Source organism: Pteropus medius, unplaced genomic scaffold (assembly GCF_902729225.1).
Source record: "Pteropus medius unplaced genomic scaffold, Ma_sr-lr_union100, whole genome shotgun sequence".
NCBI lineage: Eukaryota > Metazoa > Chordata > Mammalia > Chiroptera > Pteropodidae > Pteropus > Pteropus medius.
In genome coordinates, this window is record NW_024350924.1 from 6,647,084 (window position 1) to 6,718,872 (window position 71,789).

The 71,789-nt window shown below is 47.3% G+C and overlaps 1 protein-coding gene, 1 long non-coding RNA gene and 1 pseudogene across 3 annotated transcripts in view; all 3 read left to right on the top strand.

Moving 5' to 3' along the window:
- Positions 1 to 6,188: 6,188 nt before the first annotated feature.
- LOC120585076 (uncharacterized) lies at positions 6,189 to 7,082 on the top strand. The gene is made up of 2 exons (XR_005648213.1): positions 6,189 to 6,328; positions 6,693 to 7,082. It is a non-coding gene; the product is annotated as an uncharacterized LOC120585076 (long non-coding RNA).
- Positions 7,083 to 21,195: 14,113 nt separating this feature from the next.
- LOC120585304 (uncharacterized) lies at positions 21,196 to 21,314 on the top strand (annotated as a pseudogene).
- A 35,959-nt stretch (positions 21,315 to 57,273) lies between these two features.
- Positions 57,274 to 71,789, top strand: part of VANGL1 (VANGL planar cell polarity protein 1) — a 48,901-nt gene continuing 34,385 nt past the window's right edge. Inside the window, exons 1-2 of one of the 2 annotated variants that reach the window (XM_039841290.1) lie at positions 57,274 to 57,414; positions 66,691 to 66,894. In XM_039841290.1, the coding sequence (XP_039697224.1) occupies positions 66,824 to 66,894 (71 nt within the window). In that variant the 5' untranslated portion in view covers positions 57,274 to 57,414; positions 66,691 to 66,823. Of the gene's footprint in view, positions 57,415 to 58,257; positions 58,282 to 66,690; positions 66,895 to 71,789 lie in introns of those variants that run through there. The other variant, XM_039841291.1, reaches the window with a different exon arrangement.

The window sequence follows — 71,789 nt, forward strand, 5'->3', positions numbered from 1 at the left end:
GGAGTGGCTCATCAGGATATGGCTTTACCCATTCAGCGTACGGTATAACTGAGTTTAGAGGCTACCATTTCTTGTTCTGAGTCTCTTTTGAAGCATTAATGGAATATTGGACCTGCCTCATTGCACACCCATTTACTCGTTTTTTTTTTTGTTTGTTTGTTTGTTTGTTTGTTTTACCCTTAGCTGCTATTCCTCTCTCTCCATTTATACCCAAACTTTCTCAGCTTCTTAAGGGACATTAGGTTTGGCCACTGGTCTAGATGGCTGGCAGCGATACCGGTCTAGCAAATGCCTCCTCCCCAGTCCACCAGCCACAAGCTCAAGGTTACCCAAGATGACCCTCGCTCCCGACCGGCCAGTCCACCCCTTCTCCTCCCCGACTCCTGTCTGGGCAGGCCTGGATGGTCTGAACTCCAAGGTGTACAGTGGGGTCCTTCCTTCTTGTGGGATCATCATCCAGGACGGTGGACTGGGGGCTTCGCCTTATACAAGCAGCTTTCTTTTAGGAATTTGCTGAGATGCCTGATAAATGCTCCCTTAACCCTTGAGGTTATATTTTCCATAAGATGCCCCAAAATATCCTTGCTCCGTACAAATGGAAAAATGTGAAGCCAACATCTTATTATTCTTGGTTATTTTCAGTTGTACTTTGATGGAAAAATAAGTTATTCCTTACATTAGGCTTTAACCTACATCCATTCTGATTACATTTCTGAGAAATATAGATTTGGGTTTTTTTTTATGGGCTCGTCTCATGTTTCCTTTTCTTGATCCCTAGATTAATATGATTACCATATGCATTTTATGTCTCCACGTCGCTTATAAGAACGGAAACATTTTCCAGGAAACAACACAGAGGCCTTTATGATCCGGCCCCTGCATACTTGTACACGCAGCCTCATCTCCATTCATGTTGCCCCCCCCACTCTGTGGACAACCCCCGAGCTCCTGGGGTCTCTCCCACTCCCCACCAAATGATCGGGCACGGTGCTGAAGAACTCGGAGCCAGAGTCGAATGGACTCCGGTTTAAATTACGGTTCTGCCATGCATTTATTGACAGACAGGAACGCTTACCATCTGCATTTTTTTCAGGTGAGGAAGTGAAAGTTTGGAAACTTTCACTTCCTCACCTGAAAAAAATGCAGATGGTAAGCGTTCCTGTCTGTCACCACAGTGCGATAACTGGTCACAGCCATTAGGATGGTCATTACCAAAAAGAAAAGAAAATCTCAAGTGTTTGCAAGGTCGTAGAGACATTGGAACTGGATATGCTGCTGGTGGGAATGCTGAATGGTGGAGCCTCTGTGAAAAACATGATGGCAGTTCTTCAAAAAAATTAAAAATCGGTGTTTAGGTTTTCCAAGGGAACCCCAGGATTGTCACGTGATCCGGCAAAGATACTTGCACACCCACGTTCACTGAAGCATTATTCACAGTAACCAAAAGATGGAAACATCGCAAGCGATTGTCGCCGGATCAACAGATAAACAAAATGGGGACGCGTCAAATGGAATGTTATTCGCCTTAAAAAGGAATGAGATTCATCCATGCTGTGACATGGATGCACGTGGAAAGCATTTTGCAAAGCGAAATAAGCCAGTTACAAAGGGACAAATATTGAATGGTTACACTTAGAGGAGGTACCTGGAGTCTCCAAATTGATCGAGACAAAAAAGTAGAGTGGTGGGTGCCAGGGGCGTGAAGGGGGAGACGGCAGAAATTATGGTTTTGCGGGTTCAGAGTTTCAGTCTGGGAAGATGAAGAAGCTCTGGAGATGAATGGTGGGGACAGTCACACAACTACGTGAGTGGACTTAATGCCACTGAACCGTACATGTGAAATGCTTACAATTGTAAATTTCACGTTATATATACATTTTACTATAATACACTTTTTAAAAACATTATGGCACCTTCTCAGGAGGCCACGGCGAGGACGTAAATGCACAGGACAGAGCTGGCACGATGCTGGCATAGAGCAGCTGCTCAGACGATGTGGACGCTTCCTTCTTCCTGGAAAGACCAGGCCCTGCTATCAGAATAACCCCACGCACCACTCAGACACCCACGACCCTTGGAGCCTGTTCCGACTCCTCGTGTGGACTTCGCCATTTCGTGCTGAGTCGGGGGTCCATTCTCTCACGCACGTGCCTGTCACACGTGCTGGTTTCTCTCTGGTTCCTCCTCGATTCCCTCAATTGCTTTCCCCACTAGACTCGGGCCCTCGAGGACTGGGTGTCCCCTTCCTTTGTCATCCTAGTGCCTAGCAGGGCACCTGCTACGTGTGTTTAGAATGTCGATCGCACATATAAATAAAGAGATGATGGGAGAATCGTCATTTTGCGATCAAGGCGTTGCTTAAGTAGGAGGAGTTCCTTTCTGGAGCCGAACAATTTCGTAGACCCGCATACGAACTACTAGTTAAATTTTAAATATTTGAGGATAAAAATTTTGTCATGACCTGATGGTCCTATAAAAACAGCGCTTTTAAAACTGAACTGAGGCAAGACACCAGTTTCAATACACGTACAGATTTGTAGGTCAGGGCTCTAACTCCTAGCCTCCTGGGGGCGTGGGTCACTCCTGTTGGCGACCGCGATGCTAAAAGACATGGCGTTTTTAAAGCACGGTTTTTACTGCTTATGCGTAAATCCTGAAGATGAGTTTGAATTGGAAAGATGATAAAGCATCTCTGCTTTGTCCTAAGTGCGGGCATAGAAAAAGGTGCTCGTGGTTATCCCGGAGCCTTTGGAGAAGGAAGAACTGTGGGTAATAGGCAATCCCAGAGCTGAAGGTCAGATTCTGGAAGGTTTGCCTGTCAATTTGGGATTTTCGGACAGAAAGAAAACAGAGACCCTTAGACTCCTGCAAGTTCTGGACTAAAGTAGGTGTCCCCTTGAAACGAAGGTGACCCCACGGGAGATAGTTATAATCAGTAAGGAACGTTTACTTGGGACACTTTGCACGAGTGTGTATACATTTGCCGGAACTGCCGGAACAAAGGACCACCGACTAAACGGCTCAAACGACAGAAACGTATCGGGCCACAGTTCCGGGGGCTGGAAGTACCAGATCGGGTGTGGGCAAGGTCGGCTCCTTCTGAGGGCCGCGAGGGAGAATCTGTTCCATGCCTGTCCCCAGCTTCTGGTGGTTTGATGGCCATCTCTGGTGTTCCTTTGCTTCTGCTGAATCATCCCCATCTCTGCCTTCATCTTCACAGGGTGCATGTCTTTGTCCAATTTCTCCTCTTCTAAAGGACGCCAGTCATTGGATGAGGGGTCCACCCTAATAACGTTGCCTTAACTGATTGCATCTGCAAAGACTTTATTTTTCAATTAAGGTCACATTCTGAGGTAGTGGGGGTTAGGACTTCAACATATGAATTTGGAGGAGACACATTTCAACCCACGGGAATGTGCCACTGCTTTAAGGAAAGAAAATGCTCAGGGGACAGTGTATTAGAGGCCTCTTGGACATGCATTCCTGTCTCTTAGCAGCTCTTGCTATTTATTTATTTATTTTATGAGACATCACATACCTTTACTTTCCCAAGACTAATCTGGCAAAGCTTTAAGCATATAAACAAAATAGTAATAATAAATGGATGCCACGTGGAAGGGAATCAATCTTTGCCATTGACACGAACAGACCCTGGCGGAGGTCAGCGGCTTCTGAGTGGCAGAGAAGGTTGCAGAGATCATAGCCAAGGCTGGTGCTTGGTAAACATTTTCTGAAAAGGGCAGTAAATATATTAGGCTTTGCGGGTTATATGGTCTCTGTTACAAGTGTTCGACTCTCCTGTTCAAGCATGAGAACCGCCGTAAACTACTCGTAAACAAAGGAGCCTATTTGTTCCAATAAAACTTTATTCGCAAAATCAGGCCTCAGAGCCAGATTTGGCCTCTGTGCCTTATTGGATGAGACCATGGCTTCCCCTGCTGAATCCTTTCCCTTTATGGGGTCATTCTCTTCTGGTGTGTCATTCCCCACCTGATATCCGTCCTCTCTCACACGTCCTCCCCCAGCCGAGCCCTCCAGCTTTCACTTCTCCTCCATGCAACTCATCGTAACAGGTCTCTGCCCTTACAGTCACCTCCCTTTCATTGCCAGCTTGGGCTCCCTCTCACCCCTCCCCAGCACACGGCCTCATCCTCAGAACATTCTTTCTTTCCCATCCCAATACTGACTCTGACACTGATTCAAGCTCCCCACCCCGCCCCATGCCCACAGAGGAGACGGAATCAGCCTTCGTGCAGGGCATTGCTGTACTGAGCCCGAGCCAGGCAGTGTACGTATAACCATATGTATGCAATATATGTGGAAAATACTTTCAGATCATCCATCTCAATTTATGAACCTCCCTGGCAGCCTCTGTTCTGCTCTCACATGAGGCTCTGCCAAGTTTATAAATACTTCCTCCGAATGACAATAAATTTAGTTTTCCCTAATCTTTCACTCTATAGATAAAATCTCATTGAGGTTGCAATAGCACTAACACTTCGAGTTAACTGTTCGCTTGATTGATCTCAGCACTCTGGCCAAAGGTATTCTGAGGGCCTTCTATTCATGGTTCACAGCTGTCCGATTCCAAGATGTTTGCCTACTCTGTCCTGAAAGCTGAAGCTCACTCACTTGGATGCTTGCCTCTCAGGCTGCTCCATTCTATGAAGTCAAGACCATTGATAAAAGCCAGACGGGTTACAGAGGGGCCTAGAGGAGATCGTTTCTCTGAACACTTGGCTGTACCTTCTCCAACAACAGATGAATTTACCAGATGCAACGGAAGCAGGCCTTCTCCTTCTCGTGGAAGACAAGATCGCCCTTTGTTCTGATGTGCCCTGAAGAAGTTTTAGACAAGGAAACCAATATATCATCTCATCTTCGCTTTCTCTCTCGATTCTTTTCTCTTATTCTCTTCCGTAACTGGCCAGTTGCCGAGTAGAGCACCAGGCACATAAGAGACATTTGTCAAAGTATCTTCTTATCATATCATTGCCAAGATGGCAACACTCTTTCCTTTCTTCTGTACCAACTCAGCTACACAGAAAGTGCCCGACGGCTTTGTAAATTTTTAAAAAGTGGCTATTCCAGGCTACGATGATCTTAGTCTGTTGCTTGAATTGGCGATTGGCGGACCGATCATTTTTTTAATGCAGTGAAAACGATCATGTAGCTAATATGTGGACAGTAAGATGTGGGGAGGAAATGACCTTGGAATTCTGTTTTCTTTCCCTGCTCATTTTCAGATGTGTGTAGGGAGGAGAGACGTGAAGATGGGGAGGAGAGTGAGGCAAGAACAGAGGCCGACACGTCCCCAGGAAGGATGGTGCAGGCTGCCATCTCTTTCATTCCTTCCTCTTCCTCTTCCTCTTCCTCTTCCTCTTCCTCTTCCTCTTTCTCTTCCTCTTTCTCTTTCTCTTTCTCTTTCTCTTCCTCTTTCTCTTTCATCGTTCCTCTGCGTCTGTTTTCTCTTTACCTCTCCCTCTTTCTTTTCTTCTCACTCTCTCCCAATTTAAAATAAACGACAATGGAATCAGTGGTTACACGTTCTTTTTCAAAAAATCATCGTGACCGCCTGAATTACATCGACTGAGATTTTTGCCTTGCGTCTTGTACGATTCGATTTACTAGTTATTTCATTAATAGGATCTATTTCTTGGACCCGTAGCCTGTTGCTTCCATGGACCTTAAGGGTACAACTCTAAATGGAAAATAAAATGTTGTTATTGTCAGAACAGAGGAAAGCGGTGATGATCCAGATTATTTTGTTTCTTTACTTTTTACCTCCCTCCCTCTCTTTTTTTCTGGTTACTCACACTCAGCTGTGTCAGTCTGATGACCAATGAGCCAGGCATTCACCTTGGGTTCCTCCTGGGGGGAGTAATGAGTCAGGGCACCCACCTCTCTCCGGTGGATGCCACCTGTGCCCGTTCACTGCCTCCGGCCTCAGGGCGGGGCTCTGTACACAGCATGGCGTTTTCACCCAGTGAGGGTGTTGATTGACTGAGGGGCAGGTGGCCGACAGGCTGGCCCCCAGCTAATGCGCAGTGAAGACGCCGACAGCCACACTGAGTCAGAGCCGGCCTGGGAAGTCATGCACGAGATCGCCCACTGTCTGCAGCATGGGCTTTGTGGTGCCGCAGACCTGAACTTGAACCCTGCCTCTAGCTGTTGAAACTACTGACTGAGAGTCCTGGGGGTTCTCACCTCAAACACCCGAGTCTCAGAGTTTTCTTCTATAAAACAGATAACGCTGCCCCTTCTCACAGGCTTCTGGTGAGCATCGGTGAGATCATATCCAGAAAGCACCTTGCGCAGCACATAGCAGGTGAGAAAGAACATAAAGGATGGAGGGAGGGGCGCAGGGGACAAAGGGCAGCTTCCGGGGGCTACTTTGGGGGCTTTGTGGGGGAACCGATCTAAACGAGGCCCCCATAGACAAAGGCCCCAGTGGGAGAGCTGGATCGCGGGCTTGGAGGGTTGGGTGCTCCCTCCGCTTGCTGGCCCCACAGCGCCATCTAGGGGCAGAGCACGCTCCGAGCAAATGGTGGCCTCGGCGAGGTCCTCTGACACAATCCCTCTGTCCCTTTTTGCTCTTTCCCCCACCCCCGCCCGCCTCTCCCCTCTCTCTCACCCCACGTCCTTTCCACCCCACCTATTCCTTCTTCCTCTGTCTCCTCTTCCCGGTGCAGCGTTTTTCACAGCGGGGCCCTCGGGGCTCTGGACAAAATGATTTGATTGGAGGGGAGTCGGGTACTGATCATTCCCCAACATCGCTTGCCCCTCCTCCACCGCTGACTCCTCTGGATGGCACCGAAGGCTCCTGGATTGTCACAGGCATGCTGACCCCACGCTCTGAAGAGAGCCCGTGGTGCTGCGGGGCTCTGGGTCCTGGGTCCCACCTTTGCAGGCCTAAGGCTCATGAAGAGAGGGACAGTCACACTTCATGTCCACCCGGCTTGGGCCTGCTTTCTCCAGGGTGAATTCCACTGTGACTCTTGTTCTCTAAACACAGCAATAACTCTAGGCCAGGAGCTCACAAGCTCACGGCAGCTACAGAGTTTTCACTTTAGATAAAACAAAAAAAAAATAATAATAAAAAAAATAAAAAATAAATAAACCAAAAAAACTTTCAAACAGCGAAAGATCATTTTGGCCAAGTCTGCATTTTATAAGCCTTGCCAATGTCTACTCCTCATTCCAGGAATCATGATTTAAAAACAATGCCGAATTATTTCTTTCAAAATCCATTTATAAAGAGATTTTGGATTTAGTTCAGCATTCTCTCCACACCTCCTTAAATCTCCTTCTTCTCGAGAGCTAAGATTCGCTTTCAAATCTCAGCAAGTTGCGCTCGAAACAGCATCTAGTTTGTTCGGTGTCAAGTGTGTTTGGAAGCTCGATAGAAACGTGGTTATGTGATAATGAATTCCGTGAAGCATCCTCGGAGGGCATCACTTCCAAACCACTTCCTGCGTTTTCTGGCAAATTATCGGATGCCAATTTGTCTGGAGCGGGGAAGAACAATAAGCATAAACTAATTGCATTCCTGTTTATTTGTCTTTTCCCAAAACCAAATGTCATGAAGCACATACTTCTGCTCTGATAGTAGTTATTAGTAAACGGAAACCTATTTGGGTTTTGCAAATTGTCTAGTTCAATTAGGGAGTTAAGCTTAGCAAATATTTTTAAATTGCGGCAGTTCTGATCGAGGCGGAAGCGTGTGTGGAAATGATCGCCCGTGTCGATTGAAGACTACATGGAGACACGAGACATACGTTTCCTTCTCATTTTCCCCTTGCTGGTGGTCACCTGTTACACGTGCAATGACATTACTCACCCACGTGATTTCTCTGTTTCGAGCACCCGCACCCTCTAATGCCCGACGAAAACACACCTCGCCATTCTTCGAATTCTAGTCAAACTCCATCTACTAGGTAAAACCACCTCTTCGCTCTCTGGAGCAACTTAGGCGCTGTGTTCAGTGTGCCCAGGGGACTTCACATGTGCCTTCATGAAGCCCTTATTATACTATAATTTTTGGTGTTAACGCCAATCTTCATATATATGAATCTCAGTGTTTCCGAGTTCCTTTGTTCCCTGCACAGTAATCGCTACCGCTCAGCAGCAGACAGTCTTCTGAGAACTTTGCGTTAATTAACTCATTTAACCCTCGTAGTAACCCTCGGAGCAGGGGTTCTCAGACGGGGTTTCGCGGAACCCCAGCACTGTTACTACAGGTTGAGTAACACGGTTGACCCTTGAGCAACACGGGGGCAGCAACTGTGCAGAGGGAAGGATGGCAGGCTCTTGATCTCGGCCGCTCCCTCCCGAATTATTTGCTACTCTCACCCTGCAAGTAGGCCCCCAGGGTGTGAAAGCAAACCAGGGGGGAAGGAATTTTGAGAAGGAATCTTTATGTGCTCAGTTACCTCCCCGCTTTACTATTGCTGGAAACATCGAAAGCCTTGGAGAGTATCGGGGTATAAGTGAACTGCATTGCGAAGTGTTAGTACTTTTTCCTAATGAGTCTTTGAGAGATGGCAAAATGATGAGAGCCCCCACGTGCTCTGCCTTAGACCTGGCTTTTTGTCCCAGGGAACTGAGAAATTGCAAATGGTTAAATGTGAACTTGCGGGTATTCTTGAGGGTGATTTCTGTATTCTGGAAAGACTACGCAGAGGTTTATCTACGGGAGGGGAGGAACATTTTCCCTCTACTTATCTTAAGTTCTTGGCTGGGGCTCTGTATAAAAGACAGATGAACAAGCGAAAAACAAACTCATTTATTAACACGCATGTAACAAATGAGAGTATTCAGAGATGAGTAACTCAAAGATGTGGCTGAGAATTCTAGCTTATCTAGAGCATCCTCAAAAAAAGAACATAAGAAATGTTCTTTTGTAGAGAAATTACAAGACAAAAGAAATTCCAGGACAAATTAAAAGCTTCCAAGGGTAGCAAACCTGGGAAGGTTCAGTATATGGAAACTAATGGTAAATAAAGGCTATTTAGTAAAGTTTGTTACGGAGATTCCTTTGGGGCCTCCTCCAGGCTGATGAATTGTCCTAGTGATTCATTTTTGTCCTTCCCAGTACACAGGGGAAGATGGACGCCTTTGAAAATTTATGTCCTGCTTTTAGGCACATGGGGGAGGGGAGGGGACTTTTCTTCTATCTGCTTCTTCTCAATTACTCTTCGACTCAAAAGATTTCTTATGCCAAAGTAGCATATTTCAGGGGAACATATTCTGGTTTCTTTCACCGCCAATAGCATAATCACTAATCTTTGGGTACTGACAGCCAGAGAAGACACCGTCACAGTCACTCAGAGAAGCTGAAGAGACTCTAAGATTCCACATATGCGGGCAAGAGAATTAATCTGAGCACGCGTGGACAATGCCTGAGGAAGTCAGAACTCCTTGAAAGGGTTATGAGGAAAGTTAGTCGTCCTGAAATGCAAGAAGCAGTGAAACGGGAGATACACTGATCGTCGATGTTGAATTCACACCGTTTTGTTGTGTTCATATTGCGGAATACTGGGTCGTGGCCTGGGACATAACATAGAAGTGTAGACGGCTTTCATGTAGCTTCTATGTCATATACATTGAGATATTTTACCTAAGTAAGTCTGTCGAGTCTGTAGCCACCCCTGCAGGCTGCCCCCACATTTGAGGGACCCGTTTCCTGGTCTCCGTGTTGCCCACACAGCTTTCTGGCCTGACCGAGCCTTGCGTCTCAGGCTGTACTTGCCCGAGTCCGTGGGTCTGAGCTGGTCTGTCTCCCTGCTTCTTTTCTGCCTCATCTTCATGTCCTTGCCTCGGCTCTTTTGTTTGAGTAAGCAAATAAATCCAGAAAGCAATGTTTAAGAGGCAAAACTCTAAAAACAACCAAACAAACAGAAATCCAGCTGCTACAATTTAAAGCTCATTAATGCTTGCGGGGAAAACTGCTGAGTGTAGAATATATTCCAGTAACATTTTTGGAAGAGAATTTGGCAAGATCTATCATTTAAAATTTGTACCTTTTGATGTAGCAATTCCCCTTCAGAAATTTTTTTTTTTTACAGATAAACTTGCATAAATATACAAATATGCAAATGTGTGTTTAGATACATCATTTGTATCGATTTACATAAGATGTTGATAGCAGCATCGGAAGAGCAGGAAATTTAGTAACAACATAAACACCTATCAATGGGGCCTGTTTAAATAAATGAAGAAACATTCCTGTAATTAATTACCACATAACCATTAAAAGTAGCAAGGTAGCTCTATATGTGCTGACGTAGAAAGATGTCTAAGATACACAATCGAGCAAAAAAATCAAGTTACAGAAGAGTATAGTACGTTTCTTTGGAGCCTCAACAAAATTTCAGGGGTGTGTGTGTGTGCGTGTGTCTGTGTGTGCGTGTGTACATATACCGACATTTTCTGAATGAACCCAAGAAGAACTGTCAATTGTTGTAGCCTCCAGGAGTGAGTCAGACTAGAGGGTTGGGGGGTGAAGGGGATATGTTTTTTTCCGCTTTATACTCACCTGTACTCTTAGAAAATTTTTCAGTCATGGAAATGACTTACGTTCATAACTAAACAATAAATTTAAGTGTAAAATATATAATTAATTCAGCAAAGTTATATAAAACACCTTCCATGTCCCAAGTCATTTGTGTCAGAATGTTGTTAGTCACAGTTAATCCAATCTCATCAATTTGAACAGCAAGGGCTTCATTACGGGGTACTGGATGACCTGCAGAATCGGGAGGGCTGGAGCACTGGGTTCTGGACCACCCTTCTAGGAATGACTCCTAAGCCACCGAATTGGGACCAAGAAGCCACTCCCACCGCTGTCCCAGGCCCAGCCTGGCCTCATGGGACTCATTCCAAATCGAGTCTTGCTCAGGTAACCCTGACCTATGACCTAAGTCATAAGTCTGCCTTCTAACAGCAAGGAGGCTAGAAAATATAAAGATTTTTTTAAAAGAATTTGGGAAGGCAGAATTCACACTGTGGGAAACACCAAAATGGGAAGAGGTGCAGTTTGAAAGATGGAGGCAGATGTAGATGACAGATGTTTATTTCATAGTTCTAGAAGTTATCTCCCCTGGGACCCTATTCCATGAAACATGTTATCAGAGAAGAAAACTCTTTCCAAAATGGTGCTCATGTCAGGATAGAGATGAGTGATAGCAGTGATCTGGACTACCCTTAGTCAACCATGTACCACTTAAGTGTGGGAAGTTTTGCTGGCAGAAATAACTAGAATTTCAAAAGCTGGTGAAATCCAAGTATATCTTGGATTTAGATGGTTTTCTCTGAGTTCTACCATTTAATCCATGTGCATTATATGTTAGGCACCATGCCAGGGTCTTTATACATGAAAAGGGAAAGAAAAATTGTTTTTAAAATTATTGCTGTGGACACCAACCCTACACCCCACTGTGTCGTTCTGGGTTCAGCCGGAGGAACAGAGCCAGCCGGAGATATATATTAAGAGATTTATTACAAGGAATGGGCTTAGGCAGTTGAGGGGGCTGGCAAGGCAGATCTGAGATCCAGATGGCAGGCCTTCCGGAAGGACAGGCTAGAAATATGGAAGCGGCCGTGTACAGGTGCAATTCCTTCTTCTCCAGAGAAGTCTCAGTTCTGCTCTGAAACTTTTCAAATAATTGAGTCAAGCCCGCCCCGATAAGCTGTAGGGCAATCTCCCTTACAAAGTCAATTGGATATGTACTTTAATCACATCTATAAAATACCTTCACAGCAACACTATATTAGTGTTTGAATAACTAGTTATTATTGCCAAGATAAACATACATAAAAGGGACTATCACATCTACTTACTGCCCACCTGTCAAGGACACCATAGGGAACATTTTATTTTGCAAAGATTGTTAATGAACTTCTTTGATGATGCAAAGTAGACCATTTGGGGCTAGAGTAAGAGCTCTTCAGAGAAGAAAACTTTGCACTAATTTAATGTAGTCAGTTCATTCATTCATCCAGCAAGTGGTTAGTGAGTGCCTCACTGCATGTGATTGCTCTTGGTGCTTGAAATATACAGGGATAGAAAACAGACCAAAATTCCTGCCTCCATGGAATTAATATTCTTTGTATAGTAGAGTGGTGGCAATTTTGAATTTTCTTTTGGCAGCTGGAAGAAATTGAAGGTTAGAGGCCCCGCATCCAAGAAAAATGCTAAGGAAGACAGATTTGAGGATGGGTTCCAACCTAGTAGCAGCTCTGGATCAAGGAAACGCTGACTAGTGCAAAATCCCTTTGTGCTCCTCACGGAGGCTGTGAAGGACGAGACGTCCAGGGCCCAGTTTTACTGCTCTCTTGTATTATCCTCAGTTAGCGGGGAAGCTTCTGTTAAAAGTGGTGACACACCTTGCCTTGGATTAGTGACGTCTGGCAGTGCTCCTGCTTGGAACAAACTGGTGTAGAGTGAGGACGGCAGCCACAGGAAGCAGAGGGGCTGACGAGAGAAACGGGACCAGTAGGATACAGATGTTCAGCTGTTGTCGACGTAAGAACGTCCAAACCTGTAAAGAATTTTTATAAGATTTTATTCGCGCCTAACTGACAACAACTGAGGGGAAGCAAGATCTCAAATGCTCCAGGGAATGGAGTTTTTCTGTTTCTTTTATGCATTTGAGATCAAGGAGGGAAGATGACATGGAGGGGGGAGGAAACTGGGCAGGACTTGGATTACAGGAGAGTTAACAAGATTATGTGCCCCCTTGAGGGTGGTTTCCCTTCTGAGGGGTCTGGAAAGAGGCATCAAAGGGGTTTTAACCTGAATGTACAGAAACAATGGGCAGGATCTGCTTAAAGCAAAGGTAAACCTTTTATGAAAGGAGTTGTATGCCTGGCGCGTGACTACCCACCATGACCTTAACTACCCACCATGACCTTAACTACCCACCATGACCTTAACTACTCACCATGACCTTAATTACTCACCATGACCTGTCCAGGTAGGCGTTTACACCAGATTGCCCCGTGAGGTTACTTTCTATAGAACCCCTTTTTTTGTCCACAATATATAGAAATAGATAGAGATGAAAGAAATAGATAGAGAGAGGGAGGGAGGGAGAGAGAGAGGGAGAGAAAGAGAGAGAGTTTAGATTTATTTCAAGGAATTGGCCGGCATGATTGTGGGGGTTGGCAAGTCCAACATCTATAGGCAGACCAGCAGACTGGAAAGCACTGGACAGGGGCTGAGGCCACATAAGGCAGAATTTCTTCTCCCTCAGCAAAACCTCGGATTTGCATCTAAGGTCTTTCGACTGCCTGGATCAGGCCCAGTCACATTCTTGAGGTAATTTCCTTTACGTGGAGTCAACTGATTGTAGATGTCAACCACATGTACAAAACACCTTCACCACAACACCTAGATTCCTGTTTGATTGAATAACAGTACGATCATCCGGCCAGATTCACATATAAAACTGGCTGTCATAAGCAGGAAATCGAAGTGACCAGAAGACTCTAAGACCCCAGGGATCCTTTAAAAATTGAGAATGGAACTGGACTTTTGTGGGATGAAGCTTGAGATAGTTTGTTTATCTATTAAAGTACTAAAGAAAAAAAAAATCAACAAGTTGGAAATAAGCAACGAGATGACCACATGTCCCATGAGCGTTAACGGGGCAGGCCTGCCCAAGAGTTACCTCGTTCTCTGTAGTGTTTGACTCACAATTTACTATTGATTAGGATATTTTATAACACCATAAGGGCAGACCTTAGCTTGCTGAAAATGATTCTTATCTGACTGAAGTGCAATTATCTTTTTTCTCCAGTTTTATTGAGAAATAATTGACATATAGCCCCGTACAAGTTTACATTGTACAAGATAATGATTTGACTTACATATATCATAAAATGATAACCACATTACGTTGAGTTAACATCCATCACCTCAAATAGATATATATATATATATATATGTATTTTTTTTCCTTGCGATGAGAACTCTTAGGATTTACTCTCTTAACAACTTTCCCGTGTAGCCTACAGCAGTGTTCGCTGTTCTCATCATGTCGTATGTGACATCCCCAGCACTTAGCTTTCTTCTAACTGGAAATTTGTACCTTATGACGACCTTCATCCAGTTCCCTCTCCCCCACCCCATAACCACAAAACTTATCTCTTTCTCTATGATTGTTTTATTTTTAGATTCCATATATAAATGAGATTATATAGTATTTGTCTTTCTCTGTCTGACTTATTTCACTTATCATAATGCCCTCAAGGTCCATCCATGTTGTCATGAATGGCATATTTCCTCATTTTTTATAGCTAAATAATATTCTATTATATATACATATATATGTCACCTTTTTTATCTATCCATCTGTTGATGGACACTTAGGTTGTTTCCATGTCTTGGCTGTTGTAAATAATGCTGCAATGAACATAGGGAACAGATCTCTTTTCAACACTGTGTTTTCATTTCCTTTGGATATATTCTCAGAAGCGGGATTGCTGCATCGTATGGCAGCTCTATTTTTATTCGTTAAAGAAATCTCCATACTGTTTTCCATAAGGACTGCACCAATTTAAATTCCCACCTACAGTGCACAAGGGTTCTCCTTTCTCCACATCCTCGCCAGCATTTGTTAACTCTTATCTTTTTGATGCCAGCCATTCTAACAGTTGTGACGTGATATCTCATTGCAGTTTTTATTAATGAACTATCTTTTGTCTCAGATAAGGGATGCCAGAAGATGCCACCTCAAAATATGCCTCTTTGACATAGGGATTATTTCGAGTTAAAGGCCATTGAAAACCATTGATGCAGGAAAAACTCTAAAAACGGCATAATATTTTCTCTTAGTAAAGGAAATTCACATTCATAAAGAAAACTTCAATTTGGAAAAGGTGTCTCCCTATGTGACCAGGTACTACAGAACCTCACTAAGTGACCTCGTTTACCATACTTTTCCTCATCACCCTCCATTAACTTGCCTCCTCCCATCAGCCCCCTCACCATAAACTATCCAGGAGCCCCAAGCCCCTTTTCCTTTGTTTTACCCTAAGACAGTACGTAAACCCAAGTTCTAACCACCCCACTCCCATGCGTAAGCACTATGCACATTCTAGTAAACTTGTGTTTTTTTCTTGCTAATCCATCTTTGACCAGTCTAATTCACAGGGCCTCAGCTGGTTGACCTAAGATGGAATATCCACAGAGGAAAGGATTTTATCCTCCTCTACACATAGAAACGAAAAATATTTACACCCACGGAAAAGATAATCCTCAAAGGTTACAGTTTTCTTGCCCTGTAGATCATTAAACAGTTCATCACCAATTTAGCAAAATCTTACTCGAGCAGCCTCTCTTTCTGTGACTTTAAATATTTCTGTCTCGCTAAACTCTTTAAACCAGCTTTACCATTCTGGGACTTCCCTCATCAAGGAGTTATTAGTCTTTGATGTGTATATGTCTGTATCTGTCTGAACGACCTGTTTTTAACTTTTGAAAAGGAAAGGGTGAAGGACCCAGACGGCTGTGTAACTTGGGGGTTTTGGGGTGATATTTACCTTATCCTATTTAATTTACACAAAAACACAGCTGTTCATTATTATTATTGCTTTTTTTAATAGAAGAGGAAATAGAGACTCTCCAAGGTTGAAAACTTGCCCAGAACTACATAAATAACACATGGCAGAGCTAGGATCCAAACCCCGCTCTGTACCTGCTCTTTCCTATGCTGTGTTTGTCACAGCTAAAGAGTGCATAGAGAGGATTCTAGAAGTCGAAGTCTTTACACTCTGCCCGAATCTCCCGAAGGTCCTTAACAGTATTTACTCTCTTCCACCTGACAGGGTCAAAATATTCACTTTTCTATCGTTTATTTTCTTATCTGACTCATCTTCAAGATTCCCACCCATTCCTCAAAATGTCGCAGACTTCAGATCTTCGGCTCCCGAGTCACTGGCCCTTCATCCGTTAGTGAATATCACTCTTCAGGTGTGGCTTCCTGAATTACTCATCATAATACTCGACATTGGGCCGATAAATGAGACGTAGAGAACCATCAATCATCTTTCTTGTTACAGAAAAAATTCTTTCATCGTTCAGCCCAAGATCGAGTTCACCTTCTTGGTGGTCTCAATAATTGATAGTGTACATTCATCTTGCATGGGTATTATTTATTTCATTACTTGTTTTCTCCTGTCTTTTTAGCTGAAATGAAACAAAAACGTGTGGCCAGGTTTAAGGCTGAAAGCAGTTTCCACGTTTCTTTTAACTTAAAGGAGAAAGAATATCTTCCTCCTACTTCACAAAGCCGAGGCAGCCAGCTGCAGAAGCTCCAAGAAGACAAAAGATATGTAAAAAACAGAGATCCAGTTCTGACTGACATTGTCTAGGAAATATATTAATGCAGACAAGGGACATTTGAAAGATTTAAAGTGAATTTCTGAAACATCAACATTAAATATTGCAATGACACAAGACATAGAGCTGCGTTTTTCAAAACAAACAAAATTGAATTGTGAAAATAAGCCATTTGTGTTTGGTTTCGCGAGGAGTTGAATTACATGGAGGGCTCCGAGTTTTAGCAGCTGGATGCTAATGATTGCATGAGGACAATGATAACACATGGAAATGCAACAAAATCATCTTTTTATACCAAGAATAGCACTCCTCACCTGAAACTGCTGAGTCTGGAGCATCAGGCTGAGTGAATTAGGCCTCTTCTAGTTGCAGATGACAGAAACTTTCTGGTAGACAGAGGTTTCACACACTGCACGAAGGGCCCAGAGACGCCCATCAAACTGTGTCTGACTCTGCTTCTCCTCAAGCTGGGCGGCCACCCCTCCTGCTGAGGGCAGCTTCTTCTTCACTGTGGGCAGTGTGGTCAGTCCACAGGCCATCTCTCTACCCCCCAGAGAGCTGAGACTCTCAAAGCAACCCCAGGGACGGCTCTCGTTGGCCTGTCTTCGGCTTGGTTCACGTCCAGCTCTGAAAAATCAGTTGTGGCCCCGGAAAGAGGTGAGATGATTGGCCTAGCTCCGCTTCGGGAGCAATCACTGCGGCCGGTGGGGAGGGGCCTAAGAGAAAATGGCAAATCTTATTCGAACCTCGGGGTTGTTCTGGGGAGACGGAACACACCCAGGAGAAAGTAGGAAGGTACTCTGTGGGGCATTCTGAGCAGATTTTCACTAGGCAGGGATAGTTAATAGTTTGGGATTCCATGTTTTACTTATAAGAAAACACCCAATTATTCTTTTTTTTATATTTATTTTTTAAATAACTTTTTATTTTTCAACTATAGTTGACATACAATATTATATTAATTTCAGGTGTACAACATGGTGATTAGGCATTTATATAATTTACAAAGCGATTACCTGATAAATCTACTACCCTTCTGACACCATATGTAGTTACTACAACATTATCGACTATGTTCCCAGTGCTGTATCTATAGCCCGTGACTATTTTGTAACTACCAATTTGTACTTCTTAATCCTTTCACCTTTTTCTACCCCATCCCTCCCCACATCTGACAAGGATAAGTTTGTTCTCTGTATTTATCAGTTCGTTTCTGTTTTGTTTGTTTATTTTGTTTTTTAGGTTCTACATATAAGTGAAATCATATGGTACTTGTCTTTCTCTCTCTGACTTATTTCACTTAGCATAATACCCTCTAGGTCTATCCATGTTGCTGCAGATGGCAAGATTTCATTCTTTTTTATGGCCGAGTAACGTTTCATTGTATACATGTACCACATCTTCTTTATCCAGTCATCTATTGATGGACAGTTAGGTGGCCTCCATATCTTGGCTATTGTAAATAATGCTGCAATGAACATATGGATGTGTATGTCTTTTCGAATGAGTGTTTTAGGTTTCTTAGGATAAAAACGCAGAAGTGGAATTATGGGGTCTTTCTTTGTCTTTTGTTATAGCTTTTGAGAAAACACCAAATTATTCTTGCATTAGAGTTAAAACACTATCTGTTTCAAATGATCATTTCATGTATTCTCTATGCAAAGTGAAGATGTGGTATCACCTTGTCATTAAGGACCTGCAGGAATAGAAAGGACTCATTTCGTTTATGAACACACCTTCCCTTTCATACTTCCAAGAGCTCTTGCTTCTTGGCAACACTCCTTTAAGCCTTTGATTAAGTTCAAGGTGACCGGACTGTTATATACATTAGTCAAACTCTGATAGACTCATTCCCTCCCCACCCCCCACTCCCTTCCTTTGATTACTGCTTTAGTCATTCGCGCGACAAATATTCAATGACTGCCTATTAGTGCCCATTGTTTAGATACAGAAAGATATAGAGAGAGAAATAAAGCGTGGTCCCTGCCTTCAACGGCTACATCAAAGAGGGGACATCAGACAAGTAAACAGATTATTGTAATAGAGTATGATAAGTGCTGTGATGAGCTTATTCTTTTTATCGCTTGCTTCTAGGTCACTATTTCTTTGCACCTCAAAATACTTATTCATCCTACTTACTGATGTCTACATTTTTAAAGCTGGGACTGACTTCCATGTATAAATATTAAAGAAAGATTAAAGTGCAAATGCTCACGAGTACTCTTTCAAATTCACAGCAAAGTAAAATGAGAATCTTTATATCCTTTCTTGTAAGTAGGGTAACCATACAATGAATCATTTACACTGGGTCATTTTTAAGGGTGAAAGGGGGTGCTACCCAAATGAGAGACCAGGATACCAGGCATAAGCTGGGACTATTCTGGGAAAAGTGGAACAAATGCTCAACATAAATTTCATAGGAGGCAGTACAAAAGAGACTTCATAAGAGCTGGGAGGAGGGGACGATGGAGAGAAGAATGTGGAAAAGAGGGTCCAAAGATCAAATACCCCGTCCCGCACTGTCACCAATGACCAACAGTGGAATTAAAAGGAATTTGGGATGGGACAGCCTGGTTTAACTTGGACCCATTTTGAAGCTCACCTCTTTGCCATAGTTCAGTAGCTGGGGTGCAGATAAATGGCCAAGACTGGGATGACTCTTAAAGAGGGTAGTCTTAAGCCATCCTCGGTCCCTGCCTTTCAGCCCCTTGTCCTCATAGGATCTGATGGAGAGCAGTAGGTAACAGCTGTGAGCCACTCAGGACAGGCTCAGGCCTCAGGCTCCAGCAAGCCCCATGCCCAGAACTGGCCCAAGTTTGGGGAAGGGAGAAGATGAAGCGAGACCACGAGGGCTTTGGGCTCTGGGGAGAGGCCGGGAAGCGAGACCTCAAGGCGAGGTGAGGAGCTCCGCAGGCGAACTTGACATGTTTCCCAACTTTGTCTAACGTGAGAAATGCACGGAAGAAAGAGGTGTGAGGGGTGGGGGCGGGAGGCGTGACAGAGAATTAACTGACAGTGAAAAGACCAGGCAAGAGAGGCTTAAGTAGAAGCTTAACGCCTTTATGAAACACCGCAGTATTCCGCTCCCCAGAAGTTAAGAAACTGGCACTCTCGTCCATCCGGCAAGTAAGAACCTGTGATTTGTCCCCACAACTTCTGAAAAAGGCAGGGATACTCCTTAGAAGCCACAATTCTGCCAACTCCTTACAGATGGGCCCTTTGTGGAGCAGATAAGTTATCGGAAGCAAGCTCTATTCACTGCAGTTTAGCCGTATAACATTACAGGCTTTATCAGCAAACACGAACCACTCCTTACAAACCTTCCAACTGGTACACTATTCTGTCGAGTCTAGACGTGAGCTCTGCAGTTGGCACTTGGTATTTTCAAGAGAATAATTGTTCAGAAAAATCTGTCTTTTTCTGAAATCAGTGCTCCGGAGCCACCTGCACTTGCCCTTGGTTTTCACGCTGCTTGCTGTCTGCCGGAAGCGGAACTTGGGGTCCCTGTGAAATGACCAGTAACCAGCTCCATGTTAATGCGTGTTCACCCTCGTCTGTTTTGCTCTGGGTAATAGTGGTCACTGAGCGCCCTTCCACTGTGGAGATGCGAAGTAGCACGTCTCGTGAACTTGCTTTTATGAGTCCTTTGGCTGTTCTCGGCTTTTCCTTGCTTTAGCTCACCCCACAAACCAAAGTGAGCATTTGTTAGTGTTTCCCCAGACCGCAATTCAAGAAAAGGAACCGCTCGCCGTTAATCATGATGGCAGAACTCCTTGACGAATGGTCTCTGGTTCAGAATCCTCGAGGCTACAGAGCCTGTGGCACACTGCGATACAAATTTCATTAACCCGAGAAGCTCCATGAGGAGTTTGCTAGCAATGCCAAGTCCGAGTCAAATTCCTCCGAAGATTCTGATTGAGTGGGTCTGGGGTAGGACCCAGAAATTTGCAGTGTTAGCAAACCCATTAGCTCATTCTGGAGCAGGTGTGCTGAGAAACAAACTTCAAAAAACCCTGCGATATCGTTTTCTTTTCTTTCCCTATTAGTAAAGTGGTTGGCTTGTGGGGTAAATCCATTCATTCATTCATTCATTCATTCATTCTTCTCGTCAAGCACTTACTGTGTGCCTCTTAGCTTGATCTTCCATTTCTAAAGATTTTAATTTAAATTTCATCATCACGTTTTGCTTTCCTTGGGAGTGCTCATAAGAGATAAAATCAAATTGGCTGCAAGAGTGGTCACTCCAGCTGCCGGCCAGGAGGTGGGAGAGATGACATCCGGGCATTTGGGAACCACCTGGTAGGGAAGCAGACCCGATGATGACCCTCACCGAAGGAACTTGGCTGTTTGTCTAAGCCTCCAGAGGGAGTGATCCCTGGCCCCATAACGGGCTGAAAGCAATTTCGGCGTCATGAGGGATTGGAGATTTCAACACGTGTGATCAGGAAGCTGAATAACAATTTGTTTGGAAAGCTAGTGGGCCTCCTGTTAACTTTATTATTGTGCTGCTTGATTTTCATTATCACGTAAAAATTTGAGTCCATGTGAAACGATGTCCTGTAAATATTCCGCATGGATACAGCCCCCGCATCCTTAAGTTTCTCAAAGAGGCTTTGGGCCCTCCGTGGTTTGGGGCATGCGAGCTAGAAATTCTTGAGCTTTTGGTTGGTCGGTTTTAGTATTTAGTTTTCTTTTTAGGAGGGATGATAATATTTCACAAAGATTTAGTGGGGGAGCGGAGGAAGAAAGCTACCCCAGGGAGGAGAAGCTCTGTAACCCATACCACCCTCCGACCTGTCTTAGCCCATTGGGGCTGCTGTAACAAAATACCACAGACTGGGTAGCTTATAAAAATCAGAAATGTCACCCTGAACGTGCCCGATCTCGTCTGATCTCAGAAGCTAAGCAGGGTCAGGCCTGGTTAGTACTTGGATGGGAGACCACCCAGGAAGACCAGGTGCTGTAGGCGAAAAAAGAAAAAATCAGAAATTTGTTTCTCACAGCTCTGGAGACTGGAAGTCCAAGTTCAGGGTGCCAGCACGGTCGAGTGAAGCTCCTCTTCCGGGTCGCAGACTTCTTGTATCTTCAAGTGCCCGAAGGGGAAAGAGAGTTCTCTCGCCCATCTTTCACAGGTGTTCATCTCAAATGACAGTATGTCGGGGTCCTTGCTGGTAATCAGAACTGGCTGCCATTTATTGAGCATGTGTTATATATCAAGCAATGAGACTTTCTTGCATTTAATCCTCAACACTGTGCCGTCAGATAAGTTATATTACTCTCCCCATTTCGTGGATGATGAAGCTGATGTTCTAGAGGACTATAGATTTTTCCAAGGTCAACAAAGCTCACATTTGAACCCAGGTTTTTCTGACAGCAAAGACCAGGCTTTTCTTCCATTACATCTCATTGTCCCTCTGACATCTACTCATTAGATTTTGTGTCTAATATGCATCCCACATCAGTTACAGGTACAAACATATGTATGCTGGTCCAGTGGCACATGCAGGCAGATGATAGAAAGGGCCCATGGGTTATTACTCTCCTGTAATCCCGAGAGATCAGGACAAGAGAATATTCTCATCTCTTTATGTGATGCATTTACTCCCTGTTTAACTATCTTGCTCATCCCCGGTCAATGAGAGCTCTTGCGACGGTGACGGCTAACATTCATTAAGCACATTTCGCCCGCATTTCCTCATTTAATGCTCACAAGAACCCTGTGAGGTAGACACTGTCATTCCATTTTTGAATGATGAAACCGAGGCTTGGAGAGGTTAAGTGCCAAATTCATACAACTGGATATGGGGAGGGGTCATTTATTGATTCACTTAACATTCTTTAAGCCCCTGCCTTTGCCAGACCCTGCGCTCGATACGACTTTGAGCAGAATACAGCACAGAGCCCATCCTTATGGAGTTCAGTGGGGAGACAGACACGAGTCAGGGTCGTTAGGGACGACTTCTCATAGGAGATTCACATGTGCGACCAGGAGTTAACTGGGTCTAGAAAGAACAGAAGACGGAGGAGAATTCTAGCTGAGGTAGGAGGCAAACCTCGTGGTAGGATGCAGCATGGTTTACTCGAGGAATTGACAGAAAGTCAGTGAGGCTGCAGTGAACAGAAGGAGAGGGATCTGGGGCCAGAAGAGCCTGAAGAAGAGAGGGATCAGGCCTTGCAAGGCCTTTGAGAACTGTGGTCTTTATCCTAAGGTCAGTGGAAAGCCATTGATGAGTTTTAGTGAAGTGACAGGATCCAGGTTATGGTTTAAGATGGTCAGGCTGAGTGGTGTGTGAAGAACAGACTGAAGAGTGCAGATGGGTGACCTGAGAGCTGGCTGCTTGAGAAATCCGAGAGGAAGACCGTGGTGGTCGGGAAGCAGAGGTGGAGATTTAGAAAAATGGAGAAATTTGAGAGAGAGCGAAAAGGTAAAAATCGTAGGAATCGACTGATTGGATGCAGAAAGTGAGGAAGATAAAGCTTTCCAGGATTTTCATTCAGATCTGTTAGTCTCCAAAGACGGTACTTTTAACCACTGCCCTTTAAGCATTCAGTTATTCAGAATTAAATTCAACTAGGTATAACCAGAAACTCTAAATATCGATAGTTTACATGTGATAAAAATTTTATTTTTTACTCGCATAAAGAAGTCTGGAGGTAGTCAATCCATGACTGGTTTAGAGATCTGCCACATGAAGGATCAAGGCATCTTCTATTTTCTTGCTACATTCTCCTTAGCACACAGCTTCTACCTTCTGGTCCAAAATGGCAGCTTGAGCTCAACCATTACATCTGCATTCCAGCCAGTAGGAGAGAGGAAGGGAGAAAAAGCATATCTCTTCCCCTTGAGGTCATTTCTTAGAAGTCATATACTAAATTTCTGATTACATCCCATTTATCAAACTCAGTCAATGGCCATTCATACCGGCTACATAGGAAGCTGAGAATTGTCACCTTTATTGTGGGCGATAAGAGTTAGCTTAAAATTGAGGGGTCATTACTAAGAAGGATAGAATGGATATGAAGGTATAACTAGCAGGTTCAACTACAACCATTAGTCCTGAGTCTGTATAATGCCAAACCACATGCTAAATGATATAACGTCAAAAGCAGAGCCTCGAATACAATGAAATCAATTTTTCTAGTTCTCGATTCTATGAATATTTTGAATGTTCCATTTTTGTCCAGTCGTTAGACTGTTTCCTAGGTTAAAAAGACTCATCTTGGATGTAAAATGGTACAGCCGCTAGGGAAAAGAGTTCCGCAGGTCCTCAAAGCATTGAACATGGAATTCTACACGACCCAACAACCCATTTCCAGATGTTTATCCAAGAGAACCGAAAATATATGTTCACACACAAATGTCCGTGGTGGCATTACTCACAGTAGCTGGAGAGTTAAAACAGCCCAAACATCCATCAGTTAATGAACGAATAAACAAAATGCACTCTATTCATTCAATAAAATATTATTCAGCAATAAGAAGGAATGACATACTGAGACATGCTAGGACATGGATGGACCCTGAAAATATTATGCTAAGTGAAAGAAGCCAGGCTCAAAAGACTGCATATTATATAATTCCATTTATATGAGATGTCCAGAATAGGTAAAGCCATAGAGACAGAGAGTAGATTAGAGGTTGCCAGGGGATGGGGGTGGGGTGGGAGGAACAAGTAAAAGAGCATATTTTTAGAATAATGAAAATGCTCTAGAGTTAGGTAGAGATGATGGTCGCACAGCTTAGTGAGTAAAATAAAAATCACTGACCGTGCATTTTAAAAGGGTGACTTTTCTGTTAAGTGAGTTATATCTTTCAATTTTTAAAGCCTCCATCTTTAGTTTCAATGTGTAGTTTCTTTTAAAGGCAATCTGTGTGGGGGTGTGTATGTGTGTGTGTGTGTGTGTGTGTGTGTGTGTGTGTGTTTGATTCAATCTGATGAAATAACATTGTTTTATTCTGGGTTTTGATTCATGTCCTCAGAATGATATTTAGCCTTAGGAAGCCAAATAGTCATGGTTTTATTTTGGACTAGATTTTAAAGTTTTCCCGAGAATGCTCATCATCCCACAGCACGGCACTGCCGCTGTGTATTAGTTACCTGGTGCCGTGTAACAAATGACACCAAAACTCAGCAACTTAAAATGACAAGCATCTACTATCTCATGGCCTCTGGGTGTCAGGTGTCTGGGAGCAGTTTAAGTGGCCGGTTCCGGCTCAGGGTCTCTCACAGAGTTTCAGTCAAGCTGTCAAACAGGGCTGCAGTCCCTGAACACAGGCTAGGGCTGCAGGGTAGGCTACAAAACGCTCTCCCATGGCTGTTGGCAGTGGACTTCAGTTTCTCACTGTGAGCCTTCTCTTAGGGCTGCTCACAGGTGGGAGAGAGAGAGAGAGGTGTGAGCTGGTATGTCTTTTTTACCTAATCTCAGAAGTGACATCCATCGCTTCTACCATATTCTGTTGGTCACACAGACCAGCCTGACACAATGTGAGAGGGGATGACACAAGAGTGTGAAGCCCGGGAGGCGGGATGGGGGAGGGGCGTATCAAGACCACTGCTCCAGAGACATAGCAGTACTCAGGCTGGACAGACCCAGAAACCAGAGCCTCAGAGTGATGTTTCCCAAAGCGCCGGCACTTAGCTAGACAAGGGCCCAGCTCGAATGCTGTAAAGCAAGAGCCACATCTGCCCAGCTGCAGTGACACACCGGAGGTCCAGCTGTTAGTGCTGCTCTGGGAGCTGCCGCCGGGGTCAGCATGTCAGAGGGCAAAGGGCTCCAGGCCCAGAGCGAGGCCTCTCTGAGTCCACTGCCACGGACTCCCTCCATGAGCTTGGACAAGCCACTGTCCCTCGCAGACCTCTGCTTCCTCATTTATAAAAGACACAGTGTGATGAGGCCAGTGTTGTTCAATACGGGCCCTCTGGGCCCCAGGGATCCAAGTGTGTACTGTCCCGGGAAGCTCTGGTTTTATCAGGATTCATTTGGGAAAAAAGTAAAAGTGTGCCACTGATTAAAGGACAAGATGAGTTTGAAAGCCACTGCACTCTGTGATGCCTGAGCCCTCCTGGGTGCCTCCACTTTTGAACATCTTAACCTCAGAACCAGCAAAGCCTTCGCCATAGGCTCTCTCCCATTTGTGCCGAAGGTATGCAAAGAATGTGCAGTTATGTCTCATCCTGTTGTTGGCTAATTGCTCTCGTATCAGATGCCGCTATAATTGTCATTCGACCATTTTCTTGTTACCTAGAAGGAGAATAATCGTAAAGGAAGGGTGGTGTCAGCGGTGTCCACGTAGGGCCAGCATATCTGACGGAAAGACAAAGCTCAGTGGCGGGGACTCGAGGCCCTAGCAGAGAGGCATGAGTGGCGGCTCACGGGGAGGGGCTGTGGGTGGGAGGGAGAACTGGCCAGGAGGGCCATGCCAGGGGGCCTCTGAGCTCCCTCGCCTGTGGTCCTCATGGAAGGACCAGGCAAGCAAATGAAATCGTGGCTGTCCTGGAAAATGTATGAAAAAGCTTGCGCCCTAGCTGCGGGAGGCTGTAATACCACAGGGGGGTGTGGTGCTGGAGGGGACGGAGGGAGGGGGGGTGCGGGGAGGGAGAGTCCCCCAGAATGGGACAGCCTCCACCGCCTCCCTCTAACACACTTGAATGCAGGCCCAGGATTGCCAGATCTTCTCATTTTTCAGTAGAAGCCGGATATCCAGATTTTTATGTGAAAATTTCCAATTTTTAAAACACGGTGCAGGCCAAACAAAACCTATTGCTGGGCCAGGCCCGATCCACCGGCCACCAGCTCAAGACCCTGAGTTCCAAATGAGCGACTCCATTTTAATCAAAACACTGAAAAACCTGGATACAAACTTCCGACCTCCTTCTAAGAATTCGGCCCCCGGAGGCATATCATTCATTTAACTATCAAGTGCTCGCGGTGTGCCAGGCACAGGAAAGATTCTAGAATGTGCATATTTTCTCATCTCCTCTGACCGCAGAGTTCCATCCATTAAGTGTTTTATAGATGGAAAAGTGGGAAGGAAGGAAATAGGAGGAAAGAAGAACACAAGCCTAGAAGAAACTTTTGGCACGTGTCTCATTCCACAAGTGGCGGCTCCCAAAGCCGCCATCATTGTACCCTTGGCAACTAGCCCAGAGCTCATTACTGCATATTGACAGATTCGATAACGATAACAGCAGACATTGATGGCTCACCGGTGCACTAGGAGCCTGCCCCAGGGGTGGCGTAGCATATTACTGGGCTTTGCATTTTGTTCCTCACAGCATTTCCATGATGCAGAGACCCCCTTGTGTACGATGAGGAAACTGACGCCTCAAGAAACTACGTAACTCGCTCACAGAGCTCTCAGGTGGCGGGGCTGGGATCTGAATCCAGATGTGCCTGGCTCCAGAACACGCGTTTTTACCATTATACTGAATGAATGAAACAGTGAGTGAATGAACGAGCGAGTGAGTGAGTAGGTGAATAAGTGAACGAGTGAGTGAATGAATGAGTGGATGAGTGAATGAATAAGGGAATGAGTGAGTGGGTGAATAAGTGAGTGAATGAGTGAATGAGTGAGTGAGTGAGTGAGTGAGCCGAGCCCGGCTCCCACCAGCCCTCATTCCCTTACCCTCAGCCCCACCCTGCCCTCCCACCTCATGTGCTGGTTCTGAACCTTAAAGACCTGAGTTACATTTTTGCGGATTTCCCTGAGGAATCCTGGGGCCATCGCCTCTCTTAGTGGCTCGGGGTGTTCCGATTTTTCATGGCCTCCCAGGAGCTGTCGATGTTTAGACGCGCACTTAGCTCCCTTTCTGTCACACTGATACACTCCGTGTCGTTTGCCCTTCAACAAATTGGTGAACGTGCTGCGAGCGGCAGCTTTTATGCATTAAGGAGGCTATTATTTACCAGCGGGCGAGTTTGTTATTTCGTCCATGCTCTGGTGTACAATCAGAGCTTATAGAAGTGCTACTGTGTGGGAGGCCTACATTTCCTCTCCCTTAAGTGTCCCCAGATGTTCACAGCTCCTGACCTTTCGTGCCTCCCTGCCTGCTCCAGTTCACCTTCCAGCCTCCCTCCTCCTCCGTGCTCCAGCGAGGAGCTCCGGGCTCGGCCTGGCCCATCTTGCGGTTGGCTGATCAGTCAGCATTTCCCAGCACTGCAAGCCAATGTCCGCCCAAGAGTCTGTTTCCTCCTTGATGTGGTCCAGCGTCTACTCTCTGCTCTGACTCAATTATGAGAACCTCACTCCCAACTACAGATGCATTTCCTTGCTGTTCTTGGAAATCATCAAAGTGCCCCCTTGGTTGGTGCAATCAGAGAAGCCCCTCCTGTGTGGTGCACGCTGACCCGACAACTGGACCGGGGGGGCTGGGGGTGGTCATCAAACATTTCTGTACACTGCAGTTAGCAAGCTTGAAATTTCAGGAGATGTTGGGATGAAGCCAGAAAGCACTGCGGTCCTTTGGCTAGATCCGATGGTCTATTTTGGCAAAGTACTACACCCAAAGAGTCCCAAGGATCACCCAGGTCCACCCGCGACCAGCTCCGCGGGCTTCATGGCTCTGTCTTGAGGGTTTTGGCTTTTATTACCCAGAAAAGCACACGGCAGAGTCTTAGAATGGCAGAAGAGTCTTGGAACCTGCAGAACCGAGATCACATTGTCACACTGCCATATGCTAGTTCTGGGATCTAAAAAAAAAAAAAAAAATCCACTGACTATGGGGGCTTCATTTTCCTCACCTATAAAATGGGAATATAAAGAGCAAAGGTGGCCCCATAAAATTATCATGAGAATTAAATACATTAGCACGTGCGAATGTACTTGGGACAGAGTAGGCTTTCATCCCATGTTAAATTAATTTCTTAAATGAGAGCGGGAAGGTGTCCGCTTTCATTTTCCCTTCTCACCACTGAGGTGGAAGAAAGAGCATTCCCGCCAGTGAGGGGGGGTCTGTGCCCACACCCGAGACCACTCCTCCCGGGCTGATGGCGGGGTTCACAATGGTGGGCTTCGGTCCATCCTGGTCCTGCGTTCTTCTCCCCACCTGGCCAAGAAGTCTGGTGTCGCTTCTTTATTCTTTTACTTAAAATTTTTTACCATGAAAAAATCTAAGCCTACAGAAGAGTCAAAAGAAGAGCATAAGGAACAACCTACCAGCTAGTTAGCATTTTGCCATATTATGTCTTATATATATTACGTATTACACATAGTACATACGTACATATATTTATACACTCAGACGCACACACGTATATACGATAAGTCCTTGCTCAATGTCATAGATAGGGTCTGCAACTTTAAGCGGAACAATGGAAAACGTAACCAGTTTCACCATAGGCTAATTGATATAAGCGACAGTGAAGTATCTACAGCATCTCCTCAACGTTATAACGAAATGAACTTGAACGAAACGTTATTCAAAGAACTGCTGTATATATTTGCTGAACTATTACAGATGTAATGACCCTTCATCCCAAAATATTTCAACAGTTATTTCCAAAAGAAGCCATTCTTTTACACAACTACATTATTATACACTAACCAAAGCAGCAATTTCCTACCATCATATGATACCTAGTCCATGTCAAAATTTCCTTCATTATTTTCAACACATGCCTTGTAAATTTTTTTTGGAATAGGGATCTAATCAAAGATACATTTGGTTGTCATGTCTCTTAAATTAAAAAAAGTAGTGCAGACCCCTTCCCTGCCCACACCCCTGCTCCCAGCCTCCAGACCCAAACTCATCCTTTTTAACTCCTTTAATGCTAAATTCAGTCCTGGGACTAAGAGAGCGACCAGCCAGACTGCCACGTTTTTATGGTACAGCTTTCCCGCTGTCCAACCCCAGCGGTGGAAAACACATACAAAACGACCCGATCGCCATCCACCGTGGATACGCTCAGGGGTCCAGAGGTCGGAACGCACATGTACCGGGGTTAGAGCTGGCCTGGCCTCGCAAGGGCGCCTGGAAAGTTCCTCTCCGTGTTCCTCCTTCCTGTCCTGCCGTTCGGCCCCCAGGGTCTTGGCTTCACCTAGCCACCTCCTTCTTTACCTCTGTGGCCAAGTCCCAATTCTCTATGCCGTCTGGAGAACAGCCCCTAGGAGGCAAACCGCTCTCTCCTGCTAGGTAAACTGCCTCTACTAACCTTGACACGTAACGATGCTGACTGACTCGGAGGATGAGGGTGGTGAGAGGCAGAGACTTTGAATCAGGATCCGAGCGGCGAGTTTTCTCCTCCGGCCCTTCCACTTGCTCGTCTGCTCCCGTCTCCTTCCTGGCGGACTTCCTCTGCCATCACAGCTCATCCCTCCTCTGAACTCTGGTTCTCGTCTCTCGTCCTCCGTGTTCCGCCAGCCTCCCGGCTTCTCTCGCCCCTCAGCCAAGAGGAGGTGCAAGACCCTTCTGTCTTAAGAACACCAACTAACCATCCTCCCTAGTCCCGCGCTCAGGTCCACGTCCTGCCCTCATTCTCTCTTCCTCCACGTCCAAACTCCTGGAGGAAGTTTTCTATCTGCATCTGTTTTGTCTCCTTTTATTCATTCCTTGTGCCACCAGCGCCCGCCCCCTTCACCAAAACTTCACCCATGGTCTTCGTATCGTTAAACCCCACGGACAATTTTCGGCCTATATCTCATCTGGCCTCTGTGAGTCGTTTGATAACGTCGTTTTCTTTTTCTTGCGATCCTGTCCTGCTTCGCCTCTGAACACCTCTTCTCCTGTTTCCCCTCATCCCCCTCTGTCGGCTCCCTCCCGGGCTCCTCTGCCTCAAGGCTTGTCCTCAGCTCTCTGCTGTGCTCCTGCCGTCCAGCACCCTCGGACACCCCCGGGGTGTCCCATGGCAACAACCACCATGTTTATATTGACGAGTGTCTAGCCCAGATCTCTCCCCTGAGCCCCAGAACAAAACATAGTATGTAACTGTCTTCCAAACTACTCGATTGTTATTTAAGAAACACTTATGGATGATGTAGCAAGTACTGCTTCAAATGCTTTATGACATATTAGCTTATTAACAGCCCCGTCCGAAACCAAAAACCTCCAAAACTTTGCTAAAACTGAACTCATTGCCTTCCCACCAAACCTCCTCTTCCTTCCCTATGAAGCCAGTCTTGTAGAAAGGCATCCACGGTCCACACGACTGCTCAGCCAGGAAGCGAGTGGCTCCTTCTAGATGCACCTCTCCCCCACTGCCCATCCCCTGCCCTTCCCTTCCACATACGACTAGCCTCCAAGGCCTGCTGATCCCGCCTCTTTATCTCTACTCTACCTGTCCCTTTCTCCCTTCTCACTGGCACTGTTCACATTCAGGCCGTCATCACGTGTGACCTGGATGACCTCGAGTCTCCTACCTCTGGTGTCACCCCTCTCAAATCTACCCTCCATGCGGTTTTCCAAATAATGTCGCTAATACACAGGCTGGTTCTGTCTCCATCTTCACGCCTCCTGCTTGAGTCCTTCCATTTCTGCTCAAGGTTGAGGGATGCACCGCAGGAGGTGAGCGGCGGGCAGGCGAGTGAAGCATCATCTGTATTTGTAGCCCCTCTGAGACACAAGAAATAAGTCTAGGAGGTTCAGGTGGGCTCCAAGATGGCTCACTTCTCCTGCTGCGAACGGCGGATGCCCTTCCCCCCGCCCTCTGTAACCCCCACATGCTCCCCCGTGAGTGACCTTTGCTCTCAGAAGCCTTTGTGTTCTGATTTAAACCCCTCCGTGATGCCCCCACAGCATGCTTTGCACATATCTTCAGTTGCATGTATCATTCTGTCTTTTAATTGTTGATTCCTCTGCCACTCTCGTCGTGGGCTATACACTTACTAAAATGAAGGATTAAATGTTATTGAACTGTGACTCTTCAGTACTCAATAAGCTTCCCTCGGATGAATGAGTGAATGAACAAATAAATCATAGCAATAATTGAGGAGTACTATCATTAAATAATTGAGTGTTTAAAGATGTGGGGGGTCTAAGACCAATCTTGTTAAGTTGAAATCCCAGTTCAACTATTGTTTGCAAGATCTGTGACCACAGGCAAATTTCTTGATGTCCTACAGCAGCAGTCCCCAATCTGTTTGGCACCAGGGACAGGTGCTCCTATGAGAGTCTGTCTAATGCCTGATGATCTGAGGTGGAGCTGAGGCGGTGATGCTAGCGCTGGGGAGCGGCTGCAAATGCAGATGAAGCTTTGCTTGCTTGCCTGCCGCTCGCCTCCTGCTGTGCGGCCCAGTTCCTAACAGGCCACAGTCCAGTTCCAGTCTGTGGCCCAGGGTTTGGGGACCCCTGCCTTATAGCTCGGTTTCCTTGTGCATACAGTTGGAATTAATAAGAGAAGCTCATAGGTTCGACATGATAATTAAATGAGATAATCCATATAAATCAATTAGTAAAATACCTAACACGCAGTAAACGCTTAATAAATGTTTGCTATTATTGCCATCTTTATGTTAGGAAATCGATTGCTTTTGAGATTCCTGGAAGTACTTTTCTTTTACATGTTGATGGAATACTCTCCTGGAAAATATTTTAAATTAATTTTAACATTTTTTATCAATTATCATTGTTATTAATTTGCAGAGTTAAAACTTAGTTCCTAGTTAGGGAAAGTTCAGCTCAGCCTCTAACATAATTATCAAAACTTCTCCCCCAAATGAGGAGCTGAATTAATGAGAGGATTCTACCCCGTTGGAGGTCCAAAGTCAGATGGCTGGGGGTTATCATCTTTTATTCCCGGAACTAGAGGAGGAGATGGGAATGTTGCCACTGGCTTTCCTGAGCCAGAAGCTGGATGAGCAAAATATACATTTCTCAGCACCCCAGAGACCCACTAACTTTTCTACCCCTGCTCCCAGCTCATTTCAGGGACCGACCTTTCTTTCACAGGTTGGAAAAGATATGAGGATGCAAAGATATTTTAATATTTATGGGAGCAACACCATGGATGCTTCCGAGCACTTAAATCGAGTAAACTCTAAGACAAAACACAAATAATTTCCAACCAGGATATCCAGGTGAGGAATAGCCACCTGGAGCAAAGACGAAAACTGACTATAGAATTTCAAAAGCCTCTCGTGGTTACTGAGAGCTCATTTCAACAGCTGATTCAACAATATCACAAATTCAGTTGACAAACCACTAATCAGTTCAATTTCTTCTGTTAATGCCCTTCTACCTGAGTGAACATTTACATTTGGACGCAATCCAGCTGTTGCTGCTACCAGATGGTTTACAGACGCAAGCTGAGGCACATCTGAAGAGAAACATCTGGAAACCTTCAAATCACATTCTTCTTGCTAAAATATCCCCAGGGGAATGGGGGCCTCAAGAAGAGAAAAATCCAAACTTTTCACGGATATTAAGAAAGATGTGAGATATTAAAGTTTTTTGCCTTAATTAAAACTTTCAGAGAACAAGAAATTGACCCAAAATTCTAACTGGAAAAGCATTAAAGGAGTGTCACCTTCTGCGTTGTATTATGATGTCATTTATGAGAGAGTAATCTTTAATCCATGTTTATGAAATTATCTGACGACTCGAAAGTTCTGCCCTCAAAACCATTTGTCCAGCAGTGGTGACAGATCAGAAGTGACCCTCTTCAGGCAAGTTTGCTCCAACGGGGCTTGGAGCAAACAATCTCCCTGGATTGTTTTAAGGTTTAATGAGATAATGCAAACGCTTTGTAAAAGGTAGAACACTTTAAGAATTGCAAAGGGCTGCATTAGCACACGATTAGCCCCTGTTAGAGACAATCCTTTTGACCGGAATTACATTACAGCAAATAATCAGTAAAGCAAAGGAAAGCGATTAGCTAAGGCAGATGAAAAAAAACCACAACTTGCTCTTTATTTTCAGACTAGTGATCAAACCAGCAGAATTCAAAGTTCGCCTTGCATTACAGAACCGAGATGGGGGTGGGGAGGCAATTCTAGTTTTTTCAAAATTTGAAAATACTCTCTATATTATCCTAATTTGGGACTTCCTTTTCTACTGTAAGTTTCAGATTTTCTGGGGCTGTATGGTTATTATGAAGGATTCATGGATCTTTAGGCAGAGACAACCCTGAGGGGCGTCTGGACAATATATATATTATTTACCAGGCCCTGGGAAATATTTATTAAGTGAACAAATAAATGAATGAATGATCTATCTCATTCATTTATATACTAGTATACTTCAAAATATGTCAATCGATTATGTATTACTGCATAACAAAGTACTCCAAAATTTCATGGCTTGAAACAGCAATGAGCTGTCAGTCATTCCTCGTGATTCTGTTTGCTGGCTGGGTGGTTCTTCCGGATCTGCCTGGGATCACGCCTGTGGTTGTATTCAGCTGGCAGATCAGCTGGTGACTGGGCTTCTGTCACCCATTATGGTCTTTCATCCTCAGAGAAGCTAGACAAACTTCTTCACATGATGGCACCTGGGTTCCAAGAAGGCGAACCCCAGCGAGCAAGAGCTGACCCAGCCACCGCTCGTCTCAAGTTTATTGACGTCCCCTTGGCCAAGTAAGTCACCAAGTCCAGTCGATGAGGCAGAAAACTAAACCAGGAGGCTGGTTCTTCATAGGCCAATAGTGTGACAGGCTACAACACTGTGATGAATGAACTGTACATTCATTTAAAAGAATTATTGAATCCATAAGAGCTTTTGGTCATGATGTTTTCTCAATCATCGGAAGGTCTGTTAAAAGTTCAGGTACTCTCATGAGGCTCCACTGAACTGTTTGACATTTTAGAGGCATTCTCATAGTCAAAATAGATGAGAAACTCTGCTCTAAATGAATGGCCCATCTGCCAGGTACTTAAAATATTTGATCTTATTGATAAGTTTGGAATGAGATGCAACATCTTCGGTAAATGGTACTTTAACGTTTGTTATGTTTTCCACCACAGCGGGATCATGAGTGTCAGATGAAGAATGTTTAAAAGTTCATTCGGTACACTTGAAACTTACTGGACTTCGCTAACCAATGTCACCATAATCATAACAATAAAAACGTTCATTCATGACTGTGCCTCTGCTAGAGGAATAAGATGGGGAGTTTGTTCTTTCTCATCCAGGGCAGACCACGTCACCCTGGAGCCTCGGCCCCGCGCCTGGCTCCGCTGGCTTCGAGGTAGTGGAGTTGAGGATAAAGTACCAAAAGTCCACCTTCGCCAAAACAAAAAACAAACAAACAAACAAAAACACTGTAAAAAGCCGGCAAGTAATAAATATAAAACCTGTATGTTTAAATACTCGTTCTGTAGTGCCAGACAATGGCTATAAAGTGAGCAGGGCATCGACCAGGTAGAGGGGGGCAGGCAGGGGAAGCCGTGGGTGAGGAAGTGGGCACGTTGACAGGGGGCTCAGTGGTCACCCTGGTCACAGGGGTGAAACGGTGGAAGGAGGGACTTCGGGTCCTCGGCGAGTTGGATATTTGCTTTGGTGAGGATGAATCCACGCTCCCTTTGGGCAATCATTAACCAGCTAGGCAGGGAGACTCAGAGGGGAAGACCCCACCCCTTTCCCAGGGCTCCTCCCTACAAGGATGTGACCGACTGAACCCATGGGAGAGATTTTTGTGCTTGTTTCGAATCCTGTTGATATCGTTTTAATGGTCTGTCTTCCACATATAGAAAAAAGTACTTTCTCTTTCTTCCTAAGCATTTTATAATCCGAATCAATTCAGTAAATTCTACTTGTGTAAACTGAAGTAAAACATTTTTTTAAAATGCTATCTGCATATTCCTGAACCCCAAATCATAAATTCTGAATTCTGAGTTTCCTTACTTTCTGTGGCGACACAGTTATTTGCCATGGTACTTACCAGGATGTAGTTGGACAAAAGGATTGTGCAACCAAGACCTTAGCTGGAGTGTCACATTTGACGATAGTCCTCGTTGAGTTAGGCATGACCGGTTGCTTTCCAGGACCAGCAGTTCACTTTACTTATGCAGCTGATGCCTACAAAACCCTACCGCAAGTATGGGTTGGGTTCTCATTCTTGCACGTGGTAAAGAAGGTCACTTTTTGGAAACCCAGGGACCTTAGCAAATTTGGGAGACCTTGAGAAGAAAGGGACTTAAGTTTATAGGTAACCGCAGGTGAAGTCTGGCGGGTTTGGCTTTTTAGCAGGCCGCCCCCTCTCTTCTCCATCAGAAGGACGCCCACGCCAAACCCGAGCATCCTGCCTGGCCGTCCTCCCTCTGCAGGGAGCCTCCCCCAGCTCCTTCTCCAGGCAGAGCTCTCCCTCCAAGGTTCTCAAATCACTTGCACGTTGTAATGGTCCTGCAGGCCCAGGGCGCGCGGTCCAGCACGTGGTACCACACAGAAGATGAAAATGGAATGAAGAGATGACTTGCAGCTAAGAAGAGCTAGTGTCTGAACTGAGATTTCAGGAGAGATTAGATTTTAAAACCAGGGGAGGGAGGTCAGGTTTAGGTACTTGATAATGCTACCTATTAGCCCCTTGGCCCACTTCGGGGGGTCTGCTGCCAGACCCTGCTTCCCCTCCCTGCCCCTCCCCTACCTTCCAGAATCGGGGACGTAAAACCGGGTGTTAAAAGCTCTGGAGACAGATCCGATCTGAGATCCCCCATTCCTTAATTCTGGGTGAGCCAGCAAGTTACCTAACCTCTCTTAACCCCCCATTTCCTTATCTATGGGTGGCTGGTAACGTCTGTAAAACATTTAGAGCAGTTCCTGGCGAGAAATAAGTGATCGCTATTATATTATTATTGTCCTCACTCCCTCCCTCCAGGATCCCCACCCCTGTTATAGTAACAAGTTAAAAAGCTGCTGACCTCATTGTCCTCCCTTTGCACATTTGTCATCCTCTGCGGTGGCTCCTGCCTGCTAGGCTTTTACCTCCGGAGGTCAGGGTCCACGGTGTGTAATTTTCGTCTAGCAGGGTGTGTGTTTCTGTGACTCTGAGGCTCTGGTACCCCAGGCGACAGCACACGGCCTGGGAGCTGGTGCCCAGAGGAGTCTCTGAAGCGTCCCCTGCGTGCTTCACATGTGTGGGTTTTGGCAGCTGCTGTTAAGGTCACAGAAGCCAGGCTGTGGGTGGACCGCGGCCCAGGCCCTGTGTGTCCGAGAAGGGCTGGCCCACCCACCTGGAGGAAGCAGGGGAGGCTGTGCAGCCCCAGGCCTGGGACCTGCAAACTCTGCTTCACAGCCAGGTGGCGATCTGCTTCGTGGATTTCTCCCAACCGGAGGGGCTCCCTCAGAAGGGACGGGGGGAGAGGCTGCGGGCTGGAATTCACTGTACCCAGTACCTACTTCATTTTAGATGCTCTGTGACCCTCTGGAGCAGAACCTTTCTGAGTGTGAGAAAGGCCCCACCTACTTCCATTTCTTGAAGCTTCTGCTCTGTTTTTAAGAAACAGAAAAATGCCAAAACAAGATCATAAAAAGGGCAATTTATAAATCTTACATTAACGCTTTTAACGAAAAAGCACTAACTGAATGACCACATTTGGAGATAATGTCGGGGATCCCTTTCAGGCTTCCCGGCAGGGGACTCAGGCCCTCCTGGCCCTGCCTCCTACTCCTCACCGTCTGGGGTGGTCCCCTCCAGGGAAGGGAAGGGAGGGGCCTGCGGCTTGTGTCAGACAAGAGCAGACTGTGAACGTGACAGGAAGTGGACCGGTGTTGAAACACAAGGCTGGTGCAGGGCCTGTAGGGGACACAGCTCTTCCCGACCCGGGTGTGAGAAGGATCAGAGAAACCGTCACCAGCCCTGCCCAGCCTTGGAGCCACCCAGAGCCATCTCCGTTCATTTGTAAATGGTTGTTTCTTTGACCCTGGGATCACAACCAAGTCCCCTTACGGAAGGAGCAGATCTCCGTGCTCGGCCTGGGGACCCAGGACCACTGCCCGGCCCACCTGGGCTTCGGGGTACTCATACGGGCCTTGGGAGCACAAAGAGCAGCCCTGAGAAAGGGGAAGGCACCGGTAAGGAGAGGGGACAGGACGATCCCTAAGATAATCACGTAGGTATCACGGCTCCCCATCTCTGAAAAGCAGAGCTGAGACCCCTCGGACTACGTGTTATAAGGGCGAGTTGGGGACAAATGGGTGGGATCAGCCCAGTGTGACCAGGCCCAGAGCTGACCTGTTGCCTTTTCGTCCTTGTGGCTGTCCTTGGTCCAGAGAATGCAGCAGGAAAAGACTTATGCTCGTCCTGGGACCCAGTGACCAGGCTGAGGGCCGCTTTGGTTCAGCTCCAAGCCACTGGGCCCGGCATTGAGACCGAAGCCTTGGGCAGACCCTCTGGATTCCCAGGCATGTAATGAGGACATGGAAGGAGAGGCCCTTCGTCCTGGGCCCCACAGCACCCCAAGGCCAGGCTAATGCTAGAGGCTCACATTATCTCTTTGAATCTGCTCAAAACCTGGCAGGTACACACTGTCATTTCCATTGTCCTATGTTGGGCATTAAGAGATCTGCCCCAAGTGTCTACAGTGGAGCGAGTTTGGGGGCTGGGTGCAGGCCCCGGTGGCTCCAAAAATCAGTGTGCGTCCCCCTCCATCACGAGAGGTGGCGAAGGGCCAATCATCAAAGCACGGCCTCGCCGGTCCCGGCTTCTCAGCCTGGCTCTTCTCACCTCCTCCTCCCGGACCCCGGCTGTGCCTTCTCCACCTGCTCTCTGCCTCGGGGCACCTCTGGCTTCCCACTGGGTTTGGCCAAAGGGAGGCCAGGTAGGGGCCTCTGCTCGCTGGGGTCCCCCAGTCCTGGCTCTCCCCCAGGCTCTAGATCTTCACTAGATCCAGGTAACTGTCCCTCCATTTGACCTTTGGCCCAGGAATGGTCATGGCTCTCGTCTCCTTGCGGTCCGGTCCCACCGAGACCTCACTCCCACCTCTCCTCAGACACCCCGTTCAGAGGTGCCTTCTCTCTCCATGGGGGTCCTGACTGAAGCCTCCCCACACCCTCTCCTCAACACGTGGTGTTCCCACCTTCCCCCTCCAGGTGCCCACTGGCCCCCAGGTCTCGTCTTCACTTTCCAGGTCCCTCCATCCGTACCTCTGTGGCCCCAAAAGGGGCTCTTAGCAATGGACCCAGAAAACGAGGCGTCGTTAGCACCTGGCTGAGGCTTGAGACTTTGAACAGTGGGGCCTCGAGGCCAAGCAGCCTGATACAGAGGTCAGGGACATGGGAGCACAAGTCAGCCGCGGTGGAAATGGCTCGAGGAAGAGGCACCAGGGTCCAGGGCGAAGGCTGAGGAATGCGCCCACAGTTTCCCCGTCTGCTGGAGGCTTGCAGGTCTGTGAGGCGGGACAGGCGGCAGAGCAGGACCAAAAGGTTTTGAGCCAGGATGCTCGAGATCGTTGTGGCATACGGGCTCTCCTAGGAAAGGCAGGAGGAAGTATCGCTCTTGGAGAAAAGGCCTGGGATGCGCCTGGTCCTTGGGGAGCACCCGGGACCTGCATTGGACCCTGAAACTTAAAGCTTTGCCTCCGCTGGGGGCACACGGACACCCCGACTGGGAGGGCAGGCGGGAGGGGAGCAGACCCCTCTCTCCGCAGTGCTGCCTCTGACTGGGTCCTAGGAGAGGCCCACCATTACTTCCCAGAATTGTCTGGTGGGACAGGTATGGTTCCGAGAGAAATCTCGCTACCTGCTCCCTACCCACACCTTCAGTCTCTTCCAGGCCTGCCTTTCCGGGGTGACTGGTAGTGCCAGTGTGGCTGGTTCGGTCTTTATCCTTCCTTCACTGTGAGGAAGGGCAGGAGGCCAGACGCCCACCTACAGAATTCCAGTGAACAAGTCTTTTCCTGGTCTGGCCAAGGAAGTAGCAAAGCTGGGGATTCAGTGTGTGTTTGGTGCCGTCTAGTGACTCAGGAGCCACATGTCACCCTGTTGGACACACACTCTCTCAGAAGTGTCCCCGGACTTCGGCATGCACGAAAATCACGGGGGTGCTTGTGTCAGAGGAGGAGTCCTGGGCTCCAGGTTTTAATCTCGTTTGTCTGGCGGTGGGATGGCGGGGAGAACCCAGGAATGCTTTTCCTAACTTGCATCTCAGACATTTGCGAGGCAGGACTCTAGGCCACACTGCGAGCAACTCTCAGAAGGACGGTGCCTTCTGAGTGTCCTGTTGTCAGAAATAATTATGTACACTTGCACGCTGACTGCTCCTAAATCTATACCTTCGGCAAAATCTCCAGAGTTTCAGGCTGGTAGTTTCCAACCGGTTGCTTTATATCTCTAGGATCAGGCACACACATTTAACACGGTCACCTCCGAACCCTTAATCTCTGCACCTTGTCCCCAAGCTCCTATTATTTGGGGGAGGGTCAGCCTTTTTTATTCTATTCAGGTCTTTAACTGATTAGATGAGGCCCACCCACGGTAGGGAGAGCGATCTGCTTGATTCAGTCTATCCATTCAAATGTTAAACTCACGCGAAAACACCCTCCCAGAAACACCTAGAATTGTGTTTGATAAACTGTCAGGGCACCACAGGACCCAGTCAAGTCGACACATGAAATAACCATCACGAGTCCACTCTGTGTCAACACAGCACCCATCACGTCACCTTAAACCACAGAGTCTCCTAATGAAGACAGTCAGAGGTCGTAACTCCACTGAACATGATACCGCTATCCTGTGGGTGACCGAAAACGCAGTAACCCCGGCCCCAGAAGTGGACGTAAAGTCCTCGAGTGATATTTACTCTTCTCCTTGAAATCCTGTAACTTAAATAGATAATGTACATCTTACGTTACGTGGCAAGAAAATAGAAGAGAGAAAACAAAAATATTTCATATATGTGAAGATATTATATATGTATAAAGATATTTTACGTAATATATAGGTAGAGAGAGAGATAGATGATTACATAGATGATGGATAGATCTCCTTCCACTACCCATTCTGTATTCCCTGTGCCCTCAGCTAGCAGCTCAGCCGGTCGTGGCTCTTTACCTGGTGAGGTGACTCGGAAGATCATCTCTGAAGGATCTGGGCCATTCGTCGTCCTGCCTGGATTGGATTGTTGTCATGTTCCAGGAAGACCTCACTGTGCTCTCACCTACACACCCCTTTGCTCTCACCTTCGCAGCCCTGGGCTTGTACCTGCCCAACATTTTAATATCTTAACGTTGCTTCAGGCTCTGCTTTCAAATAAACTGGGCAAGACAACTTAAAAGCGAATAATGATGAAAACGGTACATATAAAAAGCTTTTGGAATGCAGCTAAGAGGAAGAGGAAACTTTATGCCTTAACTATCTGGATCGGAAAAGAAGACTAAGAATTAATGAGGTGACTCTCTAATCGAGAAGTTGGAGAAGGAATAAAAATAAATTCAAGGAAAATATAAGGAATGAAATAATAAAGATATGGGGAGTTAATGAAATAAAAACTAAAGTTAGAGGTCAATAAACCCCAAAACTGTTTCACTGAAAATATGACAACTTAAAAAAAAAAAAACTATGATAAAAGGATCACGCACAAAAAAGCAAGCCACAGATCACCAAATTAGTCATGAAGAGAGGGGAGAAAAACTAGAGCAAATATGTTTGAAAATTAGGTAAAAATGACAATTTTCTAGCGATAATTTCAATACTGACTCAAGAAGAAATGGGATTGTGGAATTGAAGTTGAATCAGGACTTTTGATTCGCACCTGATAATGGCAGCCGTCCAGAGGGAGACTCCCCCCAGATGTCCTCCAACACACGATACAGAACAAGAAGAATGAACGCAGTTGCTCTTAACTCATGCTTACACTAGCTTCAGAGCCTCCCCGGAGCAGAGTAGCCGGCAGGGACCGTGGGGGACAGGTGCAAAAAGGTCCAGTCAGTAGGAGAAGATAAATAATTTCCATCAGAGTACAGCACCAAAGAAGAACCTTTCATCCTGAGTGTGGAAATACCCAGGAAGTCTGAGACCAATCAGAGAAAGTGCGTGAGCCTTAAGGACTCGAGGGAGAGAGCAGAGTAATTTGTAAAAAAAGAAAAAAAAGGAGGCATCTTTTTGAGGCTTGCTAGTAGAAGGAAAGGAGGAAGAAACATCTGGATTTAAATGGCCCCAGAAACAGGAGCACAAAATCAGAAGCACTTTCATCCCACTGATCGATCTCTCTCTCTCACTCACACACACACACACACACACACACACACACATTCATTAAAGAAACTGAACTTCTTTGTACTAACAGAAGAGGGCACTGTTGAGTTAAGAAACGCAGCAAACCATCCGTTTCAGCTGGTTTCCCACAGAAGCGGAGTTGGAGACCAGAGCTTGCCCGCCGATAATCTGAGAAGCGATCTCGAGGAAGCTGAGTCAGGGACTAGGGAGAGAGGGAAAGGAAGGAGAGAAAATCAAGCCAGGGGGGCAGGATAGAGCTGATTACTGCTTTGGGCAACCAGGGCTCAATCTCCTGGAGACCCTCTGAGGAGCCCTGTAGAATGCAGAACCATCTGCCCTCAGGATAGAAGAGGTGACAATTTAGCCCGCTGGTTGGAATGTAATTTAATCCCATTGGAGAATGCGGCAGCCGGGGCCATGTGCTATTTGGATCGCCCTTCGAGAAAGAGTTCTCCATGGAGCTGTGAGGAGTGCACTTGGCAGAGAGCCTGTGGCTGCGGTGTGGTCGGATGTGCCCTGGCTTTCGAACAGGCCGTGCTTTCCCAGGGCAGCCCTCAGTTAATGCGCAGGTGTGGCGGGGGACTTAGGACCCTGCCGTTTCTGCCCAGTGTGACACTCCTCCAACAGGCAATCTTCGTTCCAGGCTTCCCTGTTGGGTCGAGACTTTGTCAGATCCGCCTTGCAACACGTTGGAGGTTGTCCTTGTCCAAGCCTGTTTCCTCCTGTTTTCCTTCACAGGCATCTGATCGGCTTTGTGCACGCCTCCCCCAGCCCCCTGCCACACACACACACACACACACACACACACACACACACACACGCTACGCCTCTTAACCCTCAGCCTCTGCTTCCTGGGAGACTCAACTGGGTTGCCCCGCGGAGTCCTCACTCCCTTCGATCACCCGGGTCCACACACGCGTCTGAGGATGGGCTCATGGGCTCATGGGGGTACGTTACATGGCAGTGCCGGGAAAATCCCGGGGCAGAAAGCTAGAGCGAGGCGATGTCGCCGAGGCCAGACGCTATCGGTTTAAACCTGCGCCCAGCCGGTTGCCCCGGCAGTGGCCAGAGTGAAAAAGGTGACCTGAAAGGATGAGAAGCCGGACATAAGCGAAGTCTGATGCCACCAACATTCGGATCCGTGCCCGACAGTAAATCCGAGCCGCCGTGCGGTCGGTCCGACTCCACGCACGAGGCTCCGCACACCAGAGTCGCGCTGCCGCGGCGGGTCCTCACAGCTGTCACTTACTCTCAGCGTGTCCGTCCTCCAGCGCCCCTAGATCTCCCTTCCTCTCAGCCAGCACGGCAGTGGGTCGAGGGTGCCAGCCTGGTGCGGCGCTTCGGCCCTCATCTCAGAGGGCCGTGGCAAGGCTCACCCGGGGGTCCAGGGGACGCCCGCTGTGTGGCAGCAGCCGGCTCCGGCTCTTCCTGGGAACCAGTGCGGACACCCCCTCCGAGGCTGCAGCTCCTCTCTCCAGCTGCTTCTCCAAAAGGTCGTAGCTATAGCTTCATTTTCAGGGGAGCCCCGACCGCATGCCCTGGTGGAATGCTCCCCCTCCAAGTAAAGAGTCGGCAAGGCGGGAAAACGCCAGTCAGTCCTTTTTGCAAGTAAAGTACTTTCCTCTTTTTCGAAGAGCAGCTTTCTTTGGAATCCTCATGTCTGGCTTGTGAGTAAGGGACCCCCCAACACAGGGGTCCCCACTCTACCGTCCCTTTTAGGATCTCCTTGCTTCCTCACGGACTCACTGCTTTCTCTTTTATAGGCCCCAGGTGGGTGGACGAGACACCTCTGGGCCAGCGTGGCCACCCAGAGCACGTCCCAGGGGGCGGGTCCATTGCTTCTCCTTAGAAAACGGTAGAATTCGTCACTTACTGTTTTCAGCTTCGAGGCATCAGCAGAAATTCTGAGACCATCATAAATGTCCAATTTAATACGGAAAGATATTCGACCTCACTGTAGTCATGGGAATATAAATGAAAGCAATTGCAGAATTTCATTTTTTACTCATTAGGTTGGCAGAAGTTAATAAGAGCAGTATGAAGGCTGGACAGGACCTGGAGCACCCCTCCGGGAGGCTGATGAGAATGTGGTTATAATTTTTCCCTTTTCTTGTTTTCATATGGGGAAAGGAGGCGTTTGTACCTGGAAAACACTAATGACAACTCATTGTGTGTTTTACATGTAATATGCAATATCTTAAAGTTATAATTTTTAAAGCCTAGTTTATCTCAAACTTTCGGGTTTATCTTGCAAATCGTCTTGTTCTATTTACAAGTCTAGCAATTAAAAAGAATTTTAAAAATCGTTTCTACTGGCTCTCTGATCAATCTTCAACTAAATTTTAACAGATGAAATCTTTTAACACTTATTCCACTTATTTTTAATTGATCGTATTTCTTTAGACATTTGAAAGTACAATTACAATTTTAATATACTGGATTCTTCCAGGCAATCGAAACTTCCGTTGTGGCAGACCTAACAAGCGAAATCATTCTCTGCAGTGATGCTACTTTTGCAAATTAATAAATAAATCTTGTAAATGTGGTGTTTCGGGTTCTCTTATCCAATCCAAGCATCATAAATACAGAAAAGTAGACAAAGCAGCAGAATGAGTTGGAGACTTCTCCCAAATCCCATTCCATATAATCCACTGGAAAGATTTCTGCACGTATTTTTCCCATTATCTCTATACTTATTTGTATACCTTCCCAGGGTTTCTAAATTGCTCCCTCAACCAAGGGAAACAAAATTACCACCTCAGCTGAACGATCCCATTCAAGATGCAGGTTGCAAAGTCGACTTATTTTACCACCCGGTTTGAGATGCGTCTCAAACCTTCCACATTATTTGCTTAACCGTCTCATCGCCCACGTTTTCTAGAGTGCTGTGTTGACCCAGGTGGAGATGATGAGCCTGCGTGGGGCGATCCCACCAGCCACAGGGGCCTCATTCATCGCCACAGGCTGTGAGCATGCGCGTTGTGGTAGTTATGGAGCTCCCTGATCCTCCTCCACTCCAGGCCGAGGGAAAACGACACAGTGCACCTCTGGACTACGTTGTCCCATTTAGATCAACAAGCTTCCACGACATGCTTCTTTCTTTGTAAAATCTGGCTCTTAGTTCAGAAACCAGTCATTTTATACTCAGCCAGGGAGTACCAGGGTAGTGGTGACACTCTCATGAATGAATCTTCCGGATGCAAAGTCCTTTCATTTCAAAGTCGGCCATGGCTGAAACACACGTACCCACATGCGCGCCTCGTCAATGATCACACCCTATCGTTCAGCAAATCATCCACTCCTCCCTTTCCCATTCGTCCCAGCGGACGCTTCACACCGTTCTGGTGGCTGAGAAGTCTCAGTGTCATCACCGACCGACCAAAGATCATAACCTCTCCAAGAGCTTGGTTTCCAGTGCGTAAAATAAAAAGTGCGCCTCTTCTGGCCATTGAGAAAAAGAATGAATCCCATAATTAGAGAACGAGGCTTCTTTTCAGGATGAAGAAAGCTGGAAAGAATGTTCTTCCCACCCTAACAATGTATTTGTTCCCACTCTAACAAAATCCATTGCTGGATAAGGTACAAAGTCATAACTTTTACGGAGCCCATGAGAGAGCTGAGTTCAGAAGGCAGCCAAGTACCCTAAATTCCAAGGAGGGTCAGGCCCGCAAAGGCAGGGTGGGACGTGCAGCGTCTCTTTGTTGGCAGAGCGTGGGAGAAGGATGTAGCTGCCAAATAAGCCAGTGAGAGGAAGCAAACTAAAATGTTAACAAATCCTTAGAGGCCACGGGAAGGTCGGCATGTCAGTTTGGAATAGCTGGGGCGTCCGGACACAAGGAGAGCTTGTTCTCGCTTGCAAACTCTTCTTCATGAGCCTCCCCCGTGTGCTTGCAAGAAAGACTGAGGGCAGGGTCAGGGCAGGAGAGTGACGTGTGTCTCCTCTCTGACACAGGAGAGAGGAAGGTAATGGATGGCTGAGGGGGACAGGCTCAAAGCCCTGCTTGCTTCCTTTTCTCCATGAAGCAAAAGCATTAAGACGTTGAGGGAGAGAGTGTGAACACTCTAGGTCCACGACTTCTGGAAGAAGAGGAGAAGTAAAGTTCATCTTTCTCAGGAGAAGGTAGGAAACGCTCTCCCAGGACATAGGCAGAGAGCCATTGCTGCTGGAAGAAAGGTAGGAGAACAAACCCTGTAACCATGGGGGCCGGGGTGGGGGGGGTGAAATGTCATGGGGCCAGAATCCTATGCTGATGTCAAGAATACTGCACGGCCGGGAAGGGGTAGATCAATGAAATAGAATACAGAGCCTGAAAGAGACTCACAAATATAGTCAACTGGTCTTTGACAAAGGACAAAAGCAACACAATGGAGCAAAGATGGACTTTTCAACAAATGCTGCTGGAACGGTTGGCCATCCAGCACATGCAAAAAAAAAAAAAAAAAAGAAACTGGACACAAACCTTGAACTCTTCACAAATTAACTCAAAATGGGTCACAGCCCTGCATGGAAAATGTAAAACTATAAAACTAAAAGATAACATAGGAAAAGACCTAGATGACCTCGGTATGTTCGTCTTTCTAGATAGAACACCAAAGGCGGGACCCGTGGAATTAACAATTGATGAGCTGGGCTTCGTTAAAGTTAAAAACGTCTGGCATGCAAAAGAGAATTAGAAGAAAAAGCCACAGACTTGGAAAAAATACTTGCAAAAGACACCTCTGATAAAGGACCGTTATCCAAAATATACAAAGAACTCTTAATATTCAACGATAAGAACCCAAACAACCTAATCAAAGATGGGCCACAGACTTTTACAGAAACTTCACCAGAGAAGCCATACGGATGGAAAATAAGCACACAAAAAGATGCTCCACAGTGCATGTCATCAGGGAAATGCAAATTAAAACAACAAGACACCACCACACACTTATTAGAATGGCCAAAATATGGACACTGACGACATCAAATGCTGGTGAGGATGTAGAGCAACAGGAACTCTCTTCCTGTTGCAACATGTACAGCCATTTGGGAAGATAGTCTGGCGTGTTCCTACAAAACTAAACATTCTCTTGCCATATGACCCAACAATCACGCTCCTTTGTATTTACCCAAAGGAACTGAAAACTTATGTCCACACAAAATCCTGCATATAGATGTTTATAGCAGCTTTTTTCATCCTTGCCATAACTTGAGAGCAACCAACAGGTCCTTCAGCCAGTGAATGGATAAATAAAATGTGGTCCATCCAGACAATGGAATAAGATTTAGTACTAAGATGAAATGATCTATCATGGCATGAAAAGACATGGAGGATTCTTAAATGCATGTTACTAAGTGAAAGAAGCCAATCTGAAAGGCTACATACTGGATGATTCCAACTATATCATATTCTGGAAAACGCAAAACGATGGAAACAATGAAAAAAAACAGATCGGTGATTGCCCGAGGTCAAGTGGGAGGAATGAACAGGCAGAGCACAGAGGATTTTCAGGGCAGCGAAAAGCCTCTACACGATACTATAATGATGGACACGTGTCATTATCCATTTGTCCAAACCCAGAGAATGCACACAACCAAGAGTGAACGCTAACGTAAATTACGGACTTTGAGTGATTATGATGTGTCAGCGTAGTTTCATCGATTTTAACAAATGTACGACTCTAGTGGGGAATGTTGATAATGGGGGAGGCTGTGTGCATGGGTGGGGTACATGGGACATCTTCGTATCTCTCTCTTAATTTTTCTGTGAACCTAAAATTGCTCTTTAAAAAGGTCCTTAAAAAAAGTACAATCGATGAACTAATAGCGGATGTAAAATAAAATCGCAGACATAGTTAATAAAAATGAAGCCGGGGAAAAAAGGAAAACAACAAATTGAATGAACAGAAAACAATTAGCATGTGGTCAATGTAAAGCCGGCCACACCAATAATTAAATTACATGTAAACGATTCAGGAGTTCTGCTTTTAAGATAGAATAATAGTGACCAAATAGTGACCCTCATACCTGAAACCCAAAAAAAAAAACGGACAAAATGTGCACAATGGTTCTCAGGACATTTGACATTAGGCAACAAAAGACAGGGACCCTTGAGAGACAGGGAACACCCAAGGAGAAGCCTACGGTGGCCTCGGCTTACTCCCCAGGGAGATGTCCAGGTTGTGGTTCAGGAGAGGCAAACCCAGGAACTCCCAGAAGACGAGACACGGCCGAGGGCCCAGGGAGTCTAGCGGAGCCGGGCGGGCCGGAGAGAGTACCAGAAGGAGAGAGCTGACAGACAGAGCCCCTCCGAGATCCGCAGAGAGTCCTTTGAAAGTCTTCTACGGAGTATGATGAGGGCATGAGCCTGAGGAAGCTATTCAGACTGAGAAAAGAACTACTCAAAAGGATTAGAGGGAAAAGTACCTGGCGTTCACACTGCGAGGAGTGTTGTTTCCACTTCATAACCCATGGGGCATTGGACAGAGTACTCAGAAAGACTTTCTCAGAGTTGGGAAGCAATTATTTAGCTCTAGATGGTCCCTATATGTTATATGGACCATATGATCAGCCCCATATAACATCTTAAAAGGAGGAGCTAAAAAGATCAAACTATTTCCAAGTAACTTAACTAATTCCAACGCAAGGCTTGAGAATACAAAGCTACGCAGCATTCAACAACAACAAAAAGCTCACAGCATCTAGCATCCAACAAAAAATTAGCAGGCATGCAAAGAAGCGGGAAAATATGACCCAGAATGAGGAGAGAAATCAATCAATCATTTGGAAATGACACAGAATTGATATAGATGTTAAATTTAGCTGACGAGGGCATCAAAATAGTTATTAAAACTTCGTTCCATATTTTCAAAAATTTAAATAGAAACATGGGCAATATAAATAAAACTTTAAGAATGAAAATTATAATGTCTGAATGAAAAAGTACCCCGGATGGGATTACCAACAGAGGACACTGCAGAAGAAAAGATTAATGAACTTGGTGGTGATGAGTTGTTTCAGATCTCCTAAGTCTAAAAATTTCTTTCTTTCGCTTTTATTTTTTATAGTAATTTTTATTTGATACAGAAGTGTACTATTGTATTGAATTCCTAGTTGTCATTTTTTTCTTTTGGTATTTTAAAGATGTGACTCCCTTGTCTTTGTGTTTGCATTGTTTTTCTTTTTCTTTCTTTTTCTTTTTTGGAGTCACATACATTTTAGTAATCGCCAGTGCACACGTAACATCAGAGGAGCAATAAGTCGATTGTTCTAAGGAATTACAAGGCAAGTCTAGTTTGCATGAAAGTTAAAATCATGAAAATGTAAGACTCAGAATTATTTCTGATGATAACTTTACTGTTATTCTTTTCTTCCTGCTGTATGTCATGTGTCTTTTTCTGCTTTTAAGAATTTTCTCTTTGATACAGTTTGAGCAATTTGATTTTGATGGGTCTTGATGTTGCTTTCTTCATATTTCTTGTGTTTGGAGTTCATTGAGCTTCTTGGATTTGAGGATTTATAGTTTTCATCATGTTTGGAAAATCAGAGGCCATTATTCCTTCATTTATTTTTTCTATCCTCCTCTGGGGAACTCTTAGTACATGTGGATTATGCCGCTTGAAGTTGCCCACAACTTACTGATGCTCTGTTTACTTTTCTTTAATTCCTTTTTTTTTCTAGTTTCTATTGCTATATTTTCAAGTGCACCAATCTTTTCTTCTGGAATGTCTACTATTTTGCCAATTTTATCTGTTTTTTTTTGTTTTTTGTTTTTTGTTTTTTAAATTCCAGACATTGTGGTTTTCAGCTCTAGAAGCTCAACTCGGATTTGTTTTCTATCTTCCATTTCTCCGCTTATTGTGTTTAATTTTCCCTCCAGCTTTCGAACATACGAAATAGTTAAAATTGTTGTTTTAATGTCCTTTTCATTAATTTTATCTTTTGTGTTACTGCTGTTGAGTTTCAACTGATAGATTTTTTTCCTCCTCATTATGAGTCATATTCTTCTACTTCTTTGTATGTTTGGTAATTTTATTATAAGATCCTAGTCATTGTACATTTACTTTGTTGGATGTTGGATATTTGCATACTCCATACATATCCTTGAGATTTGTTCTGAACACAGAGTACTCAGAAATGGTTTGACACTCCAGGTCTTTTGCTTTTAAGCTTTGTTCGGCCCAAACGCTGCAGCATTTAATGTAGGGTTTTTTAAAACAAGGCAAGAGCTTTTGGATTACACCACGCAGTGCCCCTTGGATTATGAGGTTTTCCAGCCTGGCTGGTTATAACGGCACCATGTACTTTTCCGTGCGAGTTCTAGGTATCGTTCCCTCTTCTCCATTCAGGGATTCTCTCTCACACATGTGCACTGAACAACGCACCATTGGATACTTGAGAGAAGCCACAGTCGTTTTCTAGAGCTCTTTTGACCTGCAGCTCTCTCATCTGTCACTCTGCCTCTTTCAATTCTGGCTCTACGTCTTCAGCGCAGGAAAACCACTAATTTCTCCTTGCGTTCCTCCTCCCAGTCCCACAGTCTGAAAACTCTCTTTAGGCAGCAAGTTGGGGCAATTAGAAGGATTACCTAATGTGGCTGCTCCATCTTTTGTTGCCTGAATTTCTTGAATCCTGGACATCGAAGATAATTCTTAGACACCTGTTGTTTCATATCCTTTGTCAGAATGTATAATTATTTCACATGGAAGGGTGTATCTGGCCCTGTGACTCTATCTTGGTCCTGGTGTTTGAAAAAACCATCATAAGATATATGAATGTTGATTCACTATGTCGTACACTTGAAACTGATATAATATCACATGTTGACTATACTTTAATTTTTAAAAAGCATTTGAAACCAAGCACATATTTGAAAATTTTTTATCGTTGAACTTGAAACGTAAAAATAATTACACGTTCAGACTTAAAGTCTTTTGTAATTAAAAGAAGGGATTTTATTATATTCTAACATTTATGATTTATTTGTCTTTCAGATTTTTACCTAGGGCGAAATAAAACATAAGTAACATTGCGAAGGAATTTTTTTTTTTTTTAAGGAAAAGGTAGAAAGAAAGAAAAGTGCTGGAAGACTGGGTGAGCAATGATCATTAATCAGAGAAAGGAAGAGAAATATAGAAACAACAAAAGTACATCTTAGTTTTCTATGACCAGTACGGTGGGAAAGTCACTTAACCTATTTGAGTTTTTGTAAAATAGCTACTTTACTACTTTATAGTGTTACCAAGAAAATATCCCGAAGTAAGATAACATTTAAAAATAACCATTACAATGCCTGACTCATAATAAAGAACACGCAAAAATATTAATTCCTTTTCTCTGCCTGGTCTTTTATGGTTTGCAAATCAGCAAAGGTTCAATAGACAGCCTGATTTGAAAGGTAGGTTTTATTATTATCTAGGTATCGTAAGACCAACAGACAGGAGGCATTTGCCATTGAAAAGAAAGTCTGTTACAGTCCCCAAGAGGAGGAGGCGTGACACGCCATGGGAGGCCACACGGGGAGGCACCAGCTTCAGTCAGGAGGCAGAGAGAGCGAGGGAAGGACAAGCCCTTAATTGTTGCTTCTTGTAAGAAGGAAAGAGGAAGGCAGGGGAGGCTGGCTTAGGACTGGCCGGCTTGAAAAAATTCAGCAAGTTCTGGGGTGGAGGGGCTATCTCTCTGTGTCTGGTACCTGGCCTTAGGTGCTTAGGACAGGTGGCTCTGATAAAGGAGGGGGGTGGGACTCTGGAAGTGGTTGGTTTGTAATGACGAGCACACTCACAGATGAGTCTTTATCTCTAGGAATCAGCCACCCCTGGGAGCTCAGCAAGGCCCCGGATGTCCAAGCATCAGAAATACAGAAAATAAAAAGGCATGATTACTGCAAACCCCGATCAGCAAGGTGGATTCGTGGTGTTGTCCTACTTTGCCCAGACTTGCCCCTCTCCCCTTCTGCAGCTCCCATGGAGACTGACGCAGGGGGAGATGGAGCTGCCTGTAGACCAGAAGCTGAAGCCTCCCTTCCATGCCTCTCATCTGCTCCACAGCCAGGAGGAGTCTGAGCCAGGCCCCCAGTGCCAGAGGCTGGTTCACCCTCAGGAAATAATGCCGCTTGGCGTTAGTCCAAGTAATTAGCCTAACGTGGGATGTGGGGGTGTTATTCAAGTGTTTCTCATAAATAGGTAATGAATTACTGATGACGTCTCCATAGATTAAATACAACATGAAAGAGACGTCCGGGCCCCAGAAAGCATGATTCACCCGTCCAGCCCTGCCTGGGATCAGCCCCGAGCGAGATCCTGTGCACGGCCCAGGCCAGCGGGACTGCCTTGGGGACCCCCAGAAGCCTTGCAGCGTGTGCACTGTCTTCTCCAGGCTCCCTGGCCCTGGCCTGCATCCTTTTCACCGAAGTGCAGGAGTCGACTGCAGGCTTGGGAGGGCCCTGCTTCTGAGATCTGAGCTCTACATGACATTGCGCTCCCTCGCGGCCGGCCCCCAAGGTAATGATAGCCTAGGAGTGGGCCTGCCTGCCTGGACCTGCAGAGCAGCGTGGGACACCAGGGCCTGGCCCACTGCGGAGTTGGTGCACTTGGTCCATGAGCCATGACTGTTTGTTAAGGTCTCATGAGCCGGTGGCTTTCCACACAGCACATTTGCTTTCATCTACAGAGGATACACTCCCGAGCCCCGCACAGCTCTTTCATAGAAAATCCCACTGTTTCAGCAGCTTTTCCAAGTTTCCACTTGGACGTCTAAGATAATTCTTAGACATGAATGGTAGCGAGCGCTGTTTCTGGGGTCCTGCGGAGGCCTTCAGGGTTTGAGAACCCATTCAAATCATCTGAAAAAATTTGGGGAATGAGCATTTTCCTGTGGTTTCCATCCCAGTGGCAGATTGTCAAGGGTCCCCGAGGAGCCATCAGACACGCCTCCTCTCTCTGGCCTGACTTCGTCTCCTGGCCTCCCGGGTTCTGTTGGAGCATCTTGCCTCCTACTTCGTGGAAAATACCAAGATGTCCTTGACCTTCCACGCCTACCCTGCGTGCTCACCTGTCTCCACCTGTACAAGGCTAATCCTTCTACCTGTTCCCCTTTCTTCCTTAAATTTTGATATTTAAGGTTTCTTCTCCCTGGTCTATAAACAGGCTTAAGCCTATGTCAAAGCAAACGACACCTGTCTCACCCCTGCATGTCCCTGCCTTATCTCTTCATTTCACAGTCTGCGTTTCTCTACCCAGCTCTTGCTTTTTTCGCTACTGCATTGTCAGCTACATGTCACCTCCCAAAATGATATTCATTGTCAGCAGCCTACCTCCTCCCAAGTGCTACATCCACGCTGCCACAAAGCAGTCTGGCTTCTGGACTAGAGGTGGGGAATCTGTGATCAGCCAACCTGGCTGGATTCAAGGCCCGGCAGGTATGTGATCACCTTTCTATGCCTGAGTTTCCTGCTCTATACAACGCAGGTGATCTAATACTTACAGCATGGATTGTAGCGAGGAATAAATAAGACCTGTAAAGCACTCGGCACGGTGCCTCACATACAGTAAATGCTCAGTAAATGTGACCTATTCTTGTTTGCACCTGCACGTCCCAAAGGTATGTACACACGACATGCCTAAAACTGAACTTTTTTTCCCCTTGAACTTCTCCCTCCTTGGTTTCCCACTAGTGATTGAGATCGGCCTGTGGCTGCAGTAACGCAGGCTCATTCATCACTCTGAGAGCCCTGTGTCTCGTCAGCCTCCTTCCCGCCTTCCTCACAAAGCCACTCTCTACACCACAAGTCAGCGCATCCGATCATCCTCCACGAAAACTCTTCAATGGCTCCCTATTGCCTACCAGATGAAACCAAACTTCTAAGCCACCATATGAGGCCCTCTGAGGTCTGGCCTCTGCCCCTTTCTTTCGGGTCATGGCTCGCCCTCCCCCGCCCGACCTGGCCCTGCTTCTCTGATGCTCCCCTTTGCCAAGCTGCCGGCAGGCCCCAGAGGAGCCATGCATCAACGCTCTGTGCCTTCCTGTTCTTCCCCCATGACACCGGCATCATTCTAGCGCCTCTCCCTCCAGACCTGCAGTTCCACACAGCTTCCCATGTCACCCCTGGCCCCTACTCTCCGCCAGCTCATCAGCACCACACACCACTGTCAGATACAGCTCCCTGGACACACTCTGTCACACTTCTGTGCCTTTATCTGCCAAGCACACAACCTTCAAGTCCTGCGCCCAGGGTCACGGCCCAGGGAGCCACGCGGCCCTCTCCCTCTGTGCTCCGAGTGCTCCCGTCCCACCTCTGGCCTCAGTCACCACACTCTCATATTCGATCGTGCAGCTTTGTTTAAGTGACAGTCTCATTCGGCAGCATGAACTCCTCCAGGAAAGCAGGGTACACACCCCTGCCTCCTCCCCACTGTGTCCTGTCCTGTTCTGTTTGCTCCTTAGCTCTTGTTACCATTGACAAATGACACATGTCACTCACCTGTCCGTCTCTTCCACTAGAATGTAAACTCTATGAGGGCAGAAGCTTTGTTTGTTTTGATAGATCCCCAGAGCCTAGGCAGTGACTGGCACATAGTAAATGCTCAATAAATATTTGTTGAAAAATTATTGAATCACTGATCAATGTTATATTACCTAGCTTTGTATCCCTGGTAGTTAATACATTGCCCAGCTTGTAATAGGTACCAAGTATATGTTTTTGAATGAATGAATACTTTGTAATGCTGCCAGCCTGTTTAAAAAGTTCAGACACTAATGCTGGATTCAAAGTTCTCTATCTTTTAACTCTAGCCTTTCAATTTTGAATCCTCTGTCTGAGCATGAGTCCTTATCTTAGGCCTAACTGCTCTGCTCACTGGCCTTGACTGTATCCCAGGCACGGTCCCCTCTACACCCCTGTCCATACTCCAGATAGAAACACTATTTACCCATTTTCAACTCATGTTTATTAAGCACTTGAGATAACGCAGTCACCGTTCCAGCCATGTCCTCCGCCAATGCCTATTCCACTTCTTTCTCTTCTCAAGGTGAGGACAAGTTGACCCTGACCATCTAGGTCCGTGTGACTCTCTCCTTGGGCACTAATAACCTATATTTTAGTACCTCATGACCGGCATTATTGATCTATAAACAGATATTACATATATGTAATTTTAAAGAAAATAGCCCTTTAAAGAATCAGCACTTTTTAACATTTCAAACATTTTGCATGAAAACTTTTGTAATTTTTTTTCACATCTTCCTTAAATAGAGCACTGTATAGAAAAATACTTATCTGACTTTTATACCTCAGGGTCACCACAATGGACACTGTTATTCGGTGATGTCACCGCGTACCAAGAAGAGTAACTGGTAAAAGGAAAAGGTATGAGTTTTAGAATTAAACAATTTTCACAATGACCTCGTTTGCAGCCCCTGGGGTCTCATGAGGTCACCTCCTGCTCTAATGTTTCTAATCTATAGTGGGCTTAGGAATCAGGTGATGAAGCTTAATAGAAATGTTTGTAAACTAAATGTAAATACTGTCTAAGTGAGGGTATGAGATTCTTTCATTTATAAAGTCTATCCACTTTAAAGCATGGATTTTGTATTAACTATTTTGTTGTTCAAAAGCCTTTCTCACATAACTCCTGCTTTTCAGGTGTATTCAGAATTCTTGAGGCTGGAAGAACGACTTCTTTAAAAGTCCGCCTTTAGTGCATTTAGCATTTAAATATTCTCTTTTGTTATTATTTTGTCATTTGTTATAGGCATATGTCATAACTTTTCAATTAGATTGTTCCCTGGTTAGATTATTAACTTCCCAAGGGCAAGTGGTATTTTATAATCATTTATTCATTTGCTAAGTATTTTTAAAGCAATTACTATGTAGAAAGATCTGTGATTAAAAAAAAAAAGACAAATAAGATATGACATTTGCACATTATTGAGGAGCGAGATGCAAATAACCAATACAAGGTAGAAAGGTGAGTATAAAAATCCCAAGTGCTATGGGAATTCAGCTTGGGGGAGGAGAATGTTTTCTGGCTGAGAGAACAGGGGAAAGCTTTGTATAAGAGATGATTTTTTAATTGGATCATGGTAGCAGGAAGAATTTTAGTGGGTAGCATTGTAGGGTTTGGGAAAGCTGTGAGAATGGGCAGGAAGGGAGAAATATATAAGTGAATTTGTGGATAAGACAAAGGAGTGGCAAATGGAGCTCACAATACTACCTTTATTACCAATTAAGGTAAAGCTGGAGAACTTGACTTTAGGCAAGGGCTCAATATGTCTGCTAACTGAACCCTGGAATAAAGCTGACCCACTTTGTAACAGATAATGTTTGCCAGGCAGGCCTCCAGGTTACACAGACCATCATTCAGTTCCCGAGCCATTTTCTAACTCCTACCTTTTCAACTCGAATACTTGAGATTGTAGGATAATAACGAACAGTAGCTAGCATTTAAAGGTGAATTTATTATCTCAAAAGCACCACATGGAAAGGGAGCTAGACTTACTAAAGTGAATTAGAATCACTTTCCAAGAGAATCCGTTGAGGATCTGTGCATCACATGGGGGCTATGCCGAAGCATCATAGCTGGAATCGGAACTCCCTGGCACGCTGCAACTTTGAAGGGTCTAAATTTTAAAGATGAAAGAGACACATTTTTATAAAGCTCTGCAGTGAAGCCTGGTGGTGGGCTGGTGAGTTGGGGCTGGAGAAACAGGGTGAAGATCACACTTTGAACCTAGGATGTCCTCAGAAGAAGTGCAATGGGAGAGAGAATGGGGACCAGAGGGGATGGGCAAGAGGTGGTGAAGGGGCAGTGAGCGTACTAGGGGCTGAAGGTCCCTAACTAAGGCTAGTTCAGGGTGGGTGTGTGTTTCCTCACCCCAAGTGCGCCCAGTGTTCATTATACACCACCTCTACTCAGAGATGTGCCACGTAAGCAGCTTTGGGTGTCAGCCAGATTCCAGAGTCTCCATCATGGATCCCCAACACTATTCGCATAAGACATCTAAGGAAGAAGAGTGCAAATATTCATGTAGTCGACAACCGCTCTCGAGCCTCTGGGCACCAGCCACTTTCCATGATCCTCGCCACAATCCTGCAAGGTTGCCGTTATCATCCTCTCACTTTTCACACAGGGAAACTGAGACTCACAGATGGGCGCAGACCTGGTGGAGTCAGGATTGGAACCTGGGCTGCCTGCCTTCAGAGGTGTGCTCCTCCAGCAGTTTCTAAAAGACGGGGATTTGGGGGTCAGTGGCTGTTAGGTTAGGGCAGGAGGAGGGAAAAGGTTGTCTGTGGGAGCCTGTGGGGGATCTAGGTGTGTATGGTTCTTGTGGGGTCATTTGCTGGGCTGCGTATGAGTTTCAGTGTGAGTGTGTATGCCGGTGAAGGTGTGGGTGTATATGCAATTTGTTGGCCAGTTCTTAGAATGTGTGTGTGTGTATGAGTGTGTATGTGTGTGTGGTGTGTAGAAGTGTTGAAAAGTAGCCTAAGGCTGCGTGCTGGGGCTTGTGACCGCAAACGGGCTTGGATTTTGTGCATGACTGCGAATGTGTGTGTGAGCTTGGGGGTGCAAGTGTTGGGGTGCTGAGGGGGGTCAATTCCTGGCCATGTGTTTATGATGTGAGAGTGAGTGTGTATGGTCAGTCCCTGGGGCCCGTGCGAGTGTAAATGTGCGCGCTCGGGGGCGTGTGCGTGCGCACGCGTGTCCCGGGGCGTGGAGTGACCGGGGCTGGAGCGCGGGAGCGGGGACGCGCCGGCCGGGCCCCGCCCCCCGCGGCAGGTGGGCCGGGCCCGCGGCGGGGCCGGCCGCGCTCGCTGCTCTTGGCTCGCGGCCGCGCCGGGCTCGCAGGGCTGGGCTCGGGCTGCGGGGCGGCGCCGGGACAGGAAGCGGAAAGCGGCGGCGCAGCGCGGCGGCGGCGGGGTTCTGCCTCTTCGGGAGCCCAGCGCAGGCCGCAGAGCCGGGGCCGCTGCGAGCCGAGACCGCGGCCGCGGAGCCCGCACGGCCGGCGCCGAGGTGAGTCCGGCGGGAGGCCGGGCGCGGGGCGCAGACCTCCGGCGGGAAAACGCCCCCCGCGCGGATCCCGCACCCCGCCCCGGGACTCAGACTCCGCTTCACCGCCCGCCTCCCCTCCTAGGACCGCACCCCGGGCGTGCTTCCCGGGGGCCCACTCCCCTCCCACCCCCGCCAGGCGCACCCCTCCTGTCCCGCGCCCCCCGCGCCACCCCACTTCCTCGGGTCCCCGCGCCGCGCACGCCCCCTTAGCCTCTGGCTGCACTTCGGGGTGCGCCCTCGGGGTGCCCGTTCCGGCCGCCGGCGGGGAGTGGCCGAGCGTTTGTGCAGGCACCGGGCGGGTGCGTCGGCGGTGCGGGCGGGGGGCCGGGCGCGCACCCCGGTTCCCACCCCGCCGCGGGGCTCGACCCGGCAGCCGCCCGCGCCCGGGGCCAGAAAGCGGCACGGAGCCGGCCTGTGCTCGCCCCGCGCTGCCGAGGCCGGGCCGGCCGCGGAGGCCGGGGGCGGGGGCGGGGGCGCGTCCGGCTGCGCATCGCGGAGCGCAACAGGCAGGTAGGAGTTTACTTTCAAAAAACGCCGGGGTGGAGCAGAGGGCGGCCGGCGAGCCTCTGCCGGAGGGGTCCGGGTCGCAGCAAAGCGCGCCGCGCCGGGGCAGCGTCGCCAGGGGCAGGACCTCCGTGCCCCCTGCAGGGTTTGAACTGCCCCGAGCAACGCGCCCGCAGCGGCGTGAAGCTTTAGAAAATTTTAAACGCGTCAGTGGCGGAGGCAGGAGTGGGGCGGAGCCGCGGCCTGGCGGCCGGGGGATGAGCTTGGAGAGAGACTTGGAGCCCAGAAGAAATCTGTTGCTCAGTTTTCACGTCCTCAAACCAGGTACCAAGCCCACACCGCGAAGGTGTTGTGAGCTCTCTTAGCTGCTCGTTAAGAGATACTAGAGCGGCTTTATTATGGTGATTGTGTAGCTGGCACGTGCATTTCGTTAACACCTTTTTTTTTTTTTCCTTTTCCGGGGCTGTGGTTGGAAATGCATGTATTTTTAGACGCTTATTCCAAAAGCTAGCAGGCTGTAAAGAATCTGGCATTTTCAGCGATATGTTTATAAATTTTACAGGGTTGCTGGAAGTATTATAACTTGTATCACCCATCAACAATGCTAATTAGCATTCTCCTTCCTGGGGGTGGGTTGTTTGATTACACAGCTCCTAGGCTCTTTACGTGAGATGGCATCCAGAGAGATGTAATTAGTCACTTTATGTAACCACTAATTAGAGTTTTTAGAGTTGAATTAAATCAGTGTGATGTAGTCGGGGCTTTTTGATTTGTGGGAGGAAACTGTTTCAAACATGCTGCAGTTCAAAGAAATAACACTTTTCACCTATCGGTGAGCATTTAGCATTCCCAAACATAACATCGATGTCTCTCAGTATAATTAGTGAAACATCTAGTGTGAAATTTTCACCGTGACCGTGTTGGCAGGGTGACTTGGTTGCAGCTTAATTTGTAAGTAAAATGGGAGAAGAATTTTGAGACCGGCATATTGGTAAGGACCGATTGCCAGGCGGTACAGTTTTATTGTCTTATGAATTCGAGGGACAAGATGAACCCATAAAGGGAGGTGTCCTTACCCAGCGGCAATTCCATGTCACACGCTCTATCGAAGACTAAACAAGCGTGGAGTGTGTTCTCCCATCCATCTCCCTAACACACGAACGCCCGGTTTGTTACCCTAGGCTGACGCTGCAGGGGTGCTGATCCCATTGTATTTGAACAGGCAGTTTCCACCTCTGGCCTGGGTGCTCCTGAGGAGCTAGAGCTATTTCAGATTCGTTTCTTTTCTCCTGGACTCCCCACAATGCTCGGGACACTGAACCTGTGAGTCGGAGTTGAAACTGCAAAATTCTTTGTGGGTTTTGTGTGGTTTGAGACCATTTATGATTGTTACCCACCCGCCTTTGAGGAAATACATAGTTCTGGTAATTGCTACATCGCTGTACATTTTCCATAGCTAAGGGCACAGGTTCCGCAATTAGACTCAGAGTTTAAGCCCCAGCACATACCAGGTGTGTGACCTTGGTTTTCTTAACTGTAATGGGAAATTCATATTTTATCTTCCTTATAAGGCTTGTTCTGAGAATTAAGTGAGATGGTACATGCAAATGACTCGAAACAGTCCCTAACACATAGTAAGCACTCAATTAACTGTAACTTAGATTATTGTCATCGTCCTCTACCTGTAAAATGAAGTAGTTGTGGTTAGGGGACTCGCTGGGTATGGGCAAGTGATTTGGGCATCGTGCTGTGCTGTTTTTTCCAGAGGGTGGACAAGACAGGATTAGGTGGACTTGGGGTGGACCGTGTTTCTCCTAGTGACTTTGGTCTCTCTTGAAGCCTGATGGAAAGGCACATGCGTGTTCAGCTGCTGTCTGTCTCTGTTAGTGCCTGAGTCCTGCTTATTGAACAGCAATCATTGGACCTGGCACCATGGGATTTACAGAGGAGGTAGCACCCGTGGAATCTATTTTTCTGAAGCTTAAATGTCTAGCAAGGGCCAGGAGGGGTCACTTAAAAGCAAATATACATCATAGAATCCCAGATACATTAACCATTCACAGCTCTTCAGAAATATACACCCAGCTGCTGGGAGTGTGTCAGAGGTTATTAATGGCTTAAGCCAAGATCAGATATTCTGGGAAGGTGAGCTGAAGTCATTGGCAAGACAGGTAAAATGAGGTTGACATTTTCTTTCTTTGGGAATAGTGGCCCAGAATTATTCCTTTATAAGAGCTATGTCGTAATGAAAGAATCATAGGGTTTGTCATAAATGCCACAAGCCCTCTGATCCCCACATCAGTGACCTGGATGATGTTTTATGGTTTACAGACCACAAGTTCAGCAAAACGTTTTGCACACCTTGCCGTAGTGCTTCTCCCCACCCTGGCTGCCAACCCCGAGGTCCTCCAAGCAAACCCAGTAAAACACATCCAGTATTCTCTGATCTCTGTGACACTCACTTCCAACCTGGGAACAGTAAAGGGAGGCCTGCAAGGAACAGAATGGAAATCATTAAATTACTTCGCTACAGTTCATGGTATTCACTAAAGTTGCAGAATAAAAAAAAAAAAAAAAAAAAAAAAGGACATAAGTTCAGTGAAAATGGTACTAAAGTCATATGCCATACAAAGGTATTCTTCCTAACTAAAGAAATTTCACTTTACTGAACTAAATAGCATTGCCTGACAGTGGGGCACGCCTGCTGGGTACTAGGCACTGTTCTAAATGATTGTGAATTATCTAACTTAATGGCCACCATGGACCTATAAGGTAATTAAAATATAATTCTGTTGTTATAGTTAGGGAAGCAGGCACAGAAAGGTTAGTAACTCGATCTGAGGTCACACAGCTGACAAGTAGCAGAGCCAGGATATGAACAGTGACAGTCTAGCTCCAGAGCCTGTGCTCAATTTTTCTTTTGTCGACTTCAAACAAAATTATTTAAATTGTCACTTTCCCCCTTGAGTGCCATATAATTAAACACGGGTTATCTCGAGAAAAATGTTAGCTTCAAAACATAATAAAAGTAATAATTAATGGAGTCAACCTTTTAGAACTGCGTGTATGATTAAAAATTCAAATAGTCAAAGTATTGTACGCAGTATATATAAACACAATTGCACCAGAAACTTCTTTGCCTTGCAGATCCATCCACGGCAGAAGGAGGGGAATGCTTCTATAAATTCAGCACGTGTCTCTGTACCCCTCGCAAAATAACTTTCTACCCACCACACCAGAGTTCCCTTAATTACTTACTAGCTCCAGGCAGAGCTGTTGATGTTTTATAATTTCCTTTTCGTGAAGGTGAGCTGTTTGTTTACCACCGTCACTACCATACATATTATTTTCCTCGTGTGATTTTCTGAACACTGTGTTCTTTTAAGTGGCAGGTACGTTTTACATGAGTGGACGTGACTGTAGGAGAAGCGTCTCTTTGAGGCCACTGATCTTCACTTCGCTTTTACCAAAGGAGAGCGAAGGAGGTTCTCTCTGACGTGTAGGCCTGGGAATTCCAGAATGTAAGGTGCCACACCTCAGCAGGATCCTGCGTACCTCAGCACTGCCCTGCTGGCCTTCACGAGCTGGGGTGTGATGAGCTCCAGCCTTGTCCCGGTGTTTGCCACTAGCGGTGCCTACAGCTGCCAAGGAACAAACACAGGAAGGCAGGGGGAGGCAGCCAGTCAGCAGACGAAAGAGGCTGCTACTGGCTTCTACTTCGTGCGTCTGAAACATCAGTTGTGCCTCTGAGCGAGACCGACATGTTGAGTAGGCAGGCAGCTCCACTCCTGGGGCTCTGACGTCACTGCCGAACCTGATCTCTCTGCCTTTTTTCCTCTTCTATGAAACTGGGGATTTAAAATAGACAACCTTAAGGCGTCTTCCACAGTGAACGAATGGCCTCCACGTCCTGAGGTTGGCCACCAGGAACCTTTGTTCAGCACACATTTTTTGAGTTAGAATCCGGGAGAGACAATAACGAGAGTAGTCCCTGTCCTCAAGGAGCTGGCCGTCTGTATGGGAGCCAGACCTTGAGCAATGCCCCCCAAAGCGTCATTGGGAACGGCGATGTGAAGGAAGGGAACAGGGGCTGACTTCGACCGGAGGATCAGGAACGGCATCTTGAAAGAAGCAACATTCAGGTTGAGAAGGATGGGCAGGCACCGGGCAAGCAGGGCGTGTGAAGAGGGGGTGTAGCGGACACACTGGGCTCTGCTAAGGCCCCAGGTCCTGGAGCCGGAGGAGGAGACTGGCCCTGCAGAGGTGGGCAGGGCCTCACAGACCGAACGGAAGATCCTGTACGTTATTCGAAGTTCAGGGGGACACCATGCAGGGGGTTTAAGTAGGAAAGTGGCATCTACATTGTGATTTGAAAAACTACTTTGGCTGCCACCCTGCTGGGCCCAAGCGCAGGGCGGGTCGTGTCAGGGGTCAGTGTGATAGAGAGACGGTTCCAGATCCCAGGATCCACATGACACCTTCATACGCCTCCACCCCATTCAGCCAGCGCAGCCGCCTGTCAGTTCCTTACCCTGGGAGTCTGGTTCCTTTTCATTACTTTATTATCTTTCTGATAAGGCATCCCCCTGACCTTATCTGAGTTCTGCTAATCTCCTGTGCGCACAGGGAAACTGTAAACAGATCATTGCAGTGATAAGGAAGCTTCAGGATATGTTTTTCTTTTATAACCGCATAGTCTCCCCTCATCCACGGTTTCAGTTACTCGCGGTCAACCACTGTCCGAAAATACTGAGTGGAAAGCTCCAGAAGTAAACAGTTCGTGCTTTAAATCAGAGGCCATTCTAAGTTGTGTGGTGAAATGTCAGGCATTCCTGCTCCATCCCACCCAAGAAATGAGTCATCCTATTGTCCTGGTAGCCACACAGTAGCCACGCTGTAGATGCTCCCCGCCTGTTACTCACTAAGACCCGTCGGTTATCGGACTGGCCGAGGAGGTGCTGCACGCAGAGCCTGTGTTCAGGTAACCCTTATTTTACTTAAAGTCTCATTCACCTCACTTCATCTCATCACGTGGGCATTTTAACATCTCACGTCACGAAAAGAAGGATGAGTACAGTACAATAAGGGGTTTCGAGAGAGACCACGTTCACATAACTTTTATTACAGTATCTTGTTATAATCGTTCTATTTCATTATTAGTTATCATCTCTTACTGTGTCTAATTTATAAATTAAACTTTATCACAGGTGTGTACTCATAGGAAAATACATAGTATGTTCACTGTGTTGGGTGCTGTCCATGGTTTGGGGCATCCACTGGGGGGTCTTGGCACGTGCCCCGTGGATAAGCGGGAACTGCTGTGTATCGAAGCTCTCCCGTTGGCTTTTAAAATGAGTTCACTCTGGATTTTTGTCAGTTTGCCTCCCGGCGCTGCTTCTTAGTCCTCATTCAGACCTCAGACAAAAGTCGATAGAAGCAGTGTGACATAGAAGACGGAGCCTGGACCGGAGTCGACGAGGACAGCTGCAGGTGTTGTGATAGGTTAGCCCTGTGTCCACGCCGCCTGGCGGAGGCGGGTGGCTGGGAACCGGGAGCCTGAGGGGAGGACCCTGGGCAACAGAGGGCTCATACTGACAGTGAAGATGTGTAGGACGAAGGGGGACAGAGCATCAGAATGGCACGAAGTCGGATCTGTAGGATCGATAGGATGATTGTATCGCCCCGATGGAGGAAACTGGAAAGAATAGCCAGGACAGTGACAGCCGCTGCGGGGGGTGACGATCATCCCAAGTGGGGCGAGAGGCATGTGAGTGGGAAACGTGCGCTGGGGGTTTATTTTCGTAGCAAGTGTTCGCTGGGCGCCTCTCATGTCCAGAGTGCCCTGGGGGTGGGTGGACAACAGCTCCTGTGTCCAGGGAGCCTAGTTAGAGTGAGTCTGTGGGAGTAGAACAGCGGGCGAGTGGAGTCTTCAGGGACGCCTCGATGGGACACGGGAGGGCGAGTCGGAGGAGCGGCCGCAGCACCCATCGCATCGGAGGGCGGCTGGCAGCAGAGAAGCCCGGCGAGGGCGGGCGGCGTGCTGTGCGCGTCGTCACCGCCCTGCCCCTCGCGTTGCTCGGCCGGGTCTCCAGCTGCTTCCTGGATATGGCGGTGGATGAATAAATCAGCGGGAGAAGGTCTAGGGGAAGGAAGACGAAGATGCGACCTTTGGATTCGGCTCACAGCCATTGCCGGCCAACTCAGAGCTGTTTCAGGAGGATGGATGGAGGATCGGGGTACAATCGAGAGGGAGGGAGCAGCAGCGTATACAGACCGCCCCTTCGATAAGTGTAGGCAGGAGTTAGGGGGGAGAAACCGGACAGGGGTGGCTGGGAGAGTTGGGTAAAGCCTTTCCCGACCAAGGGCACTTGGGAGCCCGTGATCTCTGAGGGACATGCCTGGAGTGGCCGTCATGGGCGGCCAGGATGTTAATGAAGATGAAGGATGACGTCGCTGGCAGTGGGGACGAGACTGAAACTTGGCCTACCAGGTGCCAGAGGCTTTTAACATGGGGAACCTCAATTCATGCTCACAGCCACCCTAGGAAGGGCTCATGCTAAATGGCCTCATTTTACACGGGGAGACACAGCAGCTCGGAGAGGTGAACGTCTGCCCCATGGCGTCTCAGTCAGGAAGCACAAATAGGGTCAGCCCAGGTCTGTGGGGCCTGGGCCACCTGCCTCCAGGATGTCCCAGCAGCACTGAGGCAGAATTAGCTAGAAGTTGGGCTGGCAAGGGCAGTCAAGAACCATGGGCTGGAAGGCAGAAGAAAGCACAGGAGTTGTGAAATAAGCTGCCTTATTTCGATTTAAAGGATGAGAAGACCTGAGGCTTCCAGGGGACCCCGCCCTGCTCAGGTGACCGCCAGTCAGCCAGCAGTGGCCTGAGATGCCAGCCGCATGCCGCCCGCCTGCCCGCAAGCCGTGTGGCGCAGGCCGTGCTCTGTCCTGCTCCCCTCCGAGAGCATCCTGTCCTCTTCCTGGGAGAGGCGAGGACGTCGGGCTTTGGAACCGCGGGCAGCGCTGAGCCAGCTCCCATTCCTCCGGCGTACCTGGAGCCGTGCTGGGAGCCTTCACACTGGTAGCCCGCCCCCTGCTCCCAGCGGCCCTGTTCTGCACAGGTCACAGAGGTGGTTGCAGGCAGGTTTAATAATTTGACTGAGGCCACACAGCTACGCTGATAAAACCTGGGGTGGGAACCCGGCTCCAGATACCGTATCTGCTCACATCTTTAGATCAGCCCTGTGACGGGTTGACTTGCCCCCATTTGACAAATGAGGGTGCTGAGGCCAAAAGCCAGGGGCTTCTCCCAGGCTCTACTAGACAGGGAGGAGCTTCGGCCAGAACCCAGTCTCCGTCCGCTCGCAGTGGGTCTTCGATGGCACGGGAGAGATGGAACGATGAGTCACGACCTCCGGGACCAGGGAGGCCAGCCCTGGGGCACAGGCCAAGGAGGTGAATGTACCTCACGGCTGGCAGCGCGAATGGTGAGGGAGAAGGTGCCCTGAGCCCTCGAGGCTGGGGGTTGCGTTGTTTGTGGTGCTTCTCAGGCAGCTCCTCCGGACTCGCAGGTGGCAGCTGGGGTCTGGCGCTGGGCCCCCTCCCAGCAGGGTAGGAGCATGGCATTTGCAGGTCCTTTGTCTTCCCGTCCCACTTATCTCGCCAGCTCTGTGTGCAGTGTCAGCTTCCTGGGGATCTGGACGGAGGCGGCCCGTGGGGCGGAGGCCAGCTCTGGGGGTGAGGGGTGCAGGGCGAGGCACGAAGTGCACATCTCGGTTTTCTAGAAGTAAAAAATTAGCGTGCGGGGCTCAGGAAGGTCTTGGAAATGTTTCCAATTTATTTTTATTGCCAGGCAGTATCTAATGAAAATGCGGGAAAAGACCCAGGAGCCTGCAGCTCGTAAATCACCTGCTCGCTTTTTCTGAGGTTCCTTCTTAACTCTTGTCCTTACATAAGCGATTTTATATGGTTGTAACGGTAATGGAGATTCATTGTGTCTCCACAGTCCTGGAACCTGCTTTTTAAATTTACCCATCCTATCGTAAAAAGTTCCATTCTTCATAATTGTCATTTTAAACAGCTATACAATATTTCTTTGGGTGGATCAACAGTGTTTTCCTTACCTATTCCTCTGTTTTGGAAGGGATTTAGGTCGTTTCTAGCTTTTTACTGTTATAAACAATGCGGTAATAAGTTTTTTCTTTAAAAAAGAAATTAGTTCCCTGAGATAAATTCTCATGAATTTGGGAACCAGGAATGAAAGAGACTGAGAATTTTTCTTTCTTTCTTTCTTTAAATTTGGCCATTGGAAACTCTGAGTAAATCCCTTAAAAGCCACTTTCTTGGGTATTGTTCTTTTGTAACCAGTGAAGAGTGGGGGCTGGGCATCATGTCTAGGGCCCTGAGAAGCCGCCTGCTCCCGCCTGAACCCGCGGGGCCAGGCTGTGTCCCGGAAATGGCCCAGGGCCAGGTCTCACCCACCTCTGGCTTTCCCACTGCCGCGTGTGGTAGGGGCTTGGTTTGCGCGGCCCCTGCCTGTGCCCCTCCCAGATGCCTGGGGAAGCTTGGGGCTGCATGAGTGGAGCATTCAGCATCCAGACGCTTCACCCTCACCCCACTCCCTTGTTCTAGTTCGAGACCCCAGGGGAGGCGGCCGCTGTCATTTATCTTCCAGCCCCTTTCGGCTGGCTTTGAAGGTTGACATGTTTTGTTTTGTTTTTTTCCCTTTCCCCAGAATTTGTTCCTGGTGAAGGGTGGCGCCTCGGTTCCCAGACCCCGTGAGGTTTTAGGATTCCAGAAGGTGAAGTTCTCTGCCTCTAAGGAGAAACGGTACCTGCTCCTTCAACAAGTGCGAGTTCTCTATTGCTATGGATACCGAATCCACGTATTCTGGATATTCTTACTATTCAAGTCATTCGAAAAAATCTCACAGACAAGGGTATGTAAGCTGTGCCTTGTTTTTTTTCCTTTGGGAGAAACTGCAGGTTGCTGGGGCGTTGTAGATTCACTTTCGAAACAGTGACGGGGCTGTTGGTGCTGGGGGTTTGTTTTGTTGGCGGTGCATGAGAAGCTGAGCTTGAAGAGCATTTAGCATGCATCGAGAGTAACTATGCCACCAGTTGACATTTTATAGCTGCCATTACAGTTGATGACATTAATTTCTCGCAATTGATTTCGAATTAAAGTTTCCCCTTGCAGTGGAAACGTTTTTCATTGCCAAGTACTCCTCGTAGAAGACAGTTCTCCCAAAGATATACCAAGGATGTAAATGAAAAAACATTTTTTTTTAAAGTGTTAATTTGTTGCTTTTCACCCAAAGCTGCTGACTCAGTGTCCATTAAGCATTTGCTACGAGGCTTATACATTGAAGCCTGTGGCACTGGCCTGGTGCCTTATTTCTCGCCGACTAGTCTTCCGGTCGAGCAAGCCTGGGGTTTGAAACGCTGTCCTGGGTGCTGGCGGCCAGCCCCTCCGCTGAGCAGCATGAACAGGTGTGCGCTGGCGTTCGTAGAGCTTGCCGGCTGGTGAGTGAAGGAACAAGGGATGAACGAGTAAAGAGACAGCACTGTGCTGGTTAAGAAGGCAGGCGGTGAAATCATAGTGCCTCCACTTACTCAGACTGCTCAGCTGCGCAATGGGTGTAGCAGTACCCTCCTTACAGAGCTGTTGAGAAGAGGAAAGATTATACATAGAAAGCATTTAACATAGCACAGAGTAGGAGGTCACTAGCCAGTGGCTGTATTAATGCTAGTAAGGACCTTTCAGCACCACATTCAAAGGCCTGAACTGGCCACAACCCAAAGGCCCACCTGTGGTCACAGCCCTGCGTGGTTCCCTGACCAAGCGGTGCCTCATGCCGACTGCGGAGTGTCTCGTTTTGTAAAACAGCAGTAAGATCTGTGTATCTACTGAACTTACTTATTTGCGATCCCGTATGGCTGGAAAGAGGTCTGGAAGGGTATACTGCCAGCTGCCAGAAGTGGCCATCCACAGGGAAGGACACGAGACGGTGACCGACAGGAATGGCCGTTTCTACTTCATCTTTCTGTACTCGTTCAGTCTTTTCTAAGGGTGTATTTTGCAATGAAAAATATGAATGGAATACAAGGGTGTAAAAGACAGGTTTTCAAAGCTTTTGCTTAATGACACGAGTGCATGTTCATGAGGCCATGTTATAAAAAACAAGATTCAGAAGCGTGTGCCTTATAATAGTTACGTGTTCTTATAAAATGAATGTTAACGTAGTGACCATGTCTGTCTCTGAATATAGGTTTATTAGGATTCTGGGTGAGATTTTTAAAAAAACTTTCCTTATTTCTCTAGTTTTCATGGATTGCCGTTCTAATCATAAAAATTGGGGGAAAGGATATAAATGTGTTTGTGCTGGAGGCCAGGTGAGCCTTTCTCGTCAGCACAAGGATCAGAGAGGAGTGTGCCAGGTGAGCCTGAAGTAGCACACCTGAGTCCAGATCCTGAGGGAGTCACATACCGTCCGGTGTTAAAAATGTCATCACAAACTTCAGCTATTGGGTAAACAAGTCAGATTAGTTATGAAACCCCAGAAACAGCTCTTTTAAAATATCAGATCATTGACCCTAACTAGAAAAAGCAATTCCTTGTCAAAACGCCAAGCTTCTCTTTCGCACACCACAATGGCAGAAGTCAAAATTTGGGGTTCTCTGGGTGTTTGAGGATGAATAAAGGAGGACACCTTGCCAGTGTCCTGAGCAGGAGCCAGCTCTGGGCTCCTTTACCTACAGACCCGTGTCCCAACTGTCACCCTTCAGGGCCCGTGCTGTGCCCTGCTGTTTCCTCAGGCCTCTTGGGGCCCCCCAGAAATTGATACAGGACTGCAGAGCCCTTGTAGAAACTTTGAGGGACTGTAACTTTCAATTAAAACAGTCTGCAGAACTCTTAGTACCTCTGGGACTCGTGTGAAAAGTCCTTGGCAAACGACAATTCAGGCTGAGACTTTGAATAAATTCATCAAGGAATGTTACTGAATGCCTACTCCGGAAAGCTCTGGGTGAACACGTGACCCGTAAAGATTGACAGGTGCACGCCACGGTTCTTCAGAAGAAACCCGCAGCCACGTGTGGCGAGTTCTCTGGGGGCCCCGGGGGACGTTGTCGCTGGAGCCACGCTGGACGCCTTAGAGCATGTGTGCCCGGGGCGTAAAGACCTTTAAGCAGTGCTAGGACCCCTCCACTGGCATCTGAGCAGGCCCTGGACCCAGCCGAGGGTACCGTATCACCCAGGGGTGTCCCTGTGAAGGCTGCTTTGCTCAGGGATTTGTTGGGAATTTGAATGGAAGTGGAGGAAAGGGAAGGCACCTGGCTTTTTGGTGATTTTAGTAGGATTCTGACGCTGAGGAATAATGAAGGGCACCAAACTCCATATGCCTGATGATGCTGCGGTCATCTTTGGCGGACTGGCTGGGTTCCAAACAGATGACAGGTGGCTCTTTTCTTAACAAAGAGGTTCGTGGTCTGGTTTTATGATGTCTGCCAGCTCCAGAGGATGTCCGGTTAACCTGCTGCGGAATGGCCCCAGCCGACCTCGCCTAACCTGTGGGATTGGAGCATCCGTTCCCCAGGTGAAATATGGCAGCGGCCACCTGCAGAGCCCCTGCTCGGACCTCAGCCTTCATCCCCTGTCCTCGCAGAGTCGCAGGACGGTGGGAGGCGGTGCTGCCATGTCGGCAGGTGACGAAACCGAGGGGTAGCGGCAGCATTTTGCTTTGCCGAAGTTCCAGGGCTGGGAGGGCTCCTCTGGTTCCGGGCCGACTTGCTGGTCCTTCGGACGCTCATGCTTTCCCCTGGACTGGGTGGGGAGCAGCGGGAGTCGCTGGGAGGGGGACAAAGGAGAGGAAGCAGCCGCCAGGCCCCAGCAGTCGGCAGAGAGAAAGGGCAGGTGGCGGGCGGTGGTGGAGAAGGAAAGGGAGGAGTAGCCGGCTTTCCCCAAATAGAAATAGCAAACAACAGAGACTCCTCCTAGGAAGCGCCTCCCGTAATGGGAATGCGGTGGTCGCTGACCGGGCTTCTGGCTGGGGCGAGGGGGGCTTTACGGCAGCCCCCAGGGGCCCGGCTCCAGAATCGCCTCCGCGGATGCGTGCGTGCACACGCGCAGCTTCAGACACGCGCCCGGCCTCCTGCGAGCCGTTGCCTGCTCGGCCCACCCCTCTCGCGTGCACATACATGTGCACAGATACACCGATCTTTCCTCATGTGGGCCGATGGTGCGTGGAAGCAAACCCAGGGGTGAAGATACCTGAGGCGACACACCTGCCCGCACGGGCCAGGCGCACAGGCGACCCAGACCGCTTGGGCAGCGTCGGAAAAACACCCAAGTGTGCACGCGTTTGTGACACCCCTTTCGAGGGGTTTGGTCGCCTCGCTCCCCTGGTCTCCTCTTTGTCCTCCTGGAGACTGATGGTCTTTACCACTGAGGAGCCCTATCCCGTAGGGCACTTAGCATGTCCTCGGAGTGACAGCACTTGGAGCCGTGGGGGCGAATATTTGGGGACCTGCGGCAATAAAGCAGCCAGCCATACTGTGGCTCGTAGCTCTGTAAACCCGAAAGCACTGCCGGGTCGTATTTTTGTTGGACTCCCTCCTTCGTACTGGCTCAGCGACCTCCTTGGAGCAGTAATTCAGGACCGGTGCTTTGTAGAAGAGCCGTGTGCCAGTTCCTGGTCCCTTGACAAGGACCATCACAAGTCACAGCCCACGTTGGGTTAAATAGGATGATCGTTGCCCTTCACTTACCAGGACAGGGGAGGCACTGGGCTCTGGGTGTCCCTTGGTCCCAATGCATGCTGTCCCGAGCCTTTCTTCCAGCCTCATTCACTGAATGTTGTTTTAATAAAGAAGCCACGGGATGTTGCAACGTTGTCCAGCTGGGTATTACACTCGTGGCTCTCACGGGTGAGTCCCTGCTGTATACAGGCCAACTTCCAGAGAACGTTTGGGCTGAGGAGCCTTGGGGAACCTTTCCTGGACTGCCTTCCCCTGGAGTGCGGGTGGGAAAATGCAGATTCCTCTTGTCTCCCTTCCAGACGCGTTTTCCGAGAGCGGCGCCAGCGTCTGCACCCAGACCCACGTGCCAGTGCTTTCTCTGCACGCTCAGCTTTGACGAGCACTGAGTTAGGGTTTCTGGCTCTGGGCAGGAGGAACCTTCCTGGAGTCATCAGATAACGGTCTCTTATCTGGTTTACCTCAGATGTGAGTTACCAGGGCAATTGCTAGACTGTCTCTTCTCCTTTGAGTGCTGTTGGGCCCTTCAAGAGCCAGGCTGGGTGGGTCAGGGGTTGAAGCGATGGTGGGTCCTAGAGAGGCGTTATCCAGCCCAGGGTAGTTCCCCACCTGCCTTCCGCCTTGGGCGTGTCCAGGCTCCAGGAATTGGCACTCAGTGAAAGAATTTTGCTTTCCAGTGGAATTTGTGCTGTCACAGGATTTGACCCATGGGACTGGTGACTAGATAGATGGGTTAGGGAAGCATGTGACTTGGCTGATGGCAGAGAGAGGGCTGGATGTGACAGCAGCTGGGAAAAGTGGGAACAGGAAGATAGAAGAGGAGGCTCCTGGGTCTGGCCAGGGGGCTGGGAGCAGTGGTTCTAGGCTTAGTCTAAACAGTTCGCTCTGGACACTGGCCAGGCACGTGGGAGGTCGCCCCCAAGCTGTTTGTTGTTTCTCGCGGTGAGTCCTTTAGAAGCGATCATTTTGGCAGCCCAGAGTGCTGGGCTCATGGCTTCGTGCTATCCGAGGTCACAGCCTAATCATGACTCCCAGCGGCAGCTTTGGAGGCATATTTCGTAGCGCTGATAGGTTATCA